We start from the raw sequence: 72089 nt of genomic DNA, 5'->3' as shown, positions 1-72089 counted from the left end.
GTGCACCCCACAAATTCTTCTTTCCATCTTAAAAATTTTGGAGGGTTGATTCATTTATATCCTTTAGGTATAGAATAGTTTATGTTCTCCTTTTTTCCCAAATAAATACCATTAGAACTAAGAAAAACTTGTATCAAGATTTTAGCAACATCCTGCAAGACAAGAAAACAAATATGAAAAGAAATCAAACTTGGCCAGCTTCATGGTCATATGTTAAAATGTCATGGACTTTTTGTTTCATGAACAAAATTTTGGCCTAATTTTATTTTTCTGCTAAACTTTACTGATTTATCAGCCACAAATGCCAGAATTGCTTTAGGATTTGGACTGTTTTATTCATTTAATCAATTTTATACTCTAAGGAATTCTTAAATACTTAACTTTACATTTATTGAAACTTGAATAGAATATTTAATATATTTATTGAGAATATTTTAACCTTAGTTAGCTCTGTCTTCTTTATGAAATCTCTCTGTTTCTTTTCAGCTATGTTAGGTTCCAAGAAAGATTAAACTCCAATTGGTGAAGGAGTTTCCAAGGTTTTTATTTTATAATGAGCAAAATTTTCACAGAAAGTCTATTTCTGATAAGAACATTAAAAAAACTAAGCCCACCCTAACCAGCTTGGCTCTCTAGATAGAGCGTCTGCCTGCAGATTGAAGGGTGCTAGGTTCAAGTCCAGTCAAGGGCATGTACCTTGGTTGTGGGCACATCCCCAGTAGGGGGTGTGCAGGAGGCAGCTGATCCATGTTTCTCTCTCACTGATGCTTCGAACTCTATCCCTCTCCCTTCCTCTCTGTAAAAAATCAATAAGATCTATTTTTATTTTTTAAAATATATTTTATTGATTTTTTACAGAGAGGAAGGGAGAGGGATAGAGAGTTAGAAACATCAGTGAGAGAGAAACATCGATCAGCTGCCTCCTGCACATCCCCTACTGGGGATGTGCCCACAACCAAGGCACATGCCCTTGACCGGAATTGAACCTGGGACCCTTCAGTTCGCAGGCCGGTGCTCTATCCACTGAGCCAAACCAGTTAGGGTAATAAGATCTATTTTTAAAAAACTAAGCCCAATTATTATAATTCTTTTGGTGATATCTCAAAGGAAAACAAAAATGCCAACACTTTTAAAAAATTGTTCTTTATAACATCTTCCTAGGTCTCTCTCTCTCTTTCTCTCTCTCTCTCTCTCTCTCTCTCTCTCTCACACACACACACACACACACACACACACTCACATCTTCTCACCTACTTTCTCTCTTTCTTAATTTCACCCTCTCACTTTCTCTCAATAATTTTATTTTTTCTCTCAATCATTTTAGAACCATCTAATAGAGTTTATAGTTGAAATATAATCAAGGATTGTACTCTCATGATGGAATGATGCACCAAACACCCATAATTATCCAGTCATTATGCCATATTGCCTATGCATTTTCTCCAATTAGCTGAAAAAAAATCAGACAGAGGTCGAATCATCAGAGTAATTGCATAAAATTTCCACTACTCTGCTAGTGTAGACAGGTAGAGTAAAACCTGCAATTTGACAAAGAACAAAACTTTAGTTGTATTTAATGTCTAAAGTCAAACATTTCTTTTTCCTTCTAAGATGTCAAACATGGTTTTATTTTTGAAGGTAGGTTTGCTACTGTTTCCCCATGATTCCTCTAAAATATGTTCCTAGCATCTCAAGAAGACAGAGAAGAAGGAGGAGGAGGAGGGGGAGGAGGAAGAGGAGGAGGAGGAGGAGGAGGAGGGGAAAATTACTATCATTAATTTCATGAAGTGTATTTGAATAACTTTATTATATTTAAAGGGCTTCAGAGTACCCCATGGACTCACCAAGAAATTTTTGAAATTTACATGCTACATAAAGGAGTGAAGAAAAGGTGATGAAAGGTCTGATAACTCATTCATAGCACATACAGAGACAACAATAGCCTAAAAACATAACAGCCACTTTCAGACATTTCAATTGAATTCAGCTTGTGCACTATCTTAACAGGTTTTTCTATAGTATTAAGCAAGCCTTTACATGAATAATTATTGTAGCCTTGGGTATTTGATAAGCAGGTATTTGCTGTAATCAACTTAATACATTTTTGCCACAAATATCTCCACTCTTCACAATATATTCTGTATAAAAATTTGGGAATGGGGTTGGCATAATCAGCAGTTGCCCACCCTCTTGCACCATTGTATCCCTGAGAATGTAACACTGCTGCTGAGTGTGAGAGAACTGTGAACAGAAAGGCCTGGTGGTTCCTTCTTTTCTCTAAATTAGCTGTTAAAAGATCATGACAAAGACCACTGACAGAGTAAACAAGGACTGAGGGACTGGCTGTAGGTGGCACCATCTGCAGCGATCAAAAACCACCCTTTAACAATCTGCTAGGTGATTATGGAGCTGGATGGGGTGCACTTGCAAGAGTTCAAGTCATGAAAAAGTAGGATAAGTGAAATAATATCGTTGTTATTTAATCTATTTGGCAGTGGCTTAAAGTAAGTCTTTATTCCAAATCATTTTAGTACTACCAACAGTTCAGATTGTCTTTTAGGTACAAAAATAGTTCTGTTCATGTTTGCATTTACATGCACAGTAACAAAAAGAAATGCCAAGGTATTTCCAACTTCTTAGGGGTCATTTTTGAACTAAGAAGCCAAGATTTCTCCAGCTCCATCCACTTTTTCTTCCCCTACCCAATTTTGGCTTCCTTTCTTTTAATGGGGGGAGGCTGTGGTTTTAGAACCACATAAGAATTTGTAACTCTAAGAGTGAATCATAAGATGTATGCTTCTAAAAAGTTTAATTTATTTAATTATTTTTATTGAATTTATTGGGGTGACATTGGTTACTAAAATTATATAGGTTTTAGGGTTACAATTCTACAGTATATCATCTGTACATTGCATTAAGAGCTATGCTTTTGAATCCTAAGGAGAGCAAATTTTTCATGTACTTCTTTGACATACCTGTATTCATCTGGTCACCCAAGAGTCCTGTTGGAGACATACAATGAGATTAATGTTTTCATGCCTGCTAACACATATCCTTTATGAAACCTACTTATCAAGGAGCTATTTTGACTTTCAAGTCTTATTATTTAAGAAATGCATTTCTTAAGACTATAGCTGCTATAGATAGTGATTCCTCTGATGAATCTGGACAAAGTAAATTGAAAACCTTCTAGAATAGGTAAAGGTGGGATAGATGGTTTTAGAAGAAGACTTGACTTGGGGTGGTAAACATACAATACAATATACAAATGATATGTTGTAGAATTGTATACCTGACACCTGTATAATTTGCTAACCAATGTCACCCCAATAAATTCAATTTTAAAATATGATTAAGTATCATAGATGCTATTAAGAATATTCATGATTCTTGGGAAGAGTTCAAAATATCAACATTAACAGGAGTTTGGAAGAAGTTGATTCCAACCCTTATATATGACTTTAAGGAATTCAAGGCTTTAGTGAAGGTAGTGACTGCAGATGTAGTGGGATAGACTCTGGGAGAGTATTTATGTAGCCTCATGGATTCTTCTGGTCCCCATTTTCCCTGCAGCATGTCACTGGCCATCTGTGCAGCAAAATCACCTAATCACTCCCTGACATAGTCCTGAGCATCCTGGGCCAACCTCACCTCTCTGTCATCCTGTTTCTCCTTGCCCCTTTGCTGGCAACTTTATCTTTCAATCTAGAAATGTAGCCAATTAAGTTATAGTTAGTCATTATTTTAGTGGACCTGGGATAATTTCTGTCTCTTTCCATTATAATTTCATATCACCAAACTTTGCTAAAGCTTCTAGGATATGAAGTTTTAAAAAAGCATGTCTCTAATACAGGAATAGCTCAGTGATACTGCAGGTTCAGTTTGAGACTATCACAATAAAACAAATATCACAATAAAGAAAACCACACCAAAGTGCATTATACATGAGGGAGAACTCACATCCCTTTCTTTCAAGACTTTAGCTAAGTCCAATCTCCTCTATAAATTTTTCAGGGATTGACCCAATCATCTATCCTGAACATGTAGATGTGCCTACAGTGCTCACTGCACTCAGCATCTGCTTCCTGTTACTGTTACCCAGTTTGACTCACTCCATACTGTCCATTAGGATCCCATCCCAACACCAACACAGCAGCCCTCCACCTGGTCTATTTTGGTCAATGACAAAGCTTTAACAAAATGTTTTAAAATAAAATAAAGTGGTAGTTACTTAAAGGATCCCAATATTGTATCAATTAATATTTTAATGGAACATTTCATCTGATGAGAAAGGGTAAAGGGATAATTGATTTCTAAACACAGAAGGGGTTATGTTTTGGCTGAATCTTATAGAAGTTGGAGCTAGTTTCAAATCTCGCAACTTTTATTTACCAGCTGTGTGATCTAGGCAAGGTAGTCAAGCTTTGTGACCTTCAGTTTCCCTATCTGCAATGTACATAATTTCTCTGTACAGTTCTATGACTGGAACCAGTATGAATACAATGTGTACTAGATCCTCAGTATCACTTCGTCCCTGCTTAGAAAAATGAAAAAAAGAATCACTGTTGTAGAACTTTACTCTTGCCCTGTGGCTATGTATGGTCAGCATAAAAGAGCAATATGTAGAATCAGGGTGATTGCAAGATATCCATGACAATTATTGAACTAGTATATTATTCACAAATGGAAAGAGAAATTGTGGATTTAACCCCTTCAGAGCTACAAGATTACTTTGGTCTCTGTTTCCCCTAAAACCAAATCTCAACAGAATCTACCCAAAGTACACTATACTCTTTTTACATACTCTCTTATAGTTAGCTAATGTTTAGTCCATGTAGATATTAGATTTCATGTTTGGCACTTACTGAAGCCATTTCATTTGGGGACAGCTGAGAAATTATAATCTTTGCTATAAAGAGTTCAAATGGAGAAATCTAGAATGACACATAGGCAATAAATTATAATACCATGAATTTATGGCTATAATAAAAGTATAAAAAATGTCTTTGAAAGTTGAATTAATTTAACCTTTCAAATTCTTGGTTAAAATGACAGTGGGATGTGGGGTTGCATTATGAGCAAAATAACTTATCCTACCAGTTTGCAGAAATGTATTTGGACATGGTAAAACCTGAGGCAGCTTGATTAATGACCATTGAGCTTGTCAATAGTATGAGGCCAATATTAAATAAAAGGATGCTAAAGATCAATGAGAGGTAAAACTTGTGATCATGCCTAAATCACTCCTCTTCAAAGTACTTTACCAACATCCACTAATTAATCTTCATAATATTGTGTTACAAGTGATGTGTTATTATCCCCAAATAAGATTTTGAAATAGTAGGGAGACGCCCAATGTGAGACCTGAGCACTGAAGCAGGTTCTTAATACTATATCTTAGAAGGCACTTCCGGTTAAGAGCATAAATAACACCATTGGTGAAACACAGACTAGAGTCCCAGCTCCAGTCTTTACTATCTGCGTGACCTCGGATGAGTTACTTAACTTCTCTGAGTTTTAATTTCCTCACTTATTCAAAGGTGTTAATGCATTTCCCTGAAACACTGTTTTAATGTTGAAATAAATTAATACTTTTTAGCCCTTGGAAAATAATAAGGGCTTGAAAAACAACAACCATAGTTATTGTTGTTAGACTTATTTTTTTTTGAAACATTGGCCTTGTTCTGGGTAAGTAGCAAAGGATGAGACTGTCGAGGCTAGGCTCAAAGCAGTATTGGGAGCAGCCCCTTGGGACAGAAGGAAAGTACCATGACTTGAGTTCCTACTATGTATCAGGCATTGTGCTAAGCACAGTCATGCACTGCTTAACGAATGGATACATCCTGAGAAATATCTCATTAGGCAATTTTGTCATACAGACATCATAGAGAGCACTTACACAAATCTAGATAGTATGGCCTTCTACACACCTAGGCTATATGGTATAGCCTACTGTTAGTAGGCTAAAAGTTTATGCAGCGAGTATACAACATGTACTGAGCTGAAGGACTTCCTGGAGCTGAACTTCCTGCCTGCCAGCCTGGTCTCTCTTCCCGCACATTGCACCCCCACAGCAGGACCACCCTCTCAGCAGTGCCTGTCACCCAGTACCTCCAGGAGTCAGCATAGTGCTGGCACATGGAGGGGCTCAGTAAATATTTGTCAGATGAATGAGTGATATATGTAGAGCTCTGATGGAAGCTTAATCTTCTTCCTTCTCTCCATTTCCCACTCTTCTGTAACCACTAAATGCGACTACAGGACTCCTAGGAACTGCCCTAATGCATATAGTGAGAGCCCCTTGAAATCTTATCCCTCTCTGCAATCGTGAATGGTTCTTTGTGATAGGACTTCAAGGTAGCAGCCAGTTCTGGGTAGAAGAGGATGCAGAGACTGGGAAGAGGGCTGCACCACCACCAGGAAAATTCCCATGGACCATATTAAAAGGCTAGAGCCTCAATTCTCCTTCTCACTATTGCAGACAACCTGCTCTCCCTGCAATAAACAAGAGACAGCATGTTTGTGTCCTTTATTTTTACTTTTTTTTTTGTCAATAGGGGATTTTAAAATAAAATACCTCTAAACCTAGATTATAAGACTCCTAGAGCAGAAAGAGACCTTCGCATTGCCCATGGCAGCCTCCTGCTCAACTTATATTTTGGCTGTTTGCTTTTGGGAACTATAATAATTACCTCTTTCAAACAGTAGTGGAGCCTTCTGTTCTCTGGCCTAGTGGGGAGGAGGTGCTGATGGCTGTTTTGGGAGTTTGGATAAAAGGGTCACTTCACTAACAACGGTAGCTCTGACCACAAAGAAAGTGAAAATAGGAGCTGACTCTCAGGTTGTCAGAAGAAGAGGAGTGGGAGGAAGCAGTAGAGCCATTTTGGCAAGCCCTGGAGGGGAGGGTTTAAAGAATTTGTAAAATCAGTGGTGCCTCTTGGTCATTCTCACTACCCAACAGGCAGGCTCTGGAGTCTGAAGCCAGAGGCAAAATAAGAATATCAGAAAAGGTGAGCCAGAGTGAAAAAGGCAGAATGTGGAAGCAGCAGGAGTTTTTCAGACTAAAGCTACAATTGCACCTGCACCTCTTAGAAGATGCTCTGGGAAACCCATCTTCGTGGGACGAAGGAATTGCTTATGACTTTCTTCTTCAGTCCAAGAGAGTAAGCCTCAGAAAGGTTATGATTTATTAATCAAGTAAGTAATATCTAGCAGTAAATATTTTCCTGGTAATTGTAATTTCTTAGCACTATTTGTGAACATCCATAGAAAATTATGTTATAAATATAATTACACAGATTTGACTTACGAATTAGATGATTATTTAAGGCATAGTAGAGAAAAGGCATTGCTTTTTTTTCTTTTTGCCATAGCTATCAAGTATAGCTTTAGGCAGCATATATGAGATGCACCATGATATACTTCATAGTTTTGATTTTTTTTTGTTTGTGATGACATAATTATTTCTAATTATTAGCATTGATAAATGCTAGTATTCATTGATCACCACGAACGAGACACTATACTTCACTTATTACACGCATAAACCTCACACAAGTCCAATGAGGCAGACAATATTGCTAATACTACTTACAGATGAGAAAACTGAGACTTGGGGAAACAAAGCAATTTGGCCAAGGTCCCACAGTTAATAGGTGAGGAGACTGAAATATAGACCCTATATTGCCACCTATACTCTGAAACCCATTAATCTTCTTGACATACATCACCAGCCATGCAGACAGGAAATGGAAATTCTGGGCACATTCCATGTACAAGTTCAGAAGTCTGTGAAAGCCCAGTGCAATAGAAGGAATTCCATATGGCTCCAGAGGAAGAATATGTGGAAGTAGGAGACTGAAGAGGCCGATGTGGTCTATAGCATGAAAGGTGTTTAATTTTGACCCTAAAAGCAATTGAGTATTTTGACTTTTACAGTTTGAGCAAGGCAGTGTGATATTTAAATTAGAATTTCGGAAATGTTGCTGCATTGAGAAGTTGGTAAATAAGACGCAGGAACTAGAGTAATAAGGATCTTGAAATGGTCCAGCTAAGAGATGACAGGAGCCTGAATTAAGGCAATGACTATGGGAATAGAGAAGCGACAGAGAAAATATGTGAAGAAGGCAGAATCAACTAAATTTCATGATCTATTGGAAATGGGACAGTGATAAATAATCAAGGATAATGCCCAGGTTTCCAAGTTGGACAAAAAGAGGAAAAATAAAGGCATTTAAAATGATGTAATGTTTTTCAGCAAAGTGAAGTGGGAAGCTGATGAGTTCTATTTGGGAAATATGGGTTTTGGATATTTATTTCCTCCAGAACAGTGAAGACAAAAAAGTTATCTTATATCAGTACAGCCCTTTATGTTAACATGAAGTGGTGATATCAGTAAGTATCATTTGCATTCTATTTTCAGAAAATGCCGTCTCTAAAACTGCATGTAGTTTTTAAAAATTGGATGAGAAATTAAACCTATGAAAAGCAAAACACCCTTGTAATATAAGTAAATAACTTGTTCTAACTTAAATAAGAACAAGCGAAAGGTTAAAAAATAATCATGCTGTGCACCCCTCAAAGAGCCCCAGCAAGCAAAATGCATTTTGTCATAGTGGGGTGGCAATGAAGTGTTCAAAAGCATCATAAAAGTAGAATTCTCCAAAAAGTAATGCAGGTGTCTAGGTCAAATGCAAATAAAGAAGAATGCAAATTGAGCTATACTTGACTACAAATCAGATGCTTAAAAACATTTCAGGAAAGTGAAGTTTTAGTCTCACAAAATTCAGTCAGTCCTCATTATAATACGTTTCCCATTTGTGCCATTCATTCAATGTACTAAATGCATGATGGGGCTTCAGTTAAGTAGATTTAGAAGCTGATTATGCTGCATTTAATGTATTCACTTCAATTTTAGCAAGACTTTTTTTTCCCCCTTTGAAAGGATTACTAAACCAAGAAAAGTAAAAAGTAAGATGGAAAATAAACTACCCTTTGATGATGCTATAACAAGATTAGAAAATGGAATGGCTTCATGATATCATGTAAGAACATATGTCCTCACTTATCTGATTTAAATAACTAAAAAATACATTTCAGTTGTGTTAATTGCTTTTACTCTGTACTTGACACCTTCTGTACACATTAGTTCACCCTCTGAGACCTTATTTCTCTTGAAATACCTATGTTTTTGTTATGAATTGATAGTTTTTTTCCCCTCTTAAAATGCATAGTACACTCAACAATTTAAAAATTATTAGAAAGAACACTCTTGCAGGTGTTTAGAAGATTGGTTCTGCCATTAAAAGTGAATATAATCAATCAGGACTTCAATTAATATTTTAATCACTAAAATGGGGATGTTGAAATGCATTCTATAATCTCTAAGTCCCTACTAGCTCCAAAAAAACATAAGCTTTGGGGAAAAGCTGGTTGGATGCTATTATTTTATTCTGCCCTCAATAAATTGCTGTTTATTGAAAAAAATGTAGTAATTAGCATTATAAAATTATCCATGTGAATTTATCATCACAAATGAAATATATTGTATACTAATGAAAGTTACCTCAAATTTCTTTCTAAATGAGCTCAGAGGAGAAGTAGCAGAAGAAAAGGAGAGTTTCAGCCATATATAAATTCATAATTTTGTTGTGGCTTGAGTTTTAGAAATTAATACTAATTACTATAGCAATGATAATACTTTGTAGTATTTTATGTCTTATTTTATGACAATCTTTGAACTTAAAAGGGCAGTTACAATAAATTCAAAATAATTTTGAAACGAAGACAGAACAAGCAACTTGCCCAACCTCACCTTGTTCATAAACAGCCAAGATACTGTTGATTTTCTCCTTTTGCAAATATTTGCCAAGCACTTTCAGGCACATAGACAGTTTCTTTTATTTTCTTCATTCACTTCTCTGGAACTATCCAATTGACCCTCAATTTATATCTCACTTTATCTCTTATATTTTCTGACTCATCTTTTTATTCTACATTTTGGGATTTTTAGTTGTTTGTTTTTAACATTTTCTTCCCATCTTTCTGTAGACTTATTTCAGTTTGGGCAAATATATTTTAATTGTCCAAGAGTTCTTTCCTGTTTTCTGATGACTCCTTATAATAACATCCTTACTTTATTTTACATGCATAAAATGTTCTTGTTTTTATAAATATCAACTTGACATTGTTAAGGTCCTTATTCCTAAATTACCTCATTTCCTTTTTCATATGTTTTTACATTTGTGTGAATTATTTCCTCAAATGCCTGATGATCCTTGGCTATTTTGTCTTTTACATTTAAAAACAAAGCAGTGGAAAGGCTTACTGAGGACTCTGCAGGCTTAAGTGGAGCTTATTTTCTGGGAGCTTTAACTTAGTACAAGGGGGCATAAGCTCACCCTAACACTGGAGATACTTACCATCAAATGCTAGAATTTGGACGGTTAACCATCATTCACACTACTTACACTAATTCTAATAGCAATACTTCTAGATCTACAGAGGAAAAAAAACTCTTGCATTTCACTTGTTTTGTTTTAACTGGGGAATAAACACTTAGCAGTCAAGTATTTTTCAGATAGGGATAGGAAACAGGACTGTAAATTATTACATATATAGACCTACTAGTAGCCCTGCACACGAATCTGTGCACCAGTAGCTCTCTGCAGGGCCTGGCCGCTCCATGCCTGCTGCCCAGAGGATCTCCGCGGCCCAGAGGCCCATCCGTGGCCGGGCATAGAACGCTTGCCTCATCACTAGGGCGATGATGCAAGTGTTCTCCCCCCCACTCCAGGCCACTCTGTGCCCGATGCCCAGAGGCTTTCTGCTGCCAAGGTTGAACACTTGCCTTGTCGCTGTGGCGACGAAGCAAGCATTCCACCAGGCTACTCATGCTGCCCGCTCTCAGCGGCCGCCCCCCCAGTACTGGGGGATTCTGGCTGGCTGAGAGGACTGGGCACTGCCATCTTGTGGCTATGGACACCTCCATCTTTGTGATGGAGTGATGGTTAATTTGCATATTACCCTTTTATTAGATAGGATAGTTAACACTTCTGATTGGTGTCTACTTATCACTGTGTCCACTGGTCATAGTTCTCTGTCTAGCCGGTAAATTTTCTCTCCGATCCACAGTGGTTTCAGTGCAGATCTCTAAGCTGATGGCAATCCACTCTGTTTCTTTTGTAATACTAGAGGCCCAATACATGAAATTCGTGCAAGAGTAGGCTTTCCTTCCCCTGCTGCTGGCACCGGCTTCCCTCTGGCACCTGGGACCCAGGCTGCCCTCGCAGTACTAGCTTTGTCCAGAGGACATCCAGAAGGACGTCCAGTCTAATTAGCATATTAGACTTTTATTATTATAGATTCTTCCATCTCTGTTTCATCTTCTAAGAATAGGTTTCAATAGGCAGGTAGACAGCATCCATTCTTTGTTTTTAGGATTGTACCATTTTTATAAATGTTACCAGAGGCCCAGCACATGAAATTGTGTGCGGGTAGGGTCTCTAGGCCTAGCCTGTGATCAGGGCCATCTTCCACCCGCTCGCTAGTCCCCAGTCCTGCCTCCCCGCCACCCACCCCAGTTCCCTGTGGTTCCCCATTCACCATCTGGCGATCAGAGCCTGCAGGCCGGAGGACTGAGAGGTGGTTAATGCATCTCATAGCTACTAGTAGAGCAATCGCTCTGGTCGTTAGGCCATTATGGTCGCTGGGCTTTTATTATATAAATGTTATAATTTGTTTTAGTGGCACAAGCAACTTATTAAGATTGACTTTTCTGCAGGCTAAGTGGGCCTACATATAAGTGCTGCATATTGGAAATGAGCACCTCCTCCCCACCCCACTGCTTAAGTCTGCAGTTTGCCAAATGCACTGAAGGATGTGGGTTGCTTCCTGATTCAGGTCTTCCACTTTCTGCTGAAGTTTGAAGTTCCAACTAATCCTTATAACAGTCCTCAGATAAGCGACTTCTTTACAGGTTATTTGCAGCACAAAGATGATTGACATGCCCTGAGATCAGTGTAAGATTGAGTTCTTCCAAATGGTTTTCTATTCTTTCTTCAAAATTAACTCTTCTGTTCTTAAAGGGATGGATTTCCACCTGTCTAATGTGCAATGCTATGTCACTTATTTAAAGCAAAGAATATAATTAGTACACTTTTCATTATGATTCTGTTTTAGCCCTTTTGTCAGCTTATTAGCTATAACTTTAACTTAGAGGCTGCTTTAGAATTTATAGTATATTTTAACTTGTCACGGTCTATCTTCAAGTGGATATTATACCACTTCACATCTTGTATAGAAACTTCACTGTAACAAAATTTCATTTTTCCCAGGCAATCTTTGTGCTATTGGTGTCATGTATTTTACTTTCACAGATGTTATAAAACTGACATTACATTATTATTTGTTTAAATAGTTAATTATCTTTAAATATATTTAAATAATAAGAAACTTCTATTATATTTTTTCCTATGCATTTACTGTCTTTGGTGTTTTCCATTTCTTGGCATAGATCGTTATTTCTATCTGGCAAAATTTTATTCCTGCTTGCAGGAATTCTTTTAACATTTCTTACACTACAAATCTGGCGCTAAAAAAAATTCAATCTTTTATATGTGAAAAATATATTTTAACTATTTTAAAAAATATTTGCACTCAGTCTAGAATTATAAATTGAGAGGGTTTTTTCCCCCCTTGTGAGTACTTTAATGATGGTGCTCTACTATCTTCTCCTTTACACTGTTTCTGATGAGAAGTCTTTTGTAATCCTTATGTTTATTCCTGTGTATAGTGTGTCTCTTTTCTTCTGACTACTTATAAGATTTTTTCATTTCATCATTTGTGTTGAGAGATGTGATTTTTTTGTGTCTTGATGTAGCTTTCCTTATTTCCTGTGCTTGCTATTCATTGAGCTTCTGAGATCTGTGGGTTTATATTTTTTATTATATTTTGCTAAATTTGGAACTTTTTCAACCATTCTTTCTTCAGATGTATTTTCTCCCCCCTCACTCATCAAAGACTCCAATATATGATGAATTAATACACACACACACACACACACACACACACACTAGAGGCCCAGTGCACGAAATTTGTGCATGGGGGGAGGGGTGTCTTTCAGCCCAGCCTGCACCTTCTCCAATATAGGACCCCTTGGGGGATGTCTGACTGCTGGTTTAGGCCCAAAACTGGCAGTCGGACATCCCTCTCACAATCCAGGACTACTGGCTCCTAACCGCTCACCTGCCTGCCTGCCAGCCTGATCGCCTCCTAACCACTCCCTCAACGGCCTGATTGATGCCTAACTGCTCCCCTGCTGGCCTCGTTGCCCCAACTGCCCTCCTCTGCTGGCCTGATCTCCCCCAAATGCCCTACCCTGCTGGCCTGTTCACCCCCAATTGTCCTCCCATGCCAGCCTGATCATCCACAACTGCCCTCCCCTGCTGGCCATCTTGTGATGATGTTGCGGTGACCATATTGTGATGATGTCACATCATACCACCTAGGCTTTTATTATATAGGATATTAAGCCACTGAAAGTTGCCTCATAACACACTATTGTTCTTTCTGTTTTTTTTCTTTTGTTCTGTTTTTTTTGTTTCATTTTGTACAGTTTCTATTGTTATGACTTCAACTTCATTGATCTTTTCTTTACAGTTTCTCATCTGCCATTAATACTGTCCAGCATATTTTTCACCTCAGACATTATAGTTTTCAACTGTAAAAGTTTTATTTGGATTTTTTATTTATTTTTAATATATTAACTTTATGAATATATGAGAGACAGATGTAATAACTTTTTATGTTCTTGTATGCTAATTCTAACATCTGTGTTAATACTAGGTTTGTTTTGATTGATAGATTGATATTCCTGTTTCTTTTATGAGCAGTAATTTTTGATTGGATGCCAAATAGTGTGAACATTATTATGTTGAACTTAAATGATTTGTATTATATATATTCTAAATACTATAAATATTCTCAAGCTTTGCTCCAGAGTGCGACTAAGTTATTTGCCAAACATTTGAACTTTTTGGTTCATGCACTTAAGATTTCACATATGGGATCAGAACAATGCACAGTCTAGGACTAATTTTCCTCACTGCTGAGGGAAGAGCTCCCTAAGAGCTCTACCCAATACCTATGAATCTTGAGGTATTCTAGCATGACTGGTGGGGATAGACATTAGTCCCAGCCTTGTTTGACTGCTGAGTACTATTACCTCTAATTGCCTTATCCCTGATGCAGGCAATTTACTTACATGCATGTACACATCAGTGTTCAGTGAAATACCAGAGAACAACCAACTATAGCTATCTGGAGTTCTCTTTCTATGCAGATATCTCCTCTCCAGGATCCATGTTCTCAGCTCATGGAGCATACCAGGCTCTGTCTGGACCCCCATTCCCTACACTGTAGACTGGAAACTCCCGACATTAAGATGAAGCATTCATAGGACTTACTGTTTCCTGTTTCTCAGGGACTACTGAACTTCACTGTCTGATGTCCAGTGTCCCACAAAGCATTGTTTTCACATATTATATCTTTTTTTGTTGTTGTTTCAGGCTGGAGGGTAGATTTGATATCTGTTACTTCATCTTGAGCTATTAAATTAGTTTCTCTTTGTTCCTGAAGGACACAAAAGCTTCCAGACAGAATGTCTGTGTGATTTATAGCACAAAGCAGCAGAAGACGGGGTCATAAAAGCTTTGAAAGGACTGTTGATAAAGGATGCTTTTGATTTTAACATTTTTAAAATATATTTTTATTGATTTCAGAGAGAGTAAGGGAGAGGGAGAGAGAGATAGAAACATCAATGATGAAAGAGAAACATCTATAGGCTGCCTCCTCCATGCCCCCTACTGGGAATCAAGCCTGTAGCAGGGCTTGTGCCCTGACCAGGGGTTGAACTGGTGACCTGCTAGTTCATAGGTCAATAATGAACCACTGAGCAAAACTGGACAGGCTAATTTTAACTCTTATAGATGTATGTATTACTAATAACCTGTTGAGTCCAGGCAGTAGGGAAAACTTTGCAAAATAGGAGGCTGAAAGAACCCTTGGTTTTCTGGAATCCAGAAGGATGGGGGCTTACTGTCTAGGTTTCTTGGTACAAAATAGGAATAAATGCCTTTTGCTGTTAGCACTTTCATAGTATAAAGAAAGATAGAGAGATTGGCAATAGAGATAGATAGATGATAGATGATAGATAGATAGATAGATAGATAGATAATAGATAGATGATTAGATAGACGATAGATTATTAGATAGATAGATAGGTAGATATACCGATAGATGATAGATAGAAAAAAGTAGTTAACATCTATAATGTTTATCTAGGCATTATTAGTGTTTACCAAGTATTAATTCATTTAATCTTTTCAACAACCCTGTATGTAAGAACTAATATTACCACCATTGTACAGATGACAATTGTGAAGCACAGAGAAGATTAAAATTTTTCCCAAATCACATGACTATCGAATAGAAGAACCAGAATTTGAACTCAGGTATTACAGCTCTAGAGCCAAGATTCTTAGCTCCTCATATTTCATTCATTCTATAACTAGATAAATATAGAAAAATAAAAACATACTGCTTCCACATCCAGAATAAAAACCTAATTTTCCACATCACATCCTGGGTATTCTGCAGTGAGATAATATTATTCTGCTTTTGGTTACTCAGTCTCTACTTCCTATCCCTTTGTGGAATTTTATGTTAAGAAATGGACATATTGATCAGGTTTGAAGTGAGAAAGAAACTCAGAAACCTCAGAGGTGATGAGTCCAAAACGCAGCAGTAAGTGGACATATAAGAAGCATATTTTCTAAAAGACAAGGTCAAGAGTGCCTGGAAATGTCTTTATAATGTATGTTCAGAAAGTCTATGTCACAGAGATTCCTACTATTTTAGAGTTCTAAGTCCCTATCATTTTTATCTGAATTTTGCAAGTGCTCATTTAAGAACACTGTGTAGCATTTAAAAATGAAAGCAGTCTTACCTGGTTTGGCTCAGTGGATAGAGTGTCAGCCTACGGACTGAAGGGTCGTGAGTTGGACTGAAGGGTAGTGAGTTCAATTCCGGTCAAGGACACATGCCTTGGTTGTAGGCTAGGTCCCCAGTGCGGGGCATGCAGGGGACAGCCACTCTATGATTCTCTCTCATCATTGATACTTCTATCTCTCTTTCCTTCTCCCGTCCTCTCTGAAATCAGTAGATATATACATATATATATGAAATGAAACAATATAAAATTTAAAATTTTACTAAAAAATGGGGCACACTTTGAGATAATTGATGACACACTATGGTATTGGAATAATAGGAATTTCAAATTATTTATTAAAATTAGAACATCTGTAGACTTCATTGTAATGTAATTTGTCTATTTAAAGAATGACGTATCTCTACATGAAAGAATACATCTTATTTTTTAAATATATATTTTATGGATTTCAGAGAGGAAAAGAGAGGGAGAGCAAATGCAAATACCCTTTCAATTGCCTACAAAGCATTAAAAAGGGCCTTCTATCACCTTTTACATCTCATCTTCTACAAACACCTTCCAGCAGACTATAATACAAGGCACACAAAAACCACAAGTGCAATTTAAAAATTTCTAGTAGCCACATTAAAAACGTTAAAAGAAACATAAAATTAATTTTAATAAAAATTTTATTTGATGCAATATATCCAAGATATCTTCTTTGCAATATGCAATAGAACAAACATGTCAAACTCACAGCCCGCAGGCCGCATGCCGCCCACAATGAATATTTTTGTGACCCAGCCAATATAACGGTATGTAAGAAATATTTTAACAAAAATCTGTAACTTAATTTTTACAATATCCTGTTATACATAATTATTAATAGCGAACTACAACTTTTGCTAATGACTGATTACTATAATCGTGTTGCATTCATTTCCCTTACGTGCCTTATGTGCAGGCGCACCATTTCTCCCCACTAATACCAGCAGCGAATATTTTAGCAGCTGATTGCCACGTCATTAGTCTTGTACTGACTTGTTTGGTGTGTGCATCAGGAAATATTTCACTTTCAGAGAACAAGAAAATAGGTTTATTTGTGGTATGCTCATTAATTTGTGCAGTTATTCAGTGTCTGGTAAGTTAATGTTCAAGAAAAAATATTAATTTTTATTAAAATGTTCTATTGTTTTATGTTAACGATTATTCATTTATTTCAGCCCTTTGTATTCAGCATGTCTTTATCGAAATAAACCTATGTTTCTATGAAAATTGAAGCTTTTTTTTTTCTGCAGCCCACATAAACTTAAACATTGTTTATTTGTCCTGTGTTAGCCTTTGAGTTTGACATGCTTGCAATAGAACATTATGCTTAAGATATCTTACATTTCTCTTTTTCATATCGGCTCTGGAATCTAGTGTGTATTTTATGCTTACAATTTATTTCAATTCAGACTAGCCACATTTCACATGTTTCATAGCCACACATGGCCAGTGGCTGACATTAGATGGTAAAGTTCACCTTTTCCTTCTCATTCACTCTCAATTGCACTTGGCATTTTCCTTTCTCACTTTATCTTAATATATACACGCAATGACTTTAATTTTAGGAAACAAAATCCTGAATGCTTGCAGGAGTGCAAGGGTTGGGCAGAGGTGGTCATGGTGAGTGGTAGACCAGGATTATAGGCAAGTTTTACAAAAGATACCCCTGAGGCAAAAGCCTGACTGGTTGGAGAAAGATGGGAGTAGCAGGACAGTGATAACAAGATTGGTTATTACAATGAAATATTGACACAACCAAAGTAAGAATTTTGAGAGATTCTAGAATATATTCAACATAACATATAGTTCATGTTTTCAGGAAAGCCTCATAATTAAAAACACTAGAGTACTTTTATTTTGGTGCAAGGAAAATAGGGAGCTTAGAAATACTCTCTATGGCAGGTCTTGAGTGGAATGGAACCTTGAAGAAATGGAGTAAGAACCCTGGCAAGGTGGCACAATTGGTTAGAATGTGACCCCATACACTAAAATGTTGAGGTTTCAACTCCAGGTCAGGGCACATTCCTAGGTTTCAGGTTTGATCCCCTGCTGGGCGGGGGGAAATGGATCAATGTTTCTCTCTCACCTCTCTTTATCTCTCTCTTGCCCTTGCTCTTTCTCTCTTTTTCCCTTCACCTTCTTTTCTCTCTATAAAACCAATACAAACATATCTTCAGGTGAGTGTTTTTTTAAAAAAAAAATGGAGTAAGAGAAAGGTGGAAAGGAAAGGAAAGGAAAGGAAAGGAAAGGAAAGGAAAGGAAAGGAAAGGAAAGGTAAGGAAAGGAAAGGAAAGGAAAGGAATGAAAAGTGAAAAGGAAGCTTGGAGCACCAAGAAAACAAAATCTGAGAAAAGAATGGAGAAGCAGCCTGGGTTGGGTGTGGGGAGTCAAAAGAAAGACTATTGCATGAGATATCATTTCAAGGCTATACAGTTTTGTGGAGAAGATGTCTTGACATGAACAACTGCTTTTGGGGGATAATTGAGTTGTTTGAGATCTTACAACTAAATAATAGAAGGGGCAAAATCTTCATTGGAATATCTCCTCTGTGTGGGTAATTCTGTGTATAATATACCCTTTCATCTTCAAAAGAATACAACAAAAATATGTGGTTTTAATCTTATTTTCCAGATGAGGAATCAGACTCAGAAAGATTGGACACCTTGCCTAGTGTCTTAAATCTGTTCAGGCTGCCATAACAAAATGCCATAGACTGGGTGGCTCATAACACAAATTTAATTTTCACAGTCTGGAGGCTGGGAAAAGATCAAGGCACCATCAGATTCAATGTCTGGTGAGGTCCTGCTTCCTGGTTCAATGATAGCCATCTCTTTACTGTGTCTTCAAATGACAAAAGAGGCAAAGGGGTTCTCTGATTTTCTTTTACAAGATCACTAATCTCATTCATGAGAGCTCTATCTTTGTGACCTAATCACCTCCCAAAGCCCCACCTCCATGTATTATTACTCTGGGGAATAAGTTTCAACATATGGATTTTGAAAGGACATATTTAGAATATAGAACCCAGGATCACATACCAATTAAGTGATGGAGCCAGCAAAAGAATAAGACATGCATCTAACCCTACTTCCCACATTCATGCTTTGCCTACTTCCCTGGCTTCTTGCTTTTTGGGGAAGTCATTTGCTCTTCCAGATAGATCCCTACAATATATCTGCTGAAAATGTTGCCTCATTTCTAAAGCCTTATTCTTTTACCTTCTTTATATTTAATACTATGATTGAGGTAGGCAATCATTAAACATTTAATGAATAAGTGAAAAAAAAACTCTCATACACAAGATATGTGCATTCTATAGCTTCTTTGTCTAAACAGTGAAATTTGACCGTAACAGCTCATTAAAAAACACAATATTCATAACAAAATATGCCCAGCAATTCAGGAATCATGACCTCTTAAAGGCTGTGTCCCCTGCAGGGCACTGTGTGCTCATCAGCAGAGTGAAATCTGCGGATTCTGAACAAATTGAACACATGCATGAAAAACGTTTCTAATTTTTGTATTATTAAGATTTCATAAGATATGTAATGATTCTTTGGTGGCCTTTGTTGCAATGCTCATTATAAAATCTGAAAAAGAGGATTAAAATAAATCTCAGATGTCAACACAATCTCCTGGGCAATTCTTCACTGGACAAAATGATGCCATCCACGACTGCATAACCTATGAAGCTGAGAATGGCTAATGAGGCCCATCTATTGTGAGAGAACCTGAGCTATTCTAAAAGACTTTCCTCTCTTCCCAGCCAAGATCTGTACTCACCATGCCTGTGGCGGGAACCTGGCTTTCATAATTAAGGCAACAGTGACAATGGCCAGTGTGGTTAGGACCTGAAGATTTCAAATTTAAAATAGTCCTCATGTTGTGTGGATGATCCTCATGGGCCAGTGTCAGCTTCATGAGGGCAGGAAACTTGACTTTTCTGTTCTTTTATATATCCCAGAACAGTACCTGACACATGGTAAAAGCTCAAAAATATGTACACAAAAATATACATAGATACAAACACATATGCATATATAGGCTAATATCATTGAAATAAATTTTCAATGTTTATGTCATCAAAAACCATCACATGTATCCCTAATCATCCCACTACCTGAGCATTATGTGTGCCATTCTTTGGAAAACATAGAAAAGTATAATTTTTTATTGATTTCAGAGAGGAAAGGAGAGGGAGAGAGAGAGAGAAATATCAATGATGAGAATCTTGATTGGCTGCCTCCTGCATACCCCTTATTGGGGATTGAGCCCACAACCCAGGCATGTGCCCTTGACTGGAATCAAACCTGGGACCCTTCAGTCTGCAGGCCTATTCTCTATCCACTGAGCCAAACTGGCTAGGGCTAGAAGAATATACTTTTTAATTCCATTTTCAGCTCCTCCATTCGGTGACTTGTTTATTCTGTTACTTTCAAGCTCCTACTATGGTTTCAGATGTCTCTAAATAGCATTCCAGTTATTTGTGTTTTCAGGTATATTTTCTCAAAAAGGATTTTTTAAACCCCTATGCAGTTTGTAAAGGGGAAAAAATCAAATTGTAAATTATCTTCCCTTATTTGAAAATTTCTGTAATGTGTCCTAAATACAAGTCAAGATATAAATATATCATTCAGTATAGTGCGGAGTGATTAAAACTCAGCAGAAATGAGCAAGTATTAATTCCAGTTCTGCTACTAACCCTGTGATCAAACCTGGGCAATGTATGTTATTGGTGATGGTGTTATGTTTGTGTTTTCCTCCCTGGTCCTCAGTTTCTCATAAATAACATTTCGGGAATTGGGTCCTCAGTGACTTCTACCATTTTTTTCAAATTCTGAATTTCTAGGATCCTAGGAAACTTATTCAACCAAATGAATGTTGGCATGAATAGCTTTACAACAGCACATCTAGAGATGGACAACCAGCCTGATGCAAGGAACTCTGGCTGAGTGTGCCAGGCTCCACCTCTGCCTCAATGAGTGAATGCACCCTTATGATTTAAAGTAATCCTAGGTTATGAGTACAGGTAGGTAAATCCTGCTCCTACCATGTTAACAACTATGGGGTCTAAAAGTCACTTTACTCCTTTAATAATCCAAAAAATGGAAAAACAAGACTTACCCTCATAATACTGAGAGTGTTAGATAAAATATAGAATGTAAAGTATTTGCAATAATACCAAGTGCATTGCAGAACCCAATGATAATTTTTACTAGTGCCCCTATCAGAAAGCATCTAAGGTCCAATGATAGAGTAGAACAAGGAATCCACATCATGGAGAGAGAATAGAGACTTCCAAAAAGGAGAAAATTGTTTCAAATTAAACAAATCCATCTCTTCTTCACACCAAATTGTTGAAATTTGCTAAGACTTGTATCATTGTTCACAAGATTCCAAACCCAGGTAGTTATTTTCATGCCCTTTCGGGTGGTAGATAAATGGAGAACTTCCATACAAGTAGATTAACAGATAACCCTATTGTCTTGTAGTTCTTCTCTATAGAGGAGAGTGTTTGGGAACAAAGGATACACTTCATTCCACGTTAAGACAGCTATCCATATTCCAACTTATTTCCTAAATAAAGGACATGGTTGCTTTTGTACAGTCCTGGTGTGAAAGGCAAATCCTTTGTTTCAGAGGTTGAATGGGCAATTTCCCTACATGCCTGATTACACTCTGAGCATCTCTAAGCATATTGACAGTTTCATTATACTGAGTGCAATAATCCATATCAACAGCTTATCCCTGTTTTGAATTACAAAATGCAGTTATTTAAAAAAACTAGGTATAAGCAAACTTATCTGCTTCAAGTCCTTCAGAGATTGGACAAGGTCCAAAATTAGGCAGAATGCAGAATAGCTACTTAAATTTAAATATTTCCTAAAATTGTCTTTTTACAAAAATGAGGCAACCTAAAAGATTAAAAGCTCTTCCTCTTTTTTTCCTACAAATAAAAGAAACTAAAAATACATAATTACATTCTAATTTAAAACTCTAATCGAGTGCTCTTATATTTGCAAGATATTCTATTCTCCTTTAAGGACAACATTCTTATTAATTACACAAGCCATCCAATCATTTAAAGGCAAGGCTTCTTCCCTGAAGAAGCTTAAATCATAAGGGTGCATTCCCATTCAAAGGCAAACCATATACCTTTGCTGAAAAGCAAATGAGAAAGTGCGTCTCCATTATGTTCTTTTTTAAAAAATATATTTTTATTGATTTCTCTACAGAGAGGAATGGAGAGGAAAAGAGAGTTAGAAACATCGATGAGCGAGAAACATCAATCAGCTGTCTCCTGTACACCCCCTACTGGGGATGTGCCCGCAACCAAGGTATATGCCCTTGACTGGAATCGAACCTAGGACCCTTCAGTCTGCAGGCTGCTGCTCTATCCACTGAGCCAAACCGGTTAGGGCTCCATTATGTCCTTATGAATAATCAAAAACTCAGGCTGAAAAAATGATACCTTCTTGACTAGAACAAGTCTAAGCACAGCTTAGATTTGGTCTGTCTGTGTTTTGTAATGTAGTATTCCCCTTGATCTAAATCCAAAGACTGGTAAAAACAAAAACCAAACAAACAAAAGCAACCAAGGACACTCATGATTAAAGGACAAAAAAACTTGTCTAGGGAAGTAGAAGGTGAATGATTGAACATAATGGTTTTGGAACCTGGGAGACCCATGTTTGAACTTAAGTGAGTAACCTAATCTCCGAGCTTTGCTATCAATAAATAGGGGAAATAACAGTATCTTTCAGAAAGGGCTGCAGAGATTACATGAGATAATACATATAAGTGCTTTAAACTATTTAGACAAGAGTAATCAGGAGATATTCAATATAAGCATCATTGGTATAATCAAGAAATAATTTTGCAAGCATGAAATATTTTAATATTCCATTCTCTCTTCTCTCTATATTCAAAGGCAATAAGGGAAAAGGTGAAAGAAACTGGCACTCTAGAATTTTCCTGTTTCAGGTGCATCACATAGATTATCTCAATGAGTCATCATAATATCCACTTGGGGCAGGATGGATTGTGCCCATTTTAATGATAAGGAAACTGAAGAGAGAGAGAGAGAGAGAGAGAGAGAGAGAGAGAGAGAGAGAGAGAGAGAGATGAGAGATGAGAGATTCTGGCTAAAAATCACCTGACCAGAAAAAGGTAGGGACAGCCTGGAGCTCTACCTTCCTAGCCCATATGTATCCTACTACAAAAAGTTCAGGTGTATAAACACATGGGCACGCACACATATACACAACTGTTTGAGACAATTTGGGGATTTTTTTGGGGGGGGGGGCCTACTCACAGGCTTATACAACCTAAACATAGTAACTTCTTCATTTAATCCACAAGAGTTCTGTGAAGTACTATCATTATCTCTATTTCATAAAGGAAGTAAATGAAGGCCAGAGCATAAGTAATGTAAGAAGTCAAAAGCTAGTAATTGGAGGGTTAGGAATTAAAACTGAGATCTATTTGATGCCAAAGTCCATATTATTTATCCCATACTGGGCACTGGAAGATGAAAGCAAGAATTTTTTTTAATAGAAATCCATCATTAAAATGCATAAAACTTTACTATTTAGACTTTTAATTTATATAAGATTTTACTTCCTCTTGAAAAAAAATGAGCTGCCTTGTGGTGAAATTTTTCTTGCTGAACAAAAGTGGTGAGAACTGATTCTCTTTGTGCTTGGTGAAAAGGATGAGTAACTCAACCTGCTGGCTTATATCTTGTGTATTAAGGCATACAACAAAGTGGAAAGGTCCTATTTGATTTTAGCAGAATGTGGGATCCATGCTGCTCATTTGTAAGCTTCTTCCTGAAGCAGCCCTCTTCCCCACAGAGAGGTCACAGTGTTGGCGATCTTAATGTTCATGACCTGCAAGGTGAACTTTAATATACCACATATTTCAACTAGAGAATTTCAAATCAATCCTGCTCTTGGCTTTGTGTTTCCAAGCAACTCATAGATCTTTTCTGAAAACATTGAGTATAGCCATGAGCTCACGATGGTATCTCAGTTAATCCCTCCTGCAGAACCAAAGAGTAAAGCTGGAGGTTCTGTGATTCACATTCTAACAAAGTGATCAATGCCATCCAAAAAACTACCCTTTGGAAGACCTTTAGGCAAGGATTCTATTGCCTAACATGAATCTAATCATAAGTATCAATTGTCATAAGTTCATGAACTGACATCTTGACGGCCAAGTAGGTTGACTAAAGCCATCTTACAGAGATTTCCACAACCCACAAAATTTAAAAACAGGATTTTTGAGAAGATAAATCAAGATAAAAATATGAAAATTAGTATAAACTCATAAAACTATTCTTTTGTATCAGACTAAGCTACCAATTACCAGTACAAAGAGGAAAAGAGCCAAAATGAGCTAACTATCTCAACCTTAATTGGCTTCTTAAAGTTCTAACCTCAATATATAACGCGTATAGCTTTGCAACTCTAAAGACTTTAAACTGCAACCTAGCACTTAAATTTTTTTTAAAAATGTTGTGCCTAAAGGTCTTAACTAAATAAAATTACCTTGTTTCAAAATTTAAAGCTTGTTAGAGGAAACAAAGTTGATTATACACAGTCTACTGAAAAGTATGTCTTAACTACAAATCTGATGTTATTTCTTTTAGCATTGAATGTTTATTTTTTATTTATTAAACTTACTAGGGAAACACTGGTTAACATGAACATATAGGTTTCAGGTGTGGGTTTCTACACTACAAGATCTGTTTATTGCACCATGTGCCCACCACCCAAAGTCAACTCTTCTCCTGTCATCATATATTAGGACTCCTTTCTTTCTCCACCCCCTTTCTTCTGGCAACCACCTCACTGCTGTTTGTGTTCATGAGTTTCAGTTTTGTATCCCACATATGAGTGAAATCATATAGTTCTTAGCTTTTTCTGACTGATTTATTTCACTTAGCATAATGTTCCCAAGGTCCATCTATGTTGCTGCAAATTGCACTATTTCATCCTTTCTTATGGCTGACTAGTATTCCATTGTGTATATGTACTACATCTTCTTTATCCAGTCCTCTATCACAGGGCACTTTGGTTTTTTCCATGTCTTGGCCAATGTGAATAATACTGCAGTGAACATGGGGGTGTATATATCTTTGCAAATATGTGATTTCGAGTTTTTCAGATATATATCCAGGAGAGGGAATGCTGGGTTGTATGGTAGCTCTACTCTTTTTTTAAAAAAATTGATTTCTTAGAAGGAGAGAGAGGTGGAAATATCAATGGGAAAGAGTCTTTGATTGGCTGCCTTCTGCACACCCCACACTGGGGATTGAGCCTGCAACCCAGTCATGTGCCCTGACTAGGAATGGAACCATAACCTCCTAGTTCATACGTCAACGCTTAACCTCTGAACCATGCCAGCAGGGCAACTCCATACTTAATTTTTTGAAGAATTGCCAGACTACTTTCCATATTGGTTATACCAGTCTACACCCCCACCAGTAGTGGATAAGGGCTCCCTTTTTCCATACCCTCTCCAATGCTTGTTATTGCTTATCTTACTGATAATTAATCTAATGTTTAAATGGAAGAAATGCAAGTCATCAAAGTGTCACTTTTCCAGTTATAAATTCCCTTTAGAATCCCTAGCAGTTCCCAAAACACCACAAAAACTGCTTAAAAGCATGCACAGACACACACCAAATCAAAGTATATTGAGAAAACACAAATGTTCTTAAATGTATAAATAAGAAACCCAGTAGTATAAAAGTGTACAAAAAATGGTGCTTGTGAAGTACCATCATTCATTCTAAATGGGATGGTTTCAGTTTAATAGCACCTGGATCAGTTTATGAATAGGTTACTCCCCATGTCTGGTGCTCATCCCCTGTTGCCTGGACAACAGCAATGCCTCTGGTCTCTCTTTCCTCCAGCTGCTTCACCAGTCCACTGCAAGAGATAACTCTTAAGCTGCAAGTTGCTTATGGTGGTCCTTTCCATGGGTCTCCCTTGTTGGCATAATTATGTTCTATCACTATTTTGTGGCATTAATGGAACTTGAAGAGATTAATAATGTATATCTCAGTCTCTTTCAAATCACACATTGCTGAGAAAATCCAGGCAGTACTTTCTGATGAACAGTTGTGTTGTATCAAACCCAGAGATACCTCCAGCAGCCCCATCACTGCCCTGGGGACATAGATTGGATTGGGTTGTTAAATATGGGAGCCAAAGCTTACAATTCATGGTTGGAAGTATTACATCTGTATTTCATTAATTTACAAGAATCATCTATGGAGCTATTTAAAATTTGGATTCCCAGGTTCTGACTCCTCTCCCAAAAGTTTTATTTGTTAAGTCCTGGAGGAGAGCCAGGAACCTGCAATTTAACCAGTCCCTGGTCATTCTGATATAACCCAAGCTGCAAACCCACGCTTGGAATCACCAGAATTTATTCTCCTTGTTTTACAGATGTGAAAACTGAGACTCATAGTAGTAAAGTACTTTCCCAATGCTCATGAAGGAAGTTGCTGAAAACCAGAACTGAATCCAGGTTTCCAAACTCCCAGTTCTCCCCATCCTGTGAGGCTGTCTGTATTAGAACAATAGGGGGTTTCAGGCAGCCATCTCTATGCAGTTTCTTTCAACTCTCCACTGATTCCAAATAGACTCTGTCACTACAAATTCACCTTTTTATGAGACAAAATTTCACAGAAAATCCTATCACAGGTCAATGCAAGAAAGTAATTTCACAAAAGGCATTTTTCTGGCTCATCTAATTCATCAATGTGTGCTGCCTCATTTACGCCGTCTGTATAGTGGGAATAGAACCAGCTTTCCTTGAATGGTCACTTAGCATTATCAAAAGCATGAACCAAGATAAAAAATTCATTCTCACCACTTGACCTACTCTGACAGATTTCCTGCAAATATGCGGGTGTATTTCTGTACAGTGTTAGCATCAAAGACACAATGGAAAAATCAGATCTTGAGTTCATAATTTAGCATCCTCATGAGAAAAGTTGAGGCATGTCATACAAATGCCTCACAAGTTGACATTTATGTTTTGGGTCAGCTGAGATAAAGTTACCCTTAGCTTGAGCTGAAATGTATACTTGGAAATGAATTTGATCCACCTGGTATGAGATTCTTTCTTTGGCTGACCTTCTTGGAAAAAAAAACAACACAAAAAAACAAACTTGACATATTTGATAGATTCATTAACTCAATCTGGATGAAACCAGTTTTATGTGCTCAAACAAAAACTTCTTAAATACTCCTCTGCTTGACTTAACTAATTTTATGTAGCTCCATTTAGTTCCATGGGATAGTGTAAGTACCAGGGGAATTGGATTCATGGTTTGATTCACAATAAGAAAATATGCTTAGTAGGGAAAAAAGTCTTTAAAGACATTTCCAGCACTGGATTATAAAATCATTGCTTCTTCTCCCAAGTAAACCAACTTATTCAAGTAGACTTAATTATTCATTCAACAAATATATATTGAACATTTACTATAAGCTAGAAACTTCTGGGCACAAGGACGAAAAAAATGAGTAAAAACATATTTCCCTTGCTCAATGAATATACAGGGACTTCCAAGAGGATATAAACATTATTCATATAATCCCACAGAAGAGACATTCATAATACTAGAGGAGTGGAAATTGGGGTGGTATCAGTGAAGTCAGGGAAAGCTTCTGAGAGCCTCCAACACCCCTGCTGAGAGCAAAGGGGTGAGTAGTTTCTAACTAAAACAAGGAGGGAGAGGATGTGTAAGCATCATAGTAGGAATATCTTGACCAAGGAACATACAGCCGGTTGTAAAGAAATACCCAGAACTTCTCAGTCTCTGTATAAAGGGTTTTTGGAATCCATCCTTGAGGTTTACACCAACTATGTAGGACCTTGGTCACATGGTAGTTGTGGTTTAGTGGACAAAGTACTTGATGAGAAGAAGAACTGGAGAAGTTGCTTTAATCTCCATGGTTCTGGGTTTCCATATCTGCAAAGTGAGGTTGACAAAGCCCAGTGTCATAGGAGGAGTAAATGAGAGCAAGTGTGTACTGAGATTTATAAATTGAGAAAAATATACAAAAGTGAAGGATTATAAAAAATTATAGTGACTAGCCTGGCTGGTGTGGCTTAATGGTTGGGCGTCGATTTATGAACCAGGAGGTCACAGTTAAATTCCCAGTCAGGCTTATGCCGGAGTTGTGGGCTTAATCCCTAGTGTGGGGCATGCATGCAGCAACCAATCAATGATTCTCTCTCATCACTGATGTTTCTATTTCTCTTTCCCTCTCCCTTCCTCTCTGAAATCATTAAAAATATATTTAAAAAATTATAGTGACTAATTATTTTAGAATATAGTCTACTCTCTGGTAAAATAAAATTGGGTTTCGTTAAGGTCACTCTGTGATCTTTATGGACACCAATTCTTTGAGCCCTAATCTAAAGCTGTTGAGGACTAACGGAAACCTGGTTTCAACACCAATTGGCAATGTAACAACTGCCCAACCTTAACAGTCCACCACCTAAAGATCAGAGAGCTTTGGAGAATGCAGATTTTTCCTAACACCACTTGGGTAACCACCAATATTTTTTGAAGCTCCTCACCCATAAGTCTTTCAACTTACTGGCAAAATTCGGTTGTTATCCTCACTCAGAATCTCTTCATTCCTGGGTCTTCCCCAAGCCACTATAGGACCCAGGGGAACTTATATTGTGCAAGAATTTTTTATTTTTATTGATTTTAGAGAGGAAGGGAGAAGGAGAGATAGAAACATCAATAATGAGAAAGAATCATCAATCAGCTGCCTCATGCACACCCAGCACTGGGGATTGAGCCTGCAACCCTGGCACGTGCCCTGAACGGGAATCAAACTGTGACCTCCTGTTTCATAGATCACTGCTCAACCACTGAGCCATGCTGGCCGGGCAACGCATGAATGTTTTAACAAAATTATAGTGTGGTTATAAAATGAACATCAATGAAATTCTTGACTAATCAACCTAATTAGGGATTGAAATTTCCAAGAGTAGTAGATGGAAGTTAGAAGAAAGGAAAGTTGATACATCCAAAGAGCAACATGTGGCTTGAGGATTTTCAGGGAAGGGGATGGTCACTCTGATCAAGAATTCAATAAAGGAAAATTAGTAAATTTTGGCTTTAGTTATATCAGCTGAATCTAGGTAGGCAAGTGGATCATTTGGTAAAAACAGACACTTAAAGTGGTAGAAAGAGTTAGAAATTCTTCTTTCTAGAAATAATGCATTCCTGCCCTTGTTTATTTTATCTAGGGGTCATATCACTGTCCTCGGGAATTAGGTTTTGTTTTTTAGGAATCCAAGGCAAAACTTAACTTCTACAAAAATTCCAGTTAGAAGAGAAATAATATTCCCCTTGTTTTCCCAGACACTATGCCTATAGGAGGAGCCAGCTATTGATTAAACAGTCAGGGCAGCACTTCTAATTGATATTCAACTTACCCTCTCATGATGGGGTCCTCTGTTCTACCAAGTAGAAGTCAGCCAGGGAGGGTTACTCTCCAATGGCCCAGAAAGAGTCAGAACAGTAGACTAATCTATGATCATTACTAAAGCACCCAAAGAAATGGTAGTTGTTTCTATTGGTGAATGGTTAGAAGAAAGAAGCCTGAAGTCTTTTTTTTTAGCACAAACTTAAGTTGTATAATCAGACACAATTGCATCTCAAAATAATTTTAAAGTAGTGGTTGACTCCAAAGCAAAGTCAGTTTCATGTCTTTTAGTCCTGAGTTGAAGAACATCACGATTCTTAATGATTTAGTTTTTCCACAATACATGGCTAATTCTCTCTCTCTCTCTCTCTCTCTCTCTCTCTCTCTAAATCTTATCTTTAGGCTTCATCATCTTTGTTGGAGAACCTTTGTGTCTGACGGCATTCCATTATTCAGGTGTATATGGGTTCTCATTATAGCCTAGGTCAATATCCCAGCTCTTCTTCATTGAATTCTAGACCTTCCTAAGTGTATCAACAATATAATAAAGCTAGAACACTGTTCCACATGAGAAAATTTTGACTATTCCAAATAATAAAAGAAATTTTCTTCCTGTGAGAGAGCTTTGAGTAGTCCTTCCTGACATTGTATTTGTCATAAGAAACCTATATCTTTTCCTATATTATTTCCTGTTCACCTCTAGTGTTATTCCCAGGAAATAATTCTGCAGCCCTCTCCAAGATACTCAAACTTTAAAAATTAATGTATTCCCTATTGTGGCATTGTTCTCAATGCTTATTTTCAATCTGTTTATGATTTCTATCAAGCATATATTCAGAGTGATTCTTCTATCTGTTCCTTGTTCCCCTAATTACTACAACTGATGCCTTAGTTTGGACCCTTTGATTTATTTCTGAGCTCTTGCAATGGCTTTTTAGCAAGCACCCTTCCTATGATTTCTCACTTTGGTAATCCATCCTTTACACTTTCCCCAGGTTTATCTTTGTAGAGAAGAGTTTTGTTCATGCTACTATTTTAAAAACTATTTGACACGTCTAAATGTCCATGTCCATGGTATAAAGACAAAGATTATTTACGGCTTTTATTTTCTGACCCTAATTCAACTTTGTAATACATCTCCTATTCCATACATCTTAGAGAACAACAAAGAAGGTATTTGCCATTTTAATGTATCCTTTTACCACACACTTTTGTCTTTTGATCTCTGTGTCTTTAGCTCAGAATATCATTGCAAACCCACCATTCGCTTTCCACTACTGGCATGGAATATACATTCTCATCCTTCCAATTCCAACTCAAATGGCAACAGCTCTGTGAAAAGTTTTCCTATATACTCAGTTCTATTTAATTGCTGCTGCTTCTCATTCTATTTTTCCTTTACATCCATTTTTTTTACTCTATTCTACTTTGTTGTTTAAATAAATTCCAGTTATATTAAGAGCATCATAATGGTCTAGGATGTCTTATACTTACTTATAAAGTCTATACAAAATATCTAGAGTATAGCAAATACTCAGTTGGTTCTGAAGAATTAAGAAAATGGTGAAGAAAATCTCAAGATCTGATATATCACATTAGTAGGACATACAGTAAAACAATAAGATATTCCAAAAATTTTTCAAAAGATGTTGACATTTTTAATTCTAAAAATTTTATAAAGTAGTAATAAAATAATATTTTCACCTCTTAAATAATTCTGTCTTAACTAGGCAGCTAATAAAATTAATTCCTGAGACCATACTGAAATAAAACTAAATTTTAAAATAAAGTTTAAATACACAAAAAGGCTTTATAGAAATTAATGAATTTCTAAAATGAAAGCACGGAGATAGAAACATGGCTTCTATGAAGCAAGGCTAAAAGATGTAAAGCTGAAAATACTTAAGTAGAAAAATACAGTGAGGAACTGTCATTTTGCTTATCAGAATCTCAGAAAGACTTGAGTCTTAGAAAAAAGCTAGGTACAATCTTGAAAAGGAACAAGACATAGACCTACAACATGAGAGTACTTGAAAGTTTATACAGTTAATTCCATTTATACCCTTTATGCAAAATTCCTGGAAGGCTGGATAATGCTTCTAAATAAAGGAATCAAAGAGATCAGAGAGCTGGATAGGTTGAATGGTCCTAATTTTTGACATTCAAAGATACCACAACATCATGAAAATTTTCCATCTGAATTGCACTATAATAAAATTCACCAGTCAAAATCCCCATTTGTGTGTAGTTGCCAGGGAGCTTTTCATTGCCACATTCTTAAAAATCAATAACTAAAGATCAACTGACAATGGGAAAATATAAAATGTAAACAAACAAACAAATAAAACCCAGCCATATTAATGAAAAAAGCTGTCTAAAAAAACACACAAAAAAAACACCAAAGGTAGTTTAGGGGCAAAAGAAAATTTTAACAATTTAAGAAGAGGTCACCTTTACTCTTGAGAATAAGACCAAGAGCTTTCCCTAATTAACATTATGAAAATTTATCTTTGAGGATCTAACCAAAACAATAACTAAAGAAATATAAATTTGAAAAGATGAGTGAGGATTAAATTATTTATAGATTTTAGCATTTATAAATATATAATAAAACATTTAGCAGAAGAACACTTAAAACTAGAACACAAGTATTAAGGTGCCTCGATACAAAATGAATGTACACACCAAGAGCATTCATCAAGCACCATCCATGTGCCCCTCACTCTCTACAAGTGTTACATACATCACTTAATGTTCTACTTTAAAAAGGTATTGTGAAAAAGAAATCCTAATTGGTAATAGCAAACATAATATAAATAATAAGAAATGAACTTTTAAAATAATATGCAGATTCCTTGAGGGATGCTGTGGGTAGGGTGTACTGATATAGTCCTCTTCATCAGTGATTAAGGACTCTGTGATGAGGGCAAGAATAGCACTGGGGCCTGAGACCTTGAAGGGAGGGTCACTCCAGGTTCAGACTCAACTACCTCCAGAACGGCCCTATAAAATAAAGGGCTGTGGATTTAACTGTATTATTAGAAATACCTATACATTAAAGTCAGATCTCTCCAATCTACTGTTACCTTTCCTAAAAACAAAGAAGTGGGGTGTGTCTAGATAAGAAAAGTTATTCCCTAGCAGCAAAAGTAAGTATATAAAAACCAGAACCAAGTGGGACAGGTGAGTAGGTCCAACTGGTCAAGATAGAGAGATAAGATACATCAAGAAGCATCTTGGGTTATGGTTCTCCTGGGTGTTGCTGCTATATGAGGATGACATTGGAGGGTGGGTCAAGTTTGTGCATAGTTTGAGGTGAGTCAGCATTGGTGCAACTAGGGGGAAGACAGGACCTTCAGTGAGCTAAGGAAGAAGTCCAGAGAACCCTTCTCTATATATTATAGGGAGGAAAAAAGAAGCAGAAGGCCCAAGTCCTTGTATTTAAAAATCAAGGACTCCTCATTCAGTTCATTTAGTGACAATATTAGTGCATTCTTAATTAGGCTCCAGAACACTTTAGGGTCCAGGGAACTTTTGAGTTGCAATAAAGAAGTAATGAGGAAAGATGACAAAGCAGGAACCTCTTAGAAGATTTGCCATAGGCAGAGCTATAAGGGAAGAACCGGTCCTATTAACAAGCTTTGTTTGATGGTGGTTGTTTTTCCTCCTTCAATGTACCCGACTTGGTTCAGTCACACATATCATTTGCTTAAGTCAGTTGGTAGATTTATGCAGTAGATTCTCATATAAGTGTTACCAACCTGCTCTAGACAGTTTGGCAGGTTCCTCCCTTTCAGAGCACTGTAATGAAGAAAAATGAGTGCAGGCTCCTTGGCAGACCAAGAACTCAAATAAGTGCTGGCATTTTTAAGCTGATGTTCAAGATGGTCTTCATTACAGAAGAGGCATTCTCTTAGTTTTATCCCAAATAGATATATGGCTAATATGCTAAGTTTGTCTCCATCCCTCTGACCCATCGCACTGATCACCAGTCACTACGATTGCACTGACCACCAGTGGGCAGACGCTCAACGCAGGAGCTGCCGAGCTGCAGTGACTTGGCAGCAGTGGTTCTCTTGTGATGCACCCTAAAACCAGAGAGGAGGGAGCCCGATTCCTGGCAGGGCCGCACGATTCCACCTTTGGCCATGGGTTATGTTGTTGCTGGGGCACTGTTGCCCCGAATCTGGTTCACTGCACTCTTGTGTTTGCATTCCACACCTTATATGACAGCAACTTTGCAGAGTGCCCTCTCACACTCCAGGACCCCTTGGGGGATGTCAGAGAGCTGGTTTTGGCCCGATCCCCACAGGCCAGGCCAAGGGACCCCACCTGCCGGAGGAACCCCGCTCACTGACGCCCTTATAGCCACAACACCATCCCAGGTGTCACTGGCTGGGGAGGGACCACAAGAGGTGGGCTCCAGGGCCTGCCCGGCCTGTCTCACCTTCTAATTAATTTCCTTTCAATGTGCACTGCTCCCTTCTCTGGGTCACTAGTTTGTTATAACTCTTTCTGCCTTGGCTTTTATGCAAGCACATTAAAAATAAAAAAAATAGAAGAAAGTATTCTTCAATTTAAAAAACAACATTTTTCTCTTCACGGTAATAATGGGAAAAAAGGCCATTTTGAAAGAATACTCAATAAGTTCTATTGGCTATGATTTGTTGTTTAGTTTGTTTTTATGTTTGTCTTTTAAGATTTCTCTACTGACTATCTATTTTAAATCAAATCCAAACTTGACAGTCAGAAAACTATTATACTTCAATAAATTTCTCTTTTATAATAACTTAATGAGTATTGTTGAAATGTATTGAGAATTACTCACCATATCCTTCTATTACTTACCAATAGACTATGCTATTTTCAGGTTCTGTTGACAATTTATGCCCATTTAGTTTAACAGGATATATGCTGAACTATCATAATATTGTTCTTTAGCTTTCCCATTTTTTTGTCTCGAGTAATATAATAAAAATTTTAACTTCAAGTCTATAAGATGGATCACTCTAAAGCTAACCAGAATGGTTTATAAATAGTCTCTTAAGTAATCAATCTGGATTGTGTGATCTATCTGGCAGGATAGAAAGAGCTTAATCAAGATGAAGGGCTGTGGCAGACCACACTGCTCTACCTTATTGTCCAGAAATGTTTTTATTAGGCACAAATTCATGGACTCATAGAATAGGGCTAGACCAATCCTTAGCAGCTCTGTACTCTTCATTTTACAAGAGATGGGCCCACAATCTAGAAAGAAAAAGTGATTTTTTCCAAAACTCACAATGAATTTAGAAAAAAAATCCAGAATAAAAACCCCAGTCTTTGGGAGAAGATATTTGTGGCAAATATAACTAATGAAGTATTTGTATCTATCATACATAAAGAACTCTAAGAAATCAGTAAGAAAATAAAAAAAGTGAATTAAAAATGAGAAGACAATTTAATAGGCTGGAATTTTGCTACCTAGAGAAATTTAGTTAGAGAGTCTTAAGCCAATGTGGTCTGGTTTTTCCTCACAAAACCAGAGGTCAGAATAAAGGCCATCCAGATAGGCACAGCCACCTGAGGAAAGCATCAAGTATTTGGCTTCTTTCTTGTTCAGTGAACTTTCTCCTCGCATATTAAAGATCACTTTTTTTTTTAAATTTAAATCCAGGCATCAGGTGTGTTTTCCAGAAAAAAAAAGAAAATTTCAGGGACAAAAAGTAAAAAACACCTTTTAAAGAGTTTATCTGTAATGCCTAGTGCTTCCAATCATTTCCCATTGGCCAGACTTGGGTCATATAGCCATCTGCAAACTCATGGGAAAATAATAAGTAAGTTAACTGAATATATTGAAATCTCAAATAAAATCAGAATATGTTGGTAAAGAAGTGAATCATACAAAGGAAGAACTGATGATTAACAGTGCCTGCCAAAGAAAAACTGAGGCAACACACAGAAGAGGGAAACTTAATGACCAAAACATGTAAAAAAAATTGCCCAGCATGGAAGAACGTATTTGCCAATGATATTTCTGATAAGGAATTAATCTCCAAAATTTACAGAGAACTCATACAACTTAACAAAAGGAAGATAAATGATCCAATCAAAAAATGGGCAAAGGACCTAAGTACATACTTTTCAAAAGAGGACATAAGGAAGGCCAAGAGACATATGAAAACATGCTCAAAGTCACTAATCATCTGAGAGATGCAAATCAAAACAACAATGCGGTACCATCTCACACCTGTCAGAATGGCTATCATCAACAAATCAACAAACAACAAGTGCTGGCAAGGATGTGGAGAAAAAGGAGCCCTGGTGCACTGCTGGTGGGAATGCAGACTGGTGCAGCCACTGTGGAGAATAGTATGGAGTTTCCTCAAAAAACTAAAAAATGGAACTCCCATTTGACCCTGTGATCCCACTTCTAGGAATATATCCCAAGAAACTAGAAAAACCAATCACAAAGGATATATGTATCCCTATGTTCATCCCAGCACAATTTATAATAGCTAAGATTTGGAAACAGCCTAAGTGCCCATCAGCAGATGAGTGGATTAAAAAGCTGTGGTACATCTACACAATGGAATACTTACTACGCTGTGGTAAAAAAAGAAGGAATTCTTGCCATTTGCAGCAGCATGGATGGAACTGGAGATCACTATGCTAAGCGAAATAAGCCAATCAGAGAAAGATAAATACCACATGATCCCACTCATTTGTGGAATATAACGAACAACATACACTGATGAACAAAAACAGATCCAGAGACAGAGAAGCATCGATCAGACCGTCAAACCTCTGAGGGAAGGTAGGGGAGGGTGGGGGTTAGTGGGAGAGATCAACCAAAAGACTTGTATGCATGCATATAAGCCTAATCAAACACAGACATCAGGGGGGTGGGAAAACATATGTAATACCTTAATCAATAAAGAAAAAGAAATTGCCAGTCTCACTACAAATCAGCAAAAAATGAAATAAAATAAGAAGATCCCATTTCATACCTAAACAGAATAATAATGTCATTTCTTCACAAAATGAGTGTAAAGGAGATCTGTTATATACTAAAAATCAAAGCATACATTTATACTGTGTCTTGGAACACACTGAATACTGTTACTTTAGAGGACAATTTAAAAATGTATCATACATTTTCCATCAACCAAAAATGGTACTTCTAGGTACCTTATCAGAGAAGGTGTAAGTGCTGAAGGAGACATATACAGGTTTTGTGTGTGTGTTTTTGTTGTTGTTTTTTTGCGGCATTGGATGCACTAGGGAAACACTGGCAAGTACTAAGTTCCCTTCATAAGTGCATAGATAACTCAACTGATTGACACGTCAATGCAATGAGTGGGTTAGATGTACATGTATCACCTGGACTGATTCTTGGGTTTATACTCCATAGCTCTCTTTACTTTGGCTCCTGCATCTGTAGGCACTATTCAGTTCTGCATCTGAAGGCAAGGCACTATCCCAGTCTACTGATGACCATAAAAATCTATTTGAACTCTCCTTCAATTTCCACAAAATTTTCTTCTCTTACTAGAATTTTTAAGAGCTTGCAGAATTTGCTGAAGATTTTTGGGAGATTTGAAGGAGTCAAATTGGAAGCCTTTGGCCTAAATCCTATTTTATATGTCCTCCTCAGCATCTTTCTCTGCTCCTTCCCTGTCTCCAGGATTCCTGGCCCCAAGCTCCAGATTCTTTGGCTGTATGTAGATCTTTATTGCCCCTTTCTGTCCACCCCCCAACACACAGAAGATCCAGTGGCTCCTAAGACCCATGTAGGCTGGATTGTTGAGCAGAAGCTCTAAGTCTTTAACAATGTACTTTACAAAACAACTCAGAACAGACAAACTCTGATGCCAGGTGCTCATAATTGAAGAATGTATTTGCCAACTCATTATTAATCAACATCACTTTTATTTAAATTGATCCTTCCTCAACCCTCATGAAGATTATTATTAAATTTGTGGTGCATCAAACACTCGATGGCATCTTAGTACCCAGAAAATATAAATAATTAAAAATTCAGTCAAATAACTATTTATGAGAGTGGGAAAGAGAAGTGGTGACAAAAATATATTTTCATAATACAAGATAGCTGTGGCCTAAAGCTATCCTTAATGAAGACCCATCCTTAGCTACTTTTGCAGGTAGTATGATAAAACTATGGAAAAAAAATAAGTTTTGAAGACAAATAACATAACCCAACTGGAAGTGCTTGCCCTTGCTATAGAAGAGATATTTAAAACATTTAAGTAATAATGAATAATCCTCTTTCTTGTAGTAATAGATATATTTTCTTAAAACATATTTTGCAAGCAGAATGGTATATAACAACCATAAGGCTAATAATTTATACAATCTCTAAATCATTGCTGAACTGGACATTTACTTTCTTAAAAAGAAATATGGCAATTTATGTAATGATTGAGAAGAATTATGTGTTACAGAAAAGGGAGCTTTATATTTTGATTATGTAGGTAAGGAATGAAATTAAAGTGGTCCATACTGATTTATGGCTAAGCATTCTGCAAGTATATACACAGACCTAGGTAATGTATGTTTGCTTATTTATACTCCAGGGTTTTGAAAGTGCCATCACCAGCCCTAATGTAGATATACTATTGACTTGTTTATTTCAAATCCATCTCAAATTGGTGGAAACTATAGGTATGAGTAATTTTAAATTCTAAAACATAAATGTTGCTCTCAGATTTTCAATTGGAGTTTAAATGTCTCAAATGGCATATAAAACATTCCATATTACCCAGCCAATACTGACACTGCTTTTTCCTAGAGCTCTCTCTGGATTTCACCTGCCTGCAGTTATGCCTACTAATGGTGACCATGACACAGTTATCATGGTAGAAGGAGAAGCACAGAATCATTGCACCTTCTTAATTTTCAGCACTCCCCTAATGATCCTTAGTAAGGTCTGTACCTAGTCACATTGATTAAAAATGATGTAGAAAATGGCACTGTATGTGAGATGGTGAGGATGAGACAATCACAAAAATATAAGATGGACAGGACCTGTACAAATGTGACCATGTAACTCTAGATAACCTAGGTATAATGAAATTTATAAATCTCTTTAGTAAGCCTGATAACTTATCCAGTCATCTCCTAATAGTTGAATATCAATGTTATAAGAAGTTATAATATGGATGATCATATCATATTATGGTAGGACAGATTTAATCACATATTTGCAATTTGCCTATTACCTAATTCTAAAATAGAAAGTAACATGTAATAATAAGTAAGTAATCATCTTGAAATTTATAAATCTCTTTAGTAAGCCTGATAACTTATCCAGTCATCTCCTAATAGTTGAATATCAATGTTATAAGAAGTTATAATATGGATGATCATATCATATTATGGTAGGACAGATTTAATCACATATTTGCAATTTGCCTATTACCTAATTCTAAAATAGAAACAAGCATGTAATAATAAGTAAGTAATCATCTAGCTAGTTTAAATTAACATAAAATATAAAGATATATGGAATGCTGGAAGTTTATAATTTGATCCATAATCTAGGTCAATGTTGTCCAATAGAACTTTCCATAATGATGGAAATATTCTATGTCTGTGTTTGCCAATATGATAGATAATAGAGATATGTGGCTCTTGAGCAATTGAAATGTAGCTAATATGACTGAAAAAGTATATTTTTAATTTTATTTTAATTAATTTAAATTAAGAACCACAGGTGGTTAGTACCTGCCATAGTAGAGAGTGAAGACCTAGGCTATAAATACTTTCTATAGTTGAGCACTAAATTTAGGTCTGCCTAGGGAAAAAGATAGTTGCTCTGAGTAAAATTAGCTAGTCAAAGAAAGTACCCTTGTTATCCAGAAGAAGTAGTCTCTTATCCATTCCCAATATCTAACAGGAATATAGTGAATAATTTCTTGATGTGATGGTTTTATTGAGGATACAGAAATGTTATTCATGTTGCTATTTTATGTAGACTCCTACTAACCATCACTGTAGAAATAACACTAAACTATGATTCAGGAATGACACCTTCATGGGAAAAAAAATATGTGGTTTGGTAATCTTACTTGTTACAGAAATGAAATTGAGAAAATCTAGAGTAATAGGTAGACAAAATGTACCTGTGTGTAATTCCCTCTCTCTCTTTCATACACACATATACACATACATGCACACACACACACACACACACACACACACCAGCATCTCTGAAACAATATGCAAAAAGCTGTATTTGGTATTGTATATACATAAATATAAAAACATACAGCTTTTAAAATTATATTTTTGATTAAGAATATCAAACATAAATGTTTATTATAGAATTTTAAGTGAAGAAAGGAGGGCATAAACTGCACCTATGGTAAAATAAATATTTTTTAAAAAACTAAAATTAGACTGGAAGCAAATACATCAATAGGTAAAAATCAGTTCTTTCTGACTGGAAGAGAGAGCTGGGGTCATAACTGATAGTGTCTCCTTTTATATTTTTAAAATATTCTAACATAATATTTTAAGGTGTTAATAAAAATAGATGAATATAATCATACAACAACAAAAAATTGTTTCTTCCTCTCTACAATTTTATACAACCACCATGGAATTTATAGATGATAATGTAATTTGAGTTACATCAGAAATCCTTGGTTAGTCAAGGGTAAGATTTAATACCAATGGCACAGCATTGATGTGCCATTTAGAGGCCACCAGGGGCACCATCCTTTTTCCTAAGTCTAAAGCTGTGAGATGGGCCCCCTTTGGCTTCCTATTTTTCAAGGCTCTATGATACACTTACTTCTTTCCTTCAATGAAAGAGAAAAGATGAATGAGAATAATCTGTATCTCACGGGTTGTTGAGATAGAGATTAAATGAGATGAATTAAGTAAAGCAAATAGTACGGTGATTAGCACATATGGAGGCTCAATAGATATTAATCATTCTTTCTTGTATAAATGGGAAAGTATTCCATAGAAATGTGTGAAACACACTTACAAACATTTGATTTGCCTTGAACAGCAAGTATCCCATTATGAGGAATTACCTCTCTTTAAACATTTTATGATAACTCTTTCATTATGGCCTGTCTTTCCAAGTCTTGTTTAGAATAAAAATAGCTCTAGGCTCCACTGACTTTCACCCACAGGAATAGGCCACATCCAATAGTTTCACCCCAAAAAAATAATTTAGATGCTTCTTGGAACAATTTGGCAGCTTGTCATGTGGAGACAATCACTTATCTGATGAAGCAGAGAAATAGGTAAGAATACTCCTTCTAAGAAAGCCTTTGTTCTCTTGGACCCAAAATTGTGTATTAACTTTAAAAATAAGTAAACTATTTCCTAAATTAAAAAATAAATAGGAAAATAAGTATCTCAAATAGGCAAAATTTGATGATTTAATTCTTTTATTTTGCAAATTATGCCAGAATTTTAATGAAATTTATCTAAATCTTTCGCACAGACCCAAATTGTTTACACAGAATCTGATGAACAAATAATTGGAAGTTAGGAAGAGACAGGCAGAGATAGAAAAAGGAGAAGCAAGAGAGAATAGATTAAAAAGCAACCTGCAAGATGCTGTTTCTGTGAGCAATATATTACATCTCCCTAATGAATGCTTGAAATCAGGATTGCTGACTTAATAGTGGGAAAGAGTGAGATACGCTATACTTGTCAGAAGACTTTGAGAAATACAGTCCATTAAAGATGTATAGACCCTCTGTTCTCACCAATTGTGACCAGCTGCAAAATGCAAACTTGTTCTGCACAGCAGGAATAATTTCATTATGGGACCATATGTATGCAGAATAACCCACTTGATTTTCTATCATTTTATTTTAAACACATCGGTGGATATGTCAGAAACAATCACATTTAAAAGGAATGCAAAGTTATTACCACTTTTAAAGATGTAAAAATCTTTTTTAAACTAAATATGGTAAATAAATATGTAGGAAAACAGCCTTTACTTTTAATGAGATCCAGCTTTGTTAAAAAATACATTTCTATAATACTAATGACCACTCACAAATGATAAGTTGGCTTGTATCACAACTTAAGCTCCCTCTATGCTAAGCCAAATATCCTGTAAATATCATGTTTTATATATCTTATTAAAAAGTGGAGAGAAAGAATCTGACCAGTAGAACTGTGGTGATGACTGGAGCTGTTCACCATGTGTTCCTTGACCTCCATCAAGGCTCCCCTTTAAGTTAGGCACAGTCTCAGGACCAACAAAATTTGAGCACTGTCTATGTATGTTTTGTCCAGGTGGATGTTTAAGAGCCAGCTCATGCTTTGATACCTCTCCTCTTTCTTTGTGCAATGGCTCTCAGTGTTGCTCCAGACAGGGAAGATTGTCAATCAGGCTCCCATAATAATAATAACACAGGATCAAGCCCTCAGCTAACCCACAATGGTGATGTAGTGTGAATGAGAAGCAAGTCATGTTTTAAACCAGAGACTTACTGCAGCTTACTTAGCCTAGCCTGATTTATGCTGACAATATAATTTATTTTTTTAACATTTTCATTGATTTCAGAGAGGAAGGTAGAGAGATAGAGAGATAGAAACATCAATGATGAGAGAGAACCATTGATTGGCTGCCTCCTGCACACCCCCTACTGGGAGGCGGGGGATCAAGCCCACAACCCAAGCATGTACCCTTGGCTGGAATCGAACCTGGGACCCTTTCGTCCACAGGCCAATGCTATATACACCTAGCCAAACCAGCCATGGCAATATAATTTATTTTTAACTTTGCATATGATTGTCTTCCTATCACACAGAGTCAACAAATATCTATTCACTCAGTGACTCAATCATTTGTTAACCAAATATTATTGAGCACCACCCTCTGGTAGATTCTGGGAAAACCACCCCAGGCAAGACAAATTCCCATTTCTCATGGAGTTTGTATTCTAATAGGAAGAGGTTGAGCAACAGATAGGCAAATGCTTTCAAAAGGTAATTTCAGATTATAAAATGACCTGTGAGGAAAACAGGATAAAATGAAGGAAAATGACTGGGAATGGGGGAAACATCTAGGAAAGAAGGTAAATTTTAAGCTCAGGTTTGAATAACTAGAAAGAAACCATCACAGAACTAATCAGGGAAAGTATAATCCAAGCAAATGAAAGAATATATATAAAGACAGCACATATGTATTCGTATGTTGATCTGCTTGAAGGACCAGAAGAAAACCTATACAACAAGAGTTTAGTGAAGGCAAGGAGGCAGGAGTTGAGATTGGAAAAGTAGGCAGTTGGGGCCAACTCTAATATTTGTAGGTCAAGGGAAAGAGCACAATTGGAGATCCTTGGCCCCAACCAGCCCTCCTCCATTTTTTTTGTCTCACTCCACATGGTACCTTATCATATGTATGTGGATACCCTCAGAGAACATGCCCTCAGCCCTCTCCCAAATATTTTTGGCACCCCTCAGGGTGTAGCCACAGTAAATATTCCCCTAGGAGTATTCACAGTGGTGGCTCAGTCTCCCCTTGAATAACAAACCAGAGAATAAACCTGCTTGGGCCTGAGAAGTGGGCTCTGGGTCACTGAAGAAAAGATTCTAGGAGCATGATCTAGAATGGGGGAGATAAGAAGATACCTAGGTTCTGGGTAGCCATGTCTCCTTGACCCTGAATACCTCTTATCCAGTGGTGGAAGCTATGACTAGAGAAAGAATAGAATGGGCACTTCATGTCAGATCCAATGGTGACACTGGCAAGGATCACACCATGTCAGGTATTCTATGCCTTGGAAAAATGTCCAAGAACTTGTTACATGTAAATAACAATAATGCACTTGGCTCTGAGAAGAAACTGACTCAGTACTTCTCCTGAAACAACATTATTCATTTGTAGAAATTTACCCCAATAAGAAATATATTATAAGAGTTAGGCCAAGCTGGGGAAAGTTGCCAATAACTTCTCTTTGTTTTAAAGAAATGGGACATTTAATATAATGGGAAGGTGTGCCTATCAGGAGAATGGTCCAGAGAAAAAGCAGTTTGTCTTCAAATGTGGCAATTTCCTATCACTAAGATATCAATGGATTATGAATCCAAATGGTTATTGGGTCTGGGTAGATGCCATGCTTGAGTGAATAGAAGTATTGGGACAATAATAACCAAAAGAGTACACACCATTTTAAAGTGCAACTGCCACTCTAATCCAAGAGCTTGAGCCTGGAGTATGGGCAAATATTCTTTATTTTTTCAAGAGAAGCTAGAAATCTAAATGTAGGGAACAAAATCAAAGGCATTTTAAACCTTGGTCACTACAAATATACATGACTATGGACCATATTGTAACTGTAGGTAACCGATTTTTAACTTTTGCAAAAGAATAAAATCTATGGGGGAATATTCAGGCCTGAGTTGAGTGACTGAACTAGATTTTACTGTTTCTTTCAAGAGTGAGATAAAAAATCTACATTTACATGCCATATTGTTCTTTTTTAACCTAACTTTCAGTGCATTTTCTGACTACACCTTTCTAGTAGTCAGGGCTTCTGGGTTCTCTTTCTCAGCCATCACTTTTTGCCCTGGGAGTCTCTGTTACATGGATTAAACTTATCCATAGGCAAAATAAATTTATATGAACTTAGAAGTTTTCCTACCTCCAAAACCCTTCACCAAATGTCAAAAGTTTAATGGGTAATATTAAGAAATCATCTTTAAGGGAAAAATGTGGACTTAGATCCATACTAAGGTATCAGGGCTTAGCCCAAGAGCACATCACCAGGAAAAATAAAAGAGAGCTTAAGAGGTCTGAACGTTAATGCACATAGTGATAAAACTCTAACTTTTCTATCATATTTACTCAATTTCAAAGCATGTTCATGTATTTTCAATTTTTCCTCAGTTGGTCCTCAAATTTTGGTCACCTGGTCATGATATTTTTTTATTTTATTTTAAATCTTTATTGTTCAGATTATTACAGTTGTTCCTCTTTTTCCCCCCCATAGCTCCCCTCTACCCGGTTCCCACCCCACGCTCTGCCCTCTTTCCCCGCCAAGAATAGTCAGTCCACTTCCTTTCTATGCCCCTGATTCTATTATATTCACCAGTTTATTCTGTTCATCAGATTATTTATTCACTTGATTTTTAGATTCACTTGTTGATAGATGTGTATTTGTTGTTCATAATTTGTATCTTTACCTTTTTCTTCTTCTTCCTCTTCTTAAAGGATACCTTTCAGCATTTCATATAATACTGGTTTGGTAGTGATGAACTCCTTTAGCTTTTTCTTATCTGTGAAGCTCTTTATCTGACCTTCAAATCTGAATGATAGCTTTGCTGGGTAGACTAATCTTGGTTGTAGGTTCTTGCTATTCATCACTTTGAATATTTATTTTAATGTTCTCTCTAAAAAAATATCTTCAAACTTTTTTACAAATCTTAAGAATAGAAATTTTAAAGCTTATTATTTTTCTTGTTACTTAATGTATACACTTATATATGAATATACTGTAACATGAAGATTGTTTTATGCCCCCCCCCCAAAAATGAATATGTACATACACTTATATATGAATATACTGTAACATGAAGATTGTTGTAGATTGTTTTATGTCCCCCCCCAAAAAATGAATATGTACACGTCCCTATTCCCATGTGACTAAATTTGAAGATAGGGCCTTTAAAGAGGTAATTAAGGCTAAAAAATGTCATAAGTATGAGGTATTAATCCCACATGACTAGTATCCTTATAAGAAGACAGAGAGAGACGAGGGGTGTAGATGCATAGAAGAAAGGTCATATGAGGACACAGAAAGACATTTATGAGCCAAGGAGAGAGGCCTCAGGAGAAACCAACATGCTCTTGGACTTCTAGCCTCCAGAACTGTGAGTCGCAGTATTCTGTTGTCTAAGCCTCTAAGTCTATGGTTTATTATAATGGCAGCCCTAGAAGACCAATACAGAGATAACTTTGATTTCCTTGTCTTATGTTTCTGAGTTCAGCCTGTTTGTAGGGTATGGGTTCAATCCATGTTTATGGAGCACCCTTCATGGAATTGACTATACAGTGACTCAAATTAACTAATAGGATGGCCTGAAACACGAGAGCAATTATTTCTTAATTTAGTGATATCTACATATAATCAACCTTACCTTCTTATTCTGAAATATGATCAAATTATTTTAGACTCTATTAGCAATTACATCAAGTAGATCCTATATCCAACCAATTAAATGATAAGGAATCAACTAAGTTTATCTCAACATAATTATTGGTTTGCAAAGACTATAATTAATCATATTCTATGAAACTTTTCAATAAATTCTATTGTATCTTCATAAAATAAGAACTGTATAATATAACTTATTAAGCTACTTTTCTGTGCAAGTTTTTTTTTTATCATTGTAGTTCTGTGAAAGCGCTAAAAGCATAATGAGCTCTCCACATAGTCCCTAATGTACTCATCGTAATACAGTGAACAACTGAGGTTTCAAACACCTGCATGCTTAAGATACAGCAAATTCATAAATTCATTGTGTAAAGTAGTAATTTGTGAAAGGATTATAGCATATATGAAGATTTAAAATACAAAAGAGAACAAAAAATTCACAATGTCACTTCAAGTCAGCATAGTTTTGAAAAATAATCATAAATCTATACCAGAATGAGTAATGGGGAAATGATAAGAAAAATTTACATTTTGCTTCCCTCAGAAAACCATTAAAATTATCTTTAAAAAAAAGCATGTATTGGTATATTTCTGATTCTGGTTTTGACAAAGGAGAGGCTATCATATTTGACCCCCCACTATAAACACAAAATTGGACAAAAAATATATGAAGAAATTGTTTTGTGTCATATTCATTAGAGTTTCTGCCTATGACCACATTCCAAACCTGGCTACAAGAAAGTAAAGCTAAGCAGGTAGCAGTGGTCTCCCTGCTCAGACAAACTGAAACCACAGTTTCAAGGCCATAAGTTCTATCTTGGAACTTACGGGATAGAATATCAGAGAGAAAAATGCTGTACTGAGAGAAAGCTCCAATTATCTAGATATGTAAGATTCCCCTTCTACCTTTGGTCAGATACTAAGTTGTACTGTTGTTGGTGAAAAACAGGCTCTTCCATCACCCTCTGTTTTGCAATGTGAAAAGTCTGACTGTGTCTTTAGTGGGGCCAAAATAAAAAAAAAAAAAACAGATCCAGAAACAGAGAAGCATCAATCAGACCATCAAACCTCAGAGGGAAGGTAGGGGAGGGTGGTGGTAAGGGGGAGAGATCAACCAAAGGACTTATATGCAAGCATATAGGCCTAACCAATGGACACAGACAATAGGGAGGTGAGGGCATGAGTCGGGGGATAGGGGGTAATGTGGGGATAAGGACACATATGTAATAACTTAATCAATAAAAAAAATTAAAAAAAATAAAAGCCAGGGCCCAGAGTTTCAGCTTCATTTTAAAGCTTAGTCTTTTCAGAGCACACATGGTCTGCAGGCCCAGGTTGTTGCTAGACTTGGTCACATGCTCCTGGGTGAGAGAACGGGAAAGACTAGGCTAGTGCAGGTCACCCAGGGAAGGCAAACTAGAGACTTGTGCAGAGATAATTCCTCACCAGTTTTTCTATTAAACAAATAAATTGAGCCCTTTATTTTTAAGGTGGAAAACAAGGCAAGACTCTCACCACCTATACTGAACACTGTACTAAAGACAAGAGCAAATTAAAAGGGCATAAGCACAAGAAAAAAGCAGTAAAGCTATGTTCATTAACAGACAATATGATTTTTGATGTAGAAAATCCTAAAGAACCTTCAAAATTTACTAAAGTAATAAGTAAATTTAGATAGATCAAAGAATACAAGTTCAATCAATAATCATTTGTAAATCTACATAATAGTCATTAACAATTGGAAATTAAATTTAAAACAATATTACTTATATTTACAGACAAATTTGACAGAATACATAGGTCTACAAACTGAGAACTCAAAGAATCCTTAAAATAAAAAAATATATAAAAAATAAATTATAAACCTAAAAAAAAATAAAACATATCAGATATATGGTTGGGAGAGTCAATATACTTATAAGGTCATTCTCCAAAATTGATATAAAGATAGATCACATTCCTACATAAAAACACAGCATATCGAAGACTGGGGGAGAGACCAAGATGGCGGCATAGGTAAACACCGCAGACTGCTGCCGCAAACAACCACTTCAAAAATACAACTAAAAGACGGAACGGACATCACCCAGAACCACAGGAAGGCTGGCTGAGGAGAGACTCTTCAACTAGAAGGAAAAATAACAGCACACCGAGGCTCAGAGGAGGCGCAGTGTGGAAAAAACTCAGGTGCGGAGGTGCGCGCGCAAAGCGGGCTGGTGGCTGAGAGCGCGGTTGTCGTTTTCGGTCAGGGGGGAGTCTCAGACTCTGAGCTCCAGATACGGGCGAATCGCTGGGGACTCGGACCCAAACGGGAGAAGCGGGAGTGTCTGGCATCAGTTGGAAGGCAGCTTTCCCTCCGAGGTTTGCAGCGGTTCCGGGGGTTCTGAGAAGCAGAGCCTCTGGGAACGGGACTGAGAGGGGCCATAACCGCTCCCTCCGCCCGCCCGCCCTGTTGAGCCCGCCCCGCCCAAGCCCTGCGCAGAGCCATTTGCCAGATCGCCTCAGGCAAAGGCTAGATTAGCACCTCCCCAGAGGACAGAAGTTTTCCGCGGCAGACACAGCTGATTCACACAGCCAGTCGGCCTGGTGGTCAAATCCCTCTAGTATTAACTACAACAATCAAGGCTCAACTAGAACAAGACTGCGCACAAAGACCACTAGGGGGTGCACCAAGAAAGCATAAAAAATGCGGAGACAAAAAAACATGACAGAAATGGAGGATATAGAGCTAAAAATCGCAATTTTGAGGGCTTGCAAAAATGTGCTAGAAGCTGTCAATAAACTTGAGGAGAGAGTCACGAAAACTAATGAGACCCTCGATGCTATGATAAAGAACCAACTAGAAATTAAGCATACACGGACTGAAATAAAGAATATTATACAGACACCCAATAGCAGACCAGAGGAGCGCAAGAATCAAGCCAAAGATTTGAAATGCGAAGAAGCAAAAAACACCCAACCGGAAAAGCAAAATGAAAAAAGAATCCGAAAATACGAAGATAGTGTAAGGAGCCTCTGGGACAGCTTCAAGCGTACAAACATCAGAATAATTGGGGTGCCAGAAGATGAGAGACAGCAAGATATTGAAAACCTATTTGAAGAAATAATGGCAGAAAACTTCCCCCACCTGGTGAAAGAAATGGACTTACAGGTCCAAGAAGCGCAGAGAACCCCAAACAAAAGGAATCCAAAGAGGACCACACCAAGACACATCATAATTAAAATGCCAAGAGCAAAAGACAAAGAGAGAATCTTAAAAGCAGCAAGAGAAAGAGACTCAATTACCTACAAGGGAATACCCATACGACTGTCAGCTGATTTCTCAACAGAAACTTGGCAGGCCAGAAGGGAATGGCAAGAAATATTCAAAGTGCTGAATACCAAGAACCTACAACCAAGAATACTTTATCCAGCAAAGCTATCATTCAGAATTGAAGGTCAGATAAAGAGCTTCACAGATAAGGAAAAGCTAAAGGAGTTCATCACCACTAAACCAGTATTATACGAAATGCTGAAAGGTATCCTTTAAGAAGAGGAAGAAGAAAAAGGTAAAGATACAAATTGTGAACAACAAACATGCATCTATCAACAAGTGAATCTAAGAACCAAGTGAATAAATAATCTGATGTACAGAATGAACTGGTGATTATAATGAATCAGGGACATAGAAAGGGAATGGACTGACTATTCTTGGGGGGGAAAGGGAAATGGGAGATGCAGGAAGAGACTGGACAAAAATCGTGCACCTATGGATGAGGACAGTGGGTGGGGAGTGAGGGCGGAGTAAACCTAAAAAAAAAATAAAACATATCAGATATATGGTTGGGAGAGTCAATATACTTATAAGGTCATTCTCCAAAATTGATATAAAGATAGATCACATTCCTACATAAAAACACAGCATATCATCTTATAGCACCAACTAGTTGATTTTAAAATATAAAACATGTAATGATTTAAAATAGAAAGAACATCAAGTAGCCAAAAAGTTAAAAAAAATACTGAACTTGAAGGAACCATAATACCTGATTTCAAGACTGCTTATAAATCTATAAAAATTAAGGAAATTAGATATTGATTTAAGGATGAACTAATTAATTGAATACAATAGTGTCCAGATAGATCCAGACATATGTGGTCAATTGTTTTTCAATAAAGGGGCCAAAGCAATTTAAAGGGGTAAAGAAACTTGTTTTACAAATAATGCTAAAAAAATTAGATCTCTATATGGAATGTATTATAGCTCAATCTCTAAGTAATGCCCTATACAATCATTAAATTTAAATAATAGACTAAAATATAAAATATAAAACAATAAAACTTCTAGAGCAAACATAAACTATCTATGTTAATTTGGAATAGGACACAGAAATTACTTTCTAAAAAATATAAATATAATTTTTTAAAGTTTTTTTTTTATTATTATTAGAAGTGGTGATGGCCAGAGTGGACTGGGTGAAGGTGAGCAAAGGCGAGGAAATGGGGATATTTGTAAGAGTGTCAATAATAAATATAAAGTTTTAAAAAGTCACCATATGTGAAGTATTGATGGGGGGGCGGGTGTGTGTGTTTGTGTGGTGGGGACAGGGTTTACAAGGTAACCCCATTAAATTTTGCTATATATCTAACCTTTTTGCTATAAAAGTTAACCTTTTTTTTTCCAAAGAGCACTATAAAAGATGACTAATGAAGTTACAACCTAGGAGAAAATATTTACATTTAATATGTAATACATTATATATAATATTTATATATACACATATATACATTTACTAGAGGCCCGGTGCACGAAATTCCTGCAAGGGGCTCAACCCTCACAGTCCTAGCTGCCTCGGCCCTCGTAGCCCCAGCTTCGTCCAGAAGGTCATCTGGACAGTCGTTCTGCTGTTCCATCTAATTAGCATATTAGCTCTTTATTATATAGGATATGACAAAGGGCTATGTCAATAATATGTAAAGAACTCCTACAATTCAATAAAATTCGCCAAAGACTTAAATAGACACTTCACAAAGGAAAATATACAGATGGCCAATAAGCACACAAAATACTAATCATCACCATTAGTCATAAGGGAAAACACACAAATACACAAAGAATGAGACATGACTTCCATTAAAATGGCTAAAAATAAAAAGACTGACAACACCAAATACTGGCAAAGATATGGAGCAATTATATTTTGTTATTGGGAGTATAAAATATTATAATACTAGAAGCCTGATGCATGAAATTCATGCAAGAGGAGGCTTTCCTTCCCCCAGCTGCCAGCACTGGCTTCCCTCCAGCACCCGGGACCTGGGCTTCCCTCTGACCGCCAGCAGGCATCCTGGACCCGGGCTTCCCTCGCAGCCCCAGCTTGGTCCGGAAGGTCATCTGGAAGTATGCCCAGTTTAATTAGCATATTATGCTTTTATTATTATAGATCTTTGGACAGCTGTTTGGCATTTTTTTTTCATAAAGTTACACATACATTTACCCTATGGACATCACTCATCATAGGAGAGCCAACTTCTGGCACGTAACATACATAATGAAAATGTATCTTCAATTGAATATTTGTATAGGAATATTTATAGGAGCTTAAATCACAATATGCAAAAGTAGAAAAAACTCACATGCTCACATCAAGAGTAGAACTGATAAAAAAAATTGTGCTGTTTTCATACAGTGGAAGGTGAGCAGTGGTGTGCTGGAGCTGGCTCGTGTTTGGTCATGAGAAGTGACTGTTCAATTTTCAAGAATTTTTCTAAATGACCCACAACATATTAGTCACTGAAAATTCTCTACTTTTGGAGTATTTACATAGGGAAAATTGGCAAGCCCTACTAATCAGAGCGTTATATTTTATTTTGTTTTGTTTTGTTTTGTTTTGTTTTGGGATTTTTTTGAGAGCCAGTTGTTAAACATTTATTAGTACATCACTGAATATAACTCAAAAATGAGAAGAAACCACATAGTTTAATTGCAAAAGCACTATGCTAAGTAAAGGAAGCTGGACAGAAAAAGAGTACACATTTTATTCATTTTTAATGCATATAAGAAGTTCCAGAATAGCAAACACTAATCATCATAAACATCAGAACAGTGGTTGTCTATGCAGGTGATTCAGTAACTTTTCAGGATGATGGAGCTATGTATGCTATTCTCAATGTATATGTAATTCACACAGAAATGCATTTGTCAAAATCCACTAATTACTTTCCTCTCAATTTTGTTGTGCACCTAAATCTGCTCTAAAATAAGTTTTTTAAATGCATTTACAGTACACTTTAATATCTGTGAATTTTAGTGTATGTAAATTTTATCTCAATAAAAATATAATGCAAGTAAATAATATGTTGGAACTCTAAAACATAAATAAAACAGATAAATAATCTAGAAACTGAATAGAACAACAAAGTGCAGTGATCGTCCAGGCAGGGGGCTCAGTGGTTGAGGTTGGACCCAGGAACCAAAAGGTATGGTTCCTTTCCCAGTCATGGCACATGCCTGGGTTGGGGACTCCATCCTCAGTAGGAGGTTTGCAGGAGGCAGATGATTGATGTTTGTCTCTCATCGATGTTGTCTCTCTCTATCTCCATCCCTTCCTCTCTCTCTAAAAATTAATAAAAACCGATTAAAACAACAACAAAAACTGCAGTGATTTGCCTGTGAAGTATCACTCTACCACTATTTCTCCTCCTTCTGCTATTACTGTCACTCTGCTATGTTGGAGATGGTAAATCACCTTTGAATAACTTTGAAACATATTTCCTCAAATAAATTAACAATTTATGCATCAATATGCTAGCTGATCTACCTGCACCCTTCCCATTTCATTAACATCTTTTTGGATAGAGGTACTTTTATCCACAGTATTATTTTAGCCTAAAACTTGGCACATTACATACATTATGTATATTGCAGTTATACTCCAAAGTCATGTGAAATGAGAATGTGGAACAATGAGAAACATGTCATGTTTTTGCCATTTTTTTTCTAATTGTTTGGAATATCTCTCACTGAAATTCATATCAAAGCGAAGTTTTCTTTTCTCCTGTCTCAGCACACTGTGCATACCTCAACCTAGCATTTCTTTTATTTTGCCCTGTTTTATAGATATTTTATAACTTATTTTATATCTTCATGAAATCAGTTGCACCTTTAGGGCAAGGACTATGCTCTGTTTATATTTGTGTCTCTCAGCACACACGTAACATACGGGTTTATACATGATTCAGAGGCCACTCAGTGTCTGATAAATTGATTTGATTTCTTTCCAGAATAATTTTCTATTACATCAGTAACATTCCTGCATAGCAGAGCCTTTACTCATCACTTTATATGGCATCAACTTATGTAACCTATCAAATAGATCATAAATTTCTATTCCTTCCCAAATGTATTCTACTGAACTTCTACCATTCGTGTGGCTCAAGGACAACAACAACAACAAAAATGGACAGACTATACACTCAGAGAAGTCAGGGGAAGAAAGGGAGAGAAGTAGCAATTGATCAACTTCAGAGGAGGAGAAGCTATGTGTGAAACATCATATTCTTGGTCATTACCTTAATTTCACAGCAAGCCTGTTAGTAGTCTAGTTGAATATAGAGAAAACTGAGTTTCACATAGTCTCCTGCTCAAGGTTTACAAAACTGTTAAGTCTCAAAACCAGTTCTAACTCTAGAACCATATTCTTTTTATTAAAAGAAGGAACTTCACAGAAATGTACAGATAAAAATCAAGACCAGCCGAAACCGGTTTAGCTCAGTGGATAGAGCGTCGGCCTGCGTACTGAAAGGTCCCAGGTTCGATTCCGGTCAAGGGCATGTACCTGGGTTGCGGGCACATCCCCAGTGGGATTAAAAATATATATATATATATTTAAAAAAAATCAAGACCACTAATCACATTTACATTACCAATGCTACATGGCTTAGTAAAAAGACAAGCATTTGTTAAGTATCTATCTATAATTATTTAAAGCCACTTTTAAATTGGTGTTAAAATAGAAAAATAAAAATGAGATTTTAATTCAAAATAAAAATATTGTACACATAAAAACATGAATAGAAAGGAGAAAATTAATCAGAGAGACAATCACTTCCTGATTGAGGTAAAATTTCAGAATAAATATCTAGAAACAAATTTCTCTATGTGATATCTATGATCCTAGTTAAATGTAATTGGTAAATTTAAATGGCACATTTTATCACATTTCTTGCCTCTTTTCCTAGAAAGTAACTAATAATTTGCTTTTATTTTATATATGTATATACCATCTTTATTTTTGGAGAAATATCGAGCCATCTGGAAACTATTAAATGTTGAAAGAAAATTATTATTAAATAACACTTGATATTATTGATGACTTCATTTATTTTTATAGTTTATCTGAGAACAGAAGAGTTTGCTATATTTATAGATTTCTTGGCTTGACAATTTGTATTCTGTGTCTGTTCCAAACCACTAGGAAATGATGTTTGTACCCTTGACTAAATGCACACACCATTAAAAATTCTCCTTTTTTTGTACCCAATGTCAGTCACTATGTTTCAGGAAGGATATCTTCCTTACATTTACATTTGAAATAGTCTGCATCCTTTTGCTTTTAGAGATGTATCACTTATATTGGAAAGAAAAGGAAAAAAATATTGTATTTGGTTTGCTATTGAGCTCATTTCAATTTCCCTCTCCATATGTTCTGCAATATTTTGCAGCAAATACTGTATCTGCATTACATATTATGTAAGGTGGGAGAACACTAAACTCTGTTATCCTCAAATTCAAATGCTTGTTCTTTATCAGCATATCAAGTTTTACTTGCTATGCGCTGAATTGCTTTCTAATGAGACAATTATAATCATCTTTTCCCTGGTCACTCTGTCACAACCTCGTGATGTCTTTGAGGGAAGGGAATTGTATAGACAAAAACAAGTTGTTTGTAAACTACAAATTAACCTATGATTTCAGCAGTTGCTCTAAGGCAGACTTCCAGGTGAGCTTCCAGTTGGCACCACTGTTAGAGAGCAGGGAAAGCTTTCCTGTGCAGCTATGAAGTTTCTTCCACAGCTCAGGGCTACCTCCAAGGGAGTTCAGTCCAAGTCTCACTTCAACATGAACTAAGGGCTTTGCAGGCCATGTCGGTCTGAGCTGAGGTGGTGCAGTTGTATTAATATATTAAGACACCCTCTTTATTTTTGGAAAAGCTGTGCTATCTTCTTACAGCATCTTCAGATGCAAACACACATACACACACATACACACAAAGTATGACACTGGCATAGCCATCTTTATCTTCAGCTTTAATTTTTTTTTCTACAGTCACAGATAAGGTGTTCTTTTTTTAACAACCACAAATATTCCTCTTATGTTACTTTTCCCAATTCTGAGAAGGGACTGTGGTTTATAAAGGCCAAGTTTCTATCAAAGGTTTCTCAACTTGTAAAAGACAAAGCTGAGAGTAAAAAACTAAGCTAACTCCATGGTGCAGCATTTCTCATTTTTTTACTCAGTTACTTTTATTAATAATGTGAATATATATACAAAATTGTAATCACAAGAAAAATTTAGACTGATGCTAGTTTCTCTGGAAAAGGGAAGCTCATTAGTTTGAAAGCTAATGTACTAAGGGTTTCCAGATTTATGAAATAAAAATAAAGGATGATGCTTTAACTTTGAATTTCAGAAAAACATGAAATAATTTTCAGTGTATGCTCAAGTATTGCACGAACATATACATATTCATTTGCACTGGAATTAAAACAGACCTCTGCTTTTAGGAGGAGAGGATTCAGAGGCAGGATCTAGGAGCAAAAGTTGGAAGGAATTTCTTGACCAGAGGAACTTTTCATAGAGCCTTGCTATCTATAATTCTGGCGAGGAAATGACAGCTAAGCCAACCAGCAGTTTGAAAGGTCACATCCTTGGGTCAAGGGAATGCTGAATCTGAGCTGCTCTCAGGTAAAACCCTGAGTGCCCCACTATATTCTCAGGTGGGTTTTGAGCAACTTATTGATTTAAAAGAAAGTAATCTATAGGGGAAGGCAAGGGGCATTTCTTTAATTCTCTGGTTCTATTCATGTCCTTCAGCAGCTAAAAAGGCTCAGGTATGACAACAGTGAGAACCCCATTGTCACGGAAAGGAAATCCACAAGGTACTAGCAATAGTTAACCGCCTTATCCAAAGTTCCCTAAACTGCTGGGCATGTCTTCAGAGCCAGATGGCTAATACGATACTTTAGAAGATTGAAGAACAAAAACAGGTAACATTCAGCACAGACAAGTTGGAAATGTGGGGTTATGACAGTAACGTGCACCTTGAGGGACATACTAGTAAATGGGTATGTGTGTCATTTCCATACACGCTTAGATCTACACAATATATAATGCTCAATTTCTTCTGGTGCACTCTTCCGTTCCATGATGTTAATTGATTAATAAAACCTTAATTCCCAAAAGATTGGTTTTTAAATAGAGTCATTCTTTCTAAAAAAAAAGAAGAAATCATTACGGTGTCTGAAGTGAGGTTTAGTCAACCGAGTTCATTTAGTTCTCCTTAGATAAACCTTTACCAAAGCTAGAAATAGAAATGCTAAGGCAAGGTGTCCAATGAAAGGGAGGCTGCAGTGCCTGCATAGGGTGGCGATGAAAGCAGAGTGTGGAAGAAAGTAACATTTCTGTGTGAGTGTTTTTCCAAAGGTTATCTCTTCTAATCCTTGTAACCCAGTTCTGCCTCATTCCAAAGCCCATGCTCTTTCTTTGGCACCATATCATGCATTATTCTTTCTTTTTCAGCAGGCGTGTACAAGAGAGTTCAATTTTCCCATTAAGATTAAATATACACATACCAACATAGTCACACACACACACACACACACACACACACACACACACGTGAGGTTTAGTCAACCGAGTTCATTTAGTTCTCCTTAGATAAACCTTTACCAAAGCTAGAAATAGAAATGCTAAGGCAAGGTGTCCAATGAAAGGGAGGCTGCAGTGCCTGCATAGGGTGGCGATGAAAGCAGAGTGTGGAAGAAAGTAACATTTCTGTGTGAGTGTTTTTCCAAAGGTTATCTCTTCTAATCCTTGTAACCCAGTTCTGCCTCATTCCAAAGCCCATGCTCTTTCTTTGGCACCATATCATGCATTATTCTTTCTTTTTCAGCAGGCGTGTACAAGAGAGTTCAATTTTCCCATTAAGATTAAATATACACATACCAACATAGACACACACACACACACACACACACACACACACACACACACACACACATCTTTTGACTGTATTCTTCAAATTATGATAATTTTGTTGAAATGACATGGGTATCACAATGACTGATATTGGAGTTATTGGCATGGCTATACCTTCTCCCAGCATAAGCAGGAACCTTTTCTTAGTGGGACAGTTTGGACAGGCACTGAGGAATACTGGCCAAAAGAGGACTTACACTGGCCCCAGATGCACACTCCTACAGAAGGTGTTTAGTTCTCTACACATGAGTGTGGCCATGATTTTCTCCATGAGATGCTAACCTTGCTTAGCCTAAAAGACATTGAGGTAGATGGCACCCAGTGTTATCAATTGCTAATTTATTCTGCCACATGGGGCCCTACATTATATTGCCTTTAATGAGAAAACTGAATTTGGATAAGAATAATCTGTTTTAGCAGTGGATGCTATCATAGTTGCAAAAGACAGAGGAGGAGTCAATTCCTCTATTTATTGTTTCTGTTTTCTTTTGCTGCTTACCTTCCCAAGTAGAGCAATGGAAAATAGCTTTGAACTTATCTGCTGTATTAATTTGCCTGGGTTGTGTGACAAAGTGCCACGAACTGGGTGGCTTAAACAACAGAAATGTTCTATCTTAGAGCTCTGGACACTAGAAGTCTGAGCTGAAGGTGTTAGAGGACTGGGTTCTTCTGAGGGCTGTGAAGGAGAATCTGTTCCATGCCACTCTCCTAGCTTCTAGGGGTCCACGGAAAATCTTCTATCACCCTTAACATGTAGATTCCTGCCTTTATCTTCACATGGCATTCTTCTCTCTTTGTTCATTACTATCTCCAAATTCTCCCTTTTTATATGGAAAAGTCATATTGGGTTAGAGCCCACTCTAATGACCTCATTTTGTCTGATTACCTCTATCTCCAAATAAGGTAATATTCTGAGATACTTGGGGTTAGGGAACACAATTCAACCCCTAGCACTTGCCAAGGCTGGCTGATTTGTAGGAACAGTTGTCTGGAGTACTGTGTGTAGAGGGCCTCTCTCACTATGCCTGTGATAAGCAGATCAGAGGATGGTACTTGATTAGAAATGTCTATCATGAGGCATGTGGAGTTGTTTGACGTATGTGATATGATTGCCTACCGTAGCCCTAATGAAAGGTGATAGTGAGAGTATTAATGTGGAAAGTTAATCAAATCTACATAATTTATTTTCATCTACATGAAGTGGTGACCATTAATATGCAACCAATATGAGCTTATATCCTTGATTCCAGGACTGTATGACAGAGATATAAAATTAGGTCTATGAAGGAGAAAGAAAGATGGGCTTTGGAGACAGATACGCCTGTGAATCCTCTGCTATTTACTAGTTCTAAGACCTTTGGAAAAATATTTTACCTCTCAGAACCTCACCTGTAAATGGAGAGTACTATGAGGTAGCTGAATCAATGACACACCCAGTGAAGCTGTTCATGTGATAATCAATGTTTAGAAACAATTAAACTGCCCATGTCATTCCACAAAAATACCTTCAATTTCAAAAATGTAGGTGTTGCACACTTCTTTGTATACATCATCTATTACAGTTACTTGTTTCCATCTATCTCTCTGTCCGCTTCATTAGAAAACACATACACATAATTCAATAGACAACCCATAAAAGGAGCTCAAAATTATAGGTGCTAACTAAATGAGCTTAGGGAATATTTGCAATAATAATGTCACTATGCCTTGAAACAGGCAAAACAATGATAATAACAGAGCTCTTAAAAGAGGCACAGCTCACGGAATATATTGAAGTTTAACTTAAAAAAAAAAGTCTGTTGCAATGGCAACTCCTTAGTGCAGAAGGCTAAGAGGACAGCAGGAAATAAAAGAAAAGTCAGCAGGATAAATGACGCACAAAGGGAGAAACTGGCACAGAATAAATGAGAGCTGGCTTGACAGAGAGCTGATCTGACAAAGAATGATGGCTCTGCCTGAAGGAATGATGCAAAGAGCTGTTCCTAGTGGGGCCTAGGCAACTGTGAAGGCAGCTCCGGGAAAAAAAAAATACACACTTCCCATAACCGAACACACTGGGGGATATTTTCCCTCCACATTTTCTTGCAGTTGGGTGAACACAACCTAGGTCCACTTCTCACAAAATTACGCAGAAAACTTTCAAATATGTTTAATCTGGGAATGTATCCTTTCCTGTCCCACATCAGAAGGATAAAGGCTCTGATGGCAAAGGTGAGAGAGCAGGGAAGATTCAGCACAGCCTCATGAACCAGGAGAATTTGGGATTGGCAGAGTCCCAACTCTCCATCACTAAAGCCCTGGTAGACTGTTTCTTTACCGAAATCTTTGGATAATGCCACTGATTGATGACACCCCCCCCTCTACCAAATGTGGAGAAAAATGGGACGCTCAAACGTCTGATAGGGGAGTTCAGCCAAAGCGTTTCTTCACCCTTCCTTCATTTCCCTTGCGTTTTTTAACAGGTCAGAGCCAGTGACATTGTGTGTGTTTAGAGCTGAGACTTCTGCTGAAGGTCAGGTTTTTAATTTCGCAGTGTTCAGCCTGACTGCTTCACTGAGTAAACTCTGACTAAATACAGTGTATGTTGTTACTGTTGAAAATATATTGCTCATAGATATATAATGCAGAAAATCCCCGTGTAAAGTTCTCTATAGCTTGAAGTGTTGAAACCGTAGCTCAGTTTATCAAAAACACAGCTGCCTTCCTTGGGGTTTCGGAAGGCTCATAGCTATTTTTTTCTTTATGAACTTGTGAGAACACCCTGAGGAAAACAGCTGCGTTATTGCAGAGATGAAGAAATCTCAGATGAGTGTGAAGTATTGTAATTTAAATAAGAGCACTATTTTCAGGCCTTTTCATTTTAAGATCATTTCATTATTGTATTTTTCCCTAAATAAGTTATCCAGGAAAATAAGAGAGCAATTACTCTAGGGAATACAGGCACTATAGCAAGCAAATTAAGAGGTCTAATTGAGAATATCAAATGGTGTATTACATGATTAATAGAAATGTAATACCAGTATTTACATATGTAAAATATTTACCACATTTACTTTGTTTCATTTAAATATGAGGCCAAAACCAAATGAAAAATAACACATTTTGTGGATTTTCTTCAAATATGATACCTATTCCAAGCCACTCATGCCACTTAGCATAAATGTTAGCTTTTGTCTTATACTGCAGTTTATAAACCATACCAATTTTACAAACAAATATAAACATAATCATGTTCACAAAACCAACCATACTATAAGAAAGATGCTTTTATGTTTGAAAACTTATAAGTAAGAGATTTTATCTCAAATTGAGCTGTCTACTGAACATAACTTATTAAAACCATACCAAAAAAATGTGTTGATCTAACTACTCATGTCTAACAAGAGTGCTCTGTAAAGATATATATATATATATATATATTCTTTTGATTAAAAATTTAAGTGCTAGTACTTATACCTTGAATCTTAGTATGCTAATTTATTCCCTCAAATGTTTATTTAATAGATCTTTGGTGTGGAAATGATAGAAACTCAGTTCAAACTGATTCAAGTTTTAAAAATGTGTTTTTCATGTAGCTGAAAACTTATGCACAGATATGGCTTGAGAAATTTTGAATTTAGGTATTAAAAAATTATAATTAAATCACTCCCTGATTCTCTCCCTCAGTCCTCAGCCCCCTCCCACACAACCATTCTCACTTGTTTTCAGTTTTTCTATTTTTACCTTGGACTCTTTTCTCCTCTGTAAATAATTTCTGCCGAAACCCGTTTGGCTCAGTGGATAGAGCATCGGCCTGTGGACTGAAGGGTCCCGGGTTCGATTCCGGTCAAGGGCATGTACCTGGGTTGCGGGCACATCCCCAGTGGGGGATGTGCAGGAGGCAGCTGATCGATGTTTCTCTCTCATTGATGTTTCTGACTCTCTATCTCTCTCCCTTCCTCTCTGTAAAAAATCAATAAAATATATTAAAAAAATAATTTCTTCCAAGCGACAATGGAGGGAAAAGTTACAATAAACCTCTACATACACTTTTTTATCATAAAAGGGCAACCTACCTCTTTCACAGTCTCTATAAGTTAAATCTCAAATATCTGACAAGATTCTACTTGACTTTCCTTGGGGTGGATGCCAGATCCACACAGATTACCATGCCCAGGGAGCTTCTGCTTGGCCAGGCCCCTCCGTGTGTCTTCACCTTGGGCTAGCAAAGCCTGGGAAGATAATGGCTCCCCGAACAATATATAATGAAGGAAAGAATATCCTGAAATAGAGGAAGAAGAAATACTGGAGAGAAAAGGTTGAATACTATTATCAATGATTACAATGATGCAATTATAAAGAAGTGGAGGGAAAAAATAGAATAAGGATGAGAAAGAGAAGGAAGAAGAGGAGAGGAAGAAGAAGAAGGAACAACAGAAAAAGGAAGACATAATTATAATAAGAAGAAAGAGGAATTGTTGATATATCACCAATTTTGCTAATCAACATTTAGAAGCACATCTCATAAACAGGCTCTTATCAATAGAAAAAAATATATATATATACATACACAGTATATATATATATATATATTGAAAAGGTTGTGTGGCTCAGCATATATTTGCTTGATGGGGGCATTTTTAGCTCTCCAAGCAATCATGAAGTAAGTGATTTACTTCACAGGGACTTAATGTTTTATTATCAATTATTTACATTTACACAAATATAATCTTATTAAAGCCAATATAAAACATGAGTTTTCATTGGAAGATATCCCATTGTTTAAAATGTAGAGGCCTAGCCCTAGCTGTTTTGGCTCAGTGGATAAAGTGTCGGCTTGCAGACTGAAGGGTCCCGGGTTCGATTTGGATGAAGGACACATGCCTGGGTTGCAGGCTTGATCCCCAATAGGGGGTGTGCAGGAGTCAGCCGATCAATAATTCACTCTCATCATTGATGTTTCTATCTCTCTCTCTCCCTCTCCCTTCCTCTCTGAAATCAATAAAAAAAATGTTTTTAAAATAAATAAATAAAATGTAGAGGCCTCCATTTTATCATCATCATCATTTTTATCTCCTCCTCCTTCATCATCACCATCATCATCATCATCATCATCATTTTTATCATAACCTAGTTTACCTGGCACTAGACAATATGCATTATTATATTTAATCCTGACAATAATTCCACATTGTAAGTAGTATTATTTCCTGTTTACAGATAAAAAAAAACAACAACACTAAAGTTCAGAGATTAGATAAACAATTGCATGGATGAATATTGCATACATAAATTTAAAAAAAAAATGACACTCCCACTCCAAAAAAATAACAAACCAACCAAGTGACCAAAGAAACAAATAAGAAACTTCCCAGGGACATTCTTAACAACTTTAAGATCCAATAAATTTAAAAATCACTTATATGTTTAACTACATCTGTTTCTGATATTGTGGAAACTTCATTCAGCTTCCTGAATGCCTTTATCCAAATTGGTTTTCATTACATCCTATTCTCTACTTTCTGTTTCATAAAGCTCTCCTCTAAAACTACAGATAAAGAAAAGCCCTTATACTGGAGCCCAAAATACTAGTCAAATGTTTACTGATCTTAGGATTTCTATAAAAACCTGATCCAAAAACACTGGTCACCACAGTTTCTATTAGCTTATCCTTACACCCCATATAGGACAGTCTGTACATTTATTTTAATTTTATCTCTTGTCAGTAAATGTCCTTAGTAAGTGGAATTTCATATTCTTTCCAATATTACCAAAACTGTTTGGGAAGATATAATACCAACATCTTTTGTAAGATCTGGCTCCTGCTTACCTTGTCCACCTGGGTGTAGGCCAAACTGAAACCTTCACTGATTTGTTTGCAATTGCTCAGCTTAGAACATCCTCTTCTTCACTGTCATATTTGCTGGTCATTCAAAGTCCAGTGCTAACGTCACTAGGCTTTATGAATAGACTAGAGGCCCCATGCATGAATTCGTGCATGGATGGGGTCCCTCAGCCTGGCTGGCGATTGGGGCCAATCAGGGCCATCTTGCCCAGTCCTGATCAGGGCTGACTGGGACAGCTGGCTTGGGGAGGGAGCACCTGCCCCCTGGTCGACCAGTCATTCAGTTGTTTGGTCACTTAGGCTTTTATATATATAGATAAGGAATGACAAATAAGGGGATCAAGGAAGGGAGAGCATATGTATGGGACATATTCCCTTCACCTTCTGGATCTCTGAACACTTGATAGAATCTCTCTTATGGCATGTATAACTTCTTACTTGTATTATTATTAATTTATCTCTTATTTCCTCTGCCTTCTGAAAGACCTGTTGCTGAGACATAAAGTTCTGGGTACAGATGGGGTGGTTAGTTCAATTGGGATGGATTAAGACTTTGAGGACTGGCTCAGCATGTGAACTTCTCCCAACCCCTGTGGTATATCCTGTCTTATCTCTGTGGCTGTTTGATTTTAAGGGGAGATCATGAGTGCCAAGAATAAACACTACATATCCCAGCTTCCCTTGCAGAGCAAGTATCATGTGACTGCATTTTGAACAATTGTCACATGAGTACAAATGAGGTATGAGATTTCTGAGTTATGGACTTAAAACAAGGTCTATGCTCTCTCCTTGCTCTTTCCTCCTTATAATGGCTAGAATCCAGATAAGCACTGATCAAGGATGAGGAGCATTATGCAGAAACTTGGGCTTCTGTGGACTATATGACAACAGAGCTTCCATATCAACCTGGATTCTCGGGGGAAAAATAAATTAATTTTTATCTTACTTAAATCACTGTTAATTTTGCCTTTCTTACAGTACCCAGACTTATATAGTAGTCTTATAACTCAGCCCTCAGAGGCTGAGCTACAGTTCACTTTTCCTAAAACATAGCCTGGGATTATATGCATTTGGGCATAGGGATGCTTTTGGGGCCTCCATTGACAATTTTTATCTTACTTAAATCACTGTTAATTTTGCCTTTTTTACAGTACCCAGACTTATATAGTAGTCTTATAACAGCCCTCAGAGGCTGAGCTACAGTTCATTTTTCCTAAAACATAGCCTGGGATTATATGCATTTTGGCATAGGGATGCTTTTGGGGCCTCCATTGACGGCAATGTCTTTCTTGTGACATTGTCACCCTGCAGCTTTGAGAAAATTGGCCTCTTTACCCTCAAACAGTTTCAGAAGGAGTAAATTTTCTTATCATACATATTTGATATTACATTACAAAAAGCCATTTAGAAAATAAATAGTGACCTTTGTGCTATAATTCTTTTGGTTTGAAGCTATTAAGAATTCATTTATGATCAGAGCATATCCACTAAGTGGGGGAGAGCCACTAATGAATAGAAAGCTGAATTCACAAGCTGTGAAGATTGCATTTGGGTGGATAACCACAGCTGTGATATTGAGGTGTTATTTTGTAATTACATCTAACTTCTTCAAGAGGAAAGTAATTTTAAACCCTCACTCTGTTCTCTTTCTCAGGTCTTTTTTCTCATCTTGCATGCCTAGTTTAGTGGCTAGCATATCCATGATTTCAATCCATTCAGTCTTCATGTCATAGCTGATGGGAGCTTGGAATGTCCATCCTCAATGTATACAGAGGAAGGGATACAATCAAGTATCAGTTTCACCCTACAGTGACAGGATGGGAAGAAAACACTTTCTCCTCTCCTCATGGCAAAGCTCTTTACCATGAGGACATGAAACTACTCTTGAAGGAAGCCAAGCTCTTTGAACATAAACCAGGAATACTTCTGATCATGAACGATGCCCATGCCACCACTGGAACATACTCAGGGTAGATGTGATGAGTCATGTCTTCAGTGATTTGCGTGGTACGAAGGAATATGGAGTGGTTCTCCCACAGTCCAGTAAACAAACTTTGCTCCTCACGTCTATTTAGCATGGAACCTCTATTACATCAGGTTAGCCTTCTCCCTCATCCTTTACCTAAATATTACTCCACATTTAAGAAAGCCTTGAGCAAGTGACCCTATGCCAGGAGTGTAGTGATAATAAAATCTCGTATTTGCTGAGCAGTTTCAGTGTGACAGGCAGTTGACACACATCATTTCCACTGATCCTCAGAATGACCCTCTGAGATGGACATTATTGTCCTAGTTAACAAGGGAGGACTTGAGGCTCAGAGAAGTTAAGTAACTTTCCCAAAGGCATGCAACTAACAAATGGCAGAGTCTATGTTTGACCTAAATAGTCTGGCACTGGTGAATAAACTCTTAAACACTACATTGTTCAGTAGAGTACATTCATTTATTATTATTTAACCAACTAGAGGCCCGATGCACAGACTCGTGCACCAGTGGGGTCCCTCGGCCGGGCCTCTGTCCTTTCATAATCTGGGACCCCTCGGGGATGTCATAGACCCTGGCCATCTCAGTAACCTGCTCACTTCTCCTGCCTAGATCTTTGGCTTATCCCCTGTGTATAGCAGGTTTGATATCTTAATTCTTGCCCACCTTGGGTGGACAATGCACTTAGCCTTAGCCTTGCGTAGCCAGCAACCAATTCTCACCTCTATCTTCCCATCTGATCTTGACCAAAGTCCCGAAATCTGGTCAAGGCAAGGCCGACCATAACCTCCTCACCCATGTCATGTCACCTTTTGATTTAACCTCACCAACCTAAGACAGACTTTATCTTTTAGGGAGAGTATAAAATGATTTTTCTGAGTTTGTTACTACCAACTTAGGAATTAAAATAGAGGTGGTTTGGCAGAATGGAAAAAGCATAGAGTGAAATTTGTCAAGCTATTCCAAAACCTCAGAAAGGAAGAAAAAAGGCCAAGACAAACCCTGCCAATTTTAAAGGAGAATAAAGAGGTCAAATAAATGCTCTATAAGATATAAAAAATTACAAAAATGGCAGAGAAGAGAGAGCAGGCCTAGGCCCAAACTATACACACACACACACACACACACACACATACATTTTACATAGTGAGGGGATGGCTAATAATAGATAGGTTGGATACCTATATCATACAGAAAAATAAAATCCAAATTGACCAACATCCTAAAGGTAAAAAAAAATAAAGCTTTAAAACTTTTATGAAAAACATAATATATCATTTTTATAATGTTGAAATAAGAAAAATATATGTTAAGTTATACACTAAGAGTGAAAGCCCTGAAAAAGGAAATTAAAAATCTGACCACATTGAAGTTCTTTGGGTGGGGAGCACACAATGCAATATACAGATGTTGTATTATAGAATTGCATGCTTGAAACTTATATAATGTTATTATTAACCAGTCACCCCAATACACTTAATAAAATATTATTTCAACATAGTGAAGAGACAAAGAAAAGACAACTTGGAAAATAATTTGCAACCCACATAAAAAATAAAGGATTAATAATTAGAATGTATCAAGAATTCTCACAAATCAATATAAAAAAATAAGTCAATAGTCAAATGAAAATGTGACCAATATTTATGATTTGGCAGGTCACAGAAGAGGAAATATGAATGGCCACTACATAATAAGAAAATAGGCTCAACTTCACTATGACCAAGGAAATAAAAATTGAAACAAAAAATGAAATACCACTTCATGCTCATCAGAATGGCAAACATTAAAAAGTCTGAAAATTCTCAGTACTGCATAAATGTGTGAAAATGGGAATAAAAATTGAAATTGCCATTTTGAGAACAATTTACCACTATCTGATAACATATGGATGCAGATAAACCAAGCACCCTGCGATTCCCTTCCAAGATACACATCCTAGAGAAATGTTTGCAATATGCTTAAGGAAACATACATGCAGATCTTCTCTACAGCATTGTGTAAAATTGTGGAGAAAATTAGGAACAACATAAATGTCTATGAATAGGAGAATGGATAAACTGTACTACATTCACACAACAAAATAAAAATACAAAACAGCGAGATAAATAAATCACAGCTACATGTATCAACTGGAGTTAATTTTGAAAAAAAATTGAATGAAAAGGTAAATTGCAGTACACAAAATTTCTGTTTTTTAAATTAAAGATGTTCAAAACAAAACAATATACTGTTTTTTTAAGTATATGTATACATTTAAAACACTAAGACCTGAATGGAAAGGTACATTTAACTTCAGGATAATAGTTATTCTTGTGGAGGGGAAAAACAAGAATGGGGTCTGGGAAGGGTTATCTGTGGCTTTAAATCTCTAGGTCTTTATTTTATAAAAAGAAGCAAAGATAGAATATGATAACATTTCTTAGATAAGGGTTGCTGATATTGATAAAAAATATACATATAGTTATATGGGCTATTCTCTGGACAGGCTTTGGGGGCAGCAAGTCCTGGGTTGGAACATTGGCTCTACCTCTTTCTGTCTGTATATCACAAGTAAGTGATTCACCAGAATGACTCGTTTCTTCTTCATTAATAATATATACTTCCAAGGGTTGTTCAAAAGATGAAATTAAAAATATATATAGCATAAAATATACATAGCATGTTAGCATAATATCTGGCATAGAGTAGACATCAATAAAGTGCTAGATTTTTATTTCTTCAATGAATATCTACATGTTTTGTATTGCCAAGCTTATAAAAATAAATTATTTAGGGTCAATATAACATTTTGTCAATAGCTTTAACATCCTGTGCAATAGATTTGAATAGTGTTCTTTTGACAATTTATAGATATGATTTTAAAATGACTTTAAGCAGTTCTCATCTGGAAAATCCTTTTAAAGGTATCTTAAGGCAGTGATGGCCAAGAGAACCTCCTGTGATGATAGAAATGTTTCCTGTGTTGCCCAATAGAGCAGCCACTAGCCACATATGGGCTATTAGGCACTTGAAATGTGACTAATGAGATTGGAAAACTGAATTTCTAATCTTTTTAAATTTTAATTAATTGAAATTTCAATAGCCACATGTAGCTAGTGACTGTCATAGAATAGTGTAGGTCTAAAAATAATAAGATGCATTTTTCAACAAGGACTGATTGGGAAACTATTATGTGCAGAGCATTGCGTTGGACCCTGTAGGAGAAACACAAGGCAGTTTTGTCCTCAAAATTATAATCTGTGAAAGGAAACTAGACATACATGAGACAGCTAAAGGACAAGAGGCAGCAGTGACTGAACTACAATAAATGAAAACTAAGGGTATATGGCAAATTTTTTTAGCTCATTCTAGACAGGAGGGCTAATAATGAAGGAAGGCTACTTGGCTATGGCAGGCTGTAATCAGGTCTTAAGAGATGAATACAAATTGTAGCAGTGGACAGTAGTGGGTGGACCCTACTGGCACCCAGCATAGCAGAGGCTGGAGTGACTGAGCTCATGGAGATGTGCCTGGTTAGGAAGATGTACCTGTGAATGAAGTTGGCCTTAATATGACTTTCTATGGTCTGTCCACATCTCCAGCCTATTGCTTTCTATTGCCTTTCCTGCACCTTCTGTTCAGCAGCTATGCGCTACCTTTAGTTCACCTGCATGTTCTCACCTGTATGCACTAACGGATGCTGCCCCTTCTTCTCAGATGTCCCTCCTTCATGGCATCGCTAGGGTAACTTTTACTAATTTTTTAAGACTCAGCTTAGGCATTGCTTTCTCTAAGAAGCCTCTCCTAAACTCCCACTTCCATCTAGGGCATTTGTGTTTCTAAAAGACCCCATGCACATTTCTTTCTGGAACTGATCTTGTTACATACTCTTATAACTAAGTCCATCCTTCCTAATTGATCAAGAGCCCCTTGGAGGCAAGAACTATATCACACTCATTTTTTTATCCCCAGCTAATTATATTTTGCATGAATTAATTAATGAATTTGTTATATAAGTAATAAAGATCCCCCAATGATTTTTAATATGGATGTTGCATGATCTTTCCAATAGCATAATTTGTTAATAGTATACAATGTGTGTATATATATATATGCCTAAAACAGAGCATCACCTTTTGGAATCAATGATGACAATGTAATTGATATCTTTAAAAATATTAATATGCATTTCTATTTCTGGTTATTTGTATGACCTTCTCTGGCATGACATTCTCCCAGATAATCCATATAGCATGCTCTCTAGCTTCTGTCAAATACTGTTCAAATGTCACTTTTAAAGCAAACCTCAGCCTCTACTTCACACTTACTATTATCCTTTCTTGCTTTATTTTATTTTCCTTCATACCACATATCATCACCTCATATATTTATTTGACTTATTTATTTTGGTTTCTTATCTATCACCTCCGACTAGAATGACAAATTCCTTGGAAGCAGGAATTTCATCTGTTTCCTTTACAACATCCTTAGAACCTATAACAGTATCTGATGCATAGCACGTGTGTGTGTGTGTGTGTGTGTGTGTGTGTGTGTGTGTGTGTGTGTTTTCAGGGGGAGGTGTATTTGAATTTTTACATTTGAGTTTTTCTGATATTCAAAATAAGATTTGGCAGTAAGATAATAAACTTTGAATCCAGGCTTTGTTGGGAAATATTTATCTTAAAAGGTTAAACCATTTTTTTTTTCATATCAAGAACCAAACCTAAGGACTCAGACCTCGCAGTGTCTTCCATTGTGTATCTAAGATGCACTTCCACCATGATGACCAGGACAGAGGCTTGTTTCCTGACTAGAAGGAGGATGTGCTATGGAGCTAAGACAAGTCCAGCAGCCTTTTTGCAGTTCCTGGGGACTCAGGCAGCTGTGAGGCAGGAGGATCCAATCTCCTCTCTGCAGACTTGGACTCAGAGATAAGGAAGTGTTTTAGGTAAATGAATGAAAAATTCAAGAACAAAGAACTCTAGAAAAGGTTTTGTTAGATCATCACTGCACCAGCCTGGTAAGAAGGGATAAGGTGAGGTGATGACATCAAAAATAATTAATGACCCCAACATGGTAATCAGAGGAATGGCCAGTGCGTAACTTTCCTGGGCCTCTCTTGGTTCTGGTGTAGTGTCAACAGGACGTAGAATCTCCTGCCCATTCATGAGAGATGATTGCAAGCGGTTGAGCTGAAAAACAATAGGCCTCGGTGATGATGCCGGGAGAGGGGGCCCCATATGAAGATTAAACCAGGGGTGGAAAGGGAGCGTAGCTGATACTGTAAGAGGGTCACAAAGAACCAGGAGAGACCAAGTTGCTGTGGAGGCTCCTGAACCTAACAGGGCAAGATCAAACACATCACAAGTTGTGTAGGCCATGCAGGTGGGAGGGACCAGTAGAGAAGGATGTTGCTGTGAGAGCAGAGGAGCCACAGGATTCAGTTTGGACCTCAGGACCCCGTCACTCTGCTCTACTGATGTCACATAAGCCATTTCTGACGGCTACTAGAAAGCAAATTTTAGAAATTGGGAGACTTAGCATTTTATCTGTAAGTTGAGAAACCTAAAGGAATAGTTTTAATTACTGTATCAGACTCAGGTTAGCAAGCTGATCTATTCCACAACTTCACAAGAGGGTAGGCATAACAAAAACAGACCAGTTATATGTGCCATAGTGAAAATGCATCTTCTTTGCACGTCTGAGTAGTCTGTGATCCAACAAAATAGCCATTACCCTCGGCCAGCTCTCCCTGAAGGATAAATGGATACTAGTGGGCAAAAGGCAGAGAATTTCCACAAAGTTCAGTTCCTTGGGCCCCTGGCACACCCCATAGGTATACCACCATGTTGTGAAATAGCTGTTCTGCTTCATGCTAATAAAGCATAACATTATCTTGAGACAGTTTTCTTGGAGTGGGTTAGGAAAACACACTGTAACTCACATTTATATTCTATTATCAAGTTCACCAGCAGCTTCACCAAATATGATTTTATTTCATCCTTAAGAAATAGCCTGTGGTCGGATCAGCCCCATTCAACAGATGACAAAGCTGAGCCACAAGTTCTTCCCTTCTAGGGCTCTGTGTCTGGAAATCAGACTTCACAGAATCCCCAGACTACCCCGCACTGGGGAAGTTACTGGCTGTTCTCATTTCAGAAATCGGGGAGTTTCTCACAACCCTTACAAAGAATCTTTTTTCCAGTCACGGATCTGGGACTGTCTGCCTCGATCCTGCTGAGCCCAGTCAAATGGGCAGGTATCAGCGTGCTCCTCGTGAGCAGGTGCAGCCAAATGAATGGCAGCACTCTCTGCCGCTTAATGAGTGGCCCCACGCTGCCACAGCTCCACATTCTGGTTTGAATTTTTAATTCCGTCTCATAAAACGGGGCCATAAATCATCCCACGCTCCATTTAGAGTTGTATTTTCCAAAACCATCTCTGCAGTAATTAAGGAGAAACTACACAGGCCTCTAAATCAGGCCTCCAAGAAATGTAAGAACAATGGAAAGCCTGCGGCTCACTTTTCTTCTATCTCTTGCATCAATTCATTCCGGCTACGACAAACTCTCATCCCCCTACCTTCATTCCCAAAATATTTATGAGCCCTTTGTGAACCTCTAGCCACTGAGAAATATAACGCCGCATGACAAAAATGAGTTATAGGAAAGTGTACAAAGTCTTGCTTTAATATAATCCATCCGGACCCAGGTCCACAGATTAATAACCCAAACCTGACTCTGATATGAGATTCAGTTCAAATGCAACATTCTGAAATCTCGTGGCTGCGCCCAGAGACCTTGCAACCTAACCTAATTCACCTATTGCCTACATTTCAAAAATCAAATAAATACATAAATAACAAGTAACTCCAAAAGAGGTTCCCTCAGCTCCAGGGAGCACTTTTATAGCATATACAAAGCAAACCAATTTGAATGTTTCCCAAACATGCAGGTGCTAAATACTCGTGCTTGGCAGGAATAATTATTTGCTGTGTTCCCTGGATCTTCTATTTTGCTGAATTTAATTTGTTTTCAATACTTTGAGGGAGTAAAAATATAAAAGTGCACCAAAACAGTAGAAAAACTGTGACAATAAACGAGAGCTTTACCACAGAGCTTGTTATGAATATTGTTTAGGCAGCATAAAATTGAAAAATAGCAAGAGAATGTCTCTCCTGATTCTCTCCTTCCCCCTCTGCAGTTGGTAGAAAAATGTGAACCTGAAACAATTGGGTATGGAATGAGGCCGTGAATTGCACTAGCGTCAAAGTCAATAACATCCTTGAGAAAGAAAGTGATTTGTGACTTCTTCATACTTTCCAGTAACCAATGGAGGCTTCAGAATGATGACAAAGAGAAGCATGGCTGGAAGAAGACTTCACGTAGTGCTGGGGACCCCAGGAGTCATG

This window comes from Myotis brandtii, unplaced genomic scaffold (genome assembly GCF_000412655.1).
Source record: "Myotis brandtii unplaced genomic scaffold, ASM41265v1 scaffold79, whole genome shotgun sequence".
Taxonomy (NCBI): domain Eukaryota; kingdom Metazoa; phylum Chordata; class Mammalia; order Chiroptera; family Vespertilionidae; genus Myotis; species Myotis brandtii.
Note: the sequence above shows the minus strand (reverse complement) of the source record.